Here is a 71,034-nt window from a genome sequence, read left to right on the forward strand (position 1 = left end):
CAAGTGTTCCCTTGGCCTGATTCCTTCTAAAGGAGGTAACTCATGGCTCTCTGGTAGAAATGAATAGGAGTGTGAGACTGGGGAGGAGGGGAGGTGGGACAAGAGGGTGGGTGGGCATCCTGTGAAGGGCTGGGGCCTGAGAGGAGGAGAGAAGAGAAGCTTCCTGGGATGTGGGAGGGGCTGAGGGACCCTGAGGTGGGAATACACTGCTGCCTGGTAAGATGCTCCTGGATGGTGCCCTTGCTGGCCGAGTTCCTATTCACACCTGAAGTCTCTGGTGCTCTGGGGAGTGAGGGCAGGTGGGGACATTCAGTGCAGCCCTGAGTATCCAGCCCAGGCAGGACCAGAGTAGCCCAGAAGGGCAGAACTGGAACTGAGGGCACTGGTTCCCACAACATGTGGGTGCACTTTGGGCTGGGTGAACAGGCAGGCATCCGGATGGCTGACACCTGGGTTGAGACATTTGCCAAGGGAAAGTGGTTAAATTCAACCAATGATATTGTAAAGTTAAAATGTCCAAACTCAGTGGGGGTCTTTTCCGTATTCACATTTAGAATTATTATAGAGGTAAAAATAACAGCAAACCCACTACTGCCAAAAGCTGCCTTTGTCGGGAGGGACTTTGCCCATGAAAGTTGAAAACGAGGCCGGGACAGTGGGCATTGCAGCCACGGGGTATAGGCAACACAGCAGGTGCCCGAGGAGTGAGAGAGGCCTGAACAGGGTAGGCACAGGGCCTGACCACAAAGTGGCCTCTGGCTCCTGACCTTTCCTGGGCTTCTGTCTGCTCACTTGGGTGAGGTGCCCGCTGTGCTGTGCTGACAGCTGGGTCCATGTGACATGGCCCGTTTTCCTTCCTGAGTCCCTGGGACTACTCCTGGGCTAGCTCTTTTGGGAAACCTGCTGAGGCCGTGTCCAGAGGGCCAGTGTCACACCCCAATCTAAAGCCACCTCTATGCCAGCCACTCACTTGTGAAGGGAAGGCATACAAACATCCCAGGGCAGGGCCCTGCCACACTCTCCGGGCTGGAGCTCATCTCTCTGGGTCGGGATTGAAGTAAGGGTCCTAGCTCAGAATCCCCTGATATTGGAGTCCAGGAGTGCACTCAGTCATGGAGGTGACCCTGGGTGCACGCTGAACCCCTCTTTTCCTGTCCTCGTCTGTGGTCTGTGATGGAGGTGGTCATAGGCTCTGGGGTGGAGGGTGAGACTTGGGGAGCTGATGGCAGGGACCCAGCCTGGGCTGTGCTCTCAGGCCCATGGGCCACCGGTGCTTAGGGCCTGAGGCAGCATTTGGTTCTAGTAGGTGGGGACAAAGCACTGTCACTTTATTCATAAAGTAAACATTAGGGGAATGCGTTCCTGGCTCTCTCGGGAGCCAAGCTGGGCGCTTCCCAGCTCAGAGTGGAACCCCGCGTCCTGGTGCTTCCAGCACCCTCTGCTGGTGGCTTTGGGAGACTCCACAGCCTACTGGGCAGAGAAGGGGGGCTGAGCTGCCTCTGCTGCCCTTTCCTTTGCGTGGCCAGTCCTGTGACCTTGTGGGGCTGATGATCAGCAGGAGGAAGGCTGATCACAGAGACCTGGGATTTAGCTGCGAACCCATTCACTGTAACTCAGGACTGGCATCAAATTTATTATTATCTTTTGTTAAATATTTTATATTTTCAGAGCATATGTTCTACAAGGGGGGTGGGGCTAGATTTTCTTCCCAGTACATTTTTGTGTGTGCAGTTATGTGACAGGAGAATAAGTGACACAAACAGGTGGTACACATGTGAGAGGGGTCTCAGGCCTGGGCCCCTGCACGCAAATCATGAGTTGCTCCTCTGATTGAAAACAGCCTCTGGACTTCCACCAGGTAAACCTGAGACCCAAATCTCACAGGCAGATGACATCAGAGGAGGTCCACTGGGGACAGTCATACCTGCATTCACCATATCTTAAAGGAACAATACACAACGTGGGGGGGTTCCTGCCGGGCAAGCCCCTGCTCGCTGCACGGCCGCCTGTCCTGCAAGCGTCTCATGGGGTGGGGGTGGGGTGTCAAACATTGTGGTGCTAACTGGGATGAGGGTCTTTCTCCTGCTAGGGGTGTGGGTAGCTAGGGAGTGTGAACTGGGCTGGGGGGGTGGGCCCTGGGCAGAATGGCTCCAGCCTCCAGATGGTCCTCTGCTGTTCTGTGAGAGTAGAGGCTCGACCTGCCTGACTCACTCCCCAGGGCACTGATGTCAGGTACAGATCAGGGGGCAGAAGACAGGGCCTTCCTGGGGCCACAGGGACATCCACTGATTGCCTCCTGGTACAGAGCTATGCCGGTGGGTCCTCTGGGCCAGCCCCAAAGCCTTCCTTGGTGGAACCCACAGTGTTTGCCTCTCATAAGGATGTTCACAGCTTGGACGGTGCCTTGGGTGGCAGATCTAGGTCCCAGAGGGAAGAACCAGGTGATTCTCAAATGGGGCAGCTCTAGACCGTCGGGTGATTCTTCCAGTTCTGGGGTAGGCAGGTGAAGCTGGGGACTTTCTCCAGAAAGAGGTGGCCACAGTGGGGTCTGTTATGACAGCACTTGACTGGGTGTCAGAGGCAAGGATCATCCAGATTCAGAAAAACCTTCCCTGGGATCCCTTCAGACTGAAGTTTTAAAAAGTAAATTCTTCACAGCAGCTCAAATAGTCTCTGAAGTTCTAAGGAAGAAAACAATGTTGAATAGTACTTCTCAACACGCAGGAGAAGAAGGCTTGCTGTAACTGGCTCGGCACTGCAGAGATGGCTACTCTGAGCTGTTTGGCCAGGCTCAGGAGAGGACACCCCCATTCCCCCCACAAATTTCTCATTTGTTGCTTTGAGGTGGAATGCATCTTTGAGCCATATGCATCTTCTCCTGAGCCTTGGAGTGGCAAGTGAAGAAAGCCATTCCCACGGGAAGAGAGGCTGCATGGAGGGGGCAGCATTTTGGGTGGGTGCTGGGAGACCACAGCTGAACCTTGATTACTATGTGATTCTCAGACCCTCATATTCCTCATCAGAAATCAGGGATCACACCACCCACCATACTAAGAGGAAGCACCCAAAGAGATATTTCCCATGAGAGTGCCTGACCCAGGGCTGGCCCCTGTGGATGTTGAGCTAAGTGGAATCTGAATCTGAAGGGGAGAAGGGCCCCAGGGATCAGCAGGGTGCTCCTGGGCAGGCATGGTGATGGAGTTCAAGAGAGCCCTGAAGCCTGGGTTTTGCTCTTCCCCAGACTGAATGAGATGAGTTCCTGGCCTGGGCCTCCAGCCTTCTGCTCGCTAGCCAGGCATGGTCCCCATCAACTGTTGGAGCCCAGGGTCCAGTGGACCTTGCCCGAAGCTGCTTTAGTAGCTGCTGTCTGTGAAGAAGGGCACTTGGGCAGATGGGATGCCATCGCTCTCCTCTGGTGGCCCTGCCAGCTCCCCGTACTCGCTGTTGTAGAACACCTGGCCCTGGGCCCCTGGGTCTGGCCTCTGCCGCCTCCCTGGGGGGTCAGCGTGTGCCATGGTCACATCCATATTCCTGCCTGGTCCTTTACAGCTGCTGAGACAGGGAAGGTGATGTCAGTAAGAAAAGAAGAGAAGAGTGATTGAAACCATGTTGGGTCTTATAGGAATCACCAGACACAACCGGAGCAATAAGAAAAGCCAATGGAAGCACACACAGACTTGACTTAAATACAAAAACAAACCGATGTGACTGTTGGCAAACACCAGAGCTTTCTTTGTCCCAAGCCTGGGTGTGGGACAATGGAGAAAGCCCAACTTCATCCCCCCAAACCTGCTTCTCTCCCAGTCTTGCCCATCTCTGTAAATGACACCAACGCTGATTCAATGACTCAAGCACCTGGATGTCATCCTTTCTTCCTCCCTTTCCCTCATCCCTTATATCCAGCCCACCCAGAAGTCCTGTCCTGTCTATTCCAAAATGCATCCATGCCCCTCAATCCATGCTCTTCCCCTACTTTAGAGTGAGCTGCCATCACTGCATGCTCTGGGCTGCCCTAGCACATCTCTCTTCTCTCACTCATGCCACCCTATAGGCCAGTCTTCAGAGATCCTTCAAGTTAGATGGTGTCCTCCTCTTGATACACCCTTCAGTGGCTTCCCATCACCCTCAGAATAAAATCCAAGCTTCTCCCCCTGGCCCAGGAGGCCTTGCTGCTTCCAGTCCCCACCTGCCTCACTGATGGCCCTATGATTCTCCCTCCTTAGCACTCATTTTCTTTGAGATTTTTGAAAATTTGTTTCCTTGCTTTTGCTTCTGTTTTTGCTTTGCATGGTGCTATTGAAAAACCTGATGCCAATCTCTCTCTCTCTCTCTTTTTTTTTAAGTGACTTGGCCTTTTTGCCTGAATTCCCAGAATGTTTATCTCTAAAGTCTAATAGTTCAACTAGGATATGCCTCAGAGTTTACTCTTCTTGGGCCAGTTTTCCCAGGTACCCTTCCAATATGTAGATTCAGGTCTCCTTTTATTTAAGAGTTATCTTGAATTACATATTTAAAATATTAGTTCTATTTCAGTGTTGGCATTCTTCTTCCTCAGAGACACCCATTGTACATATTTTGGATTGTACATATCTTTTCTATTCAACTTCTAAATTTTTCACATTCCTTCTGACACTTTTTTACCTCTTTACTTATTTCAGTTTTAATTTCTTGATTTCTTTTCGTGTCTATCATATGTGCCCTCCACTGTAAGTCTGATCATATCTAATTGTCCCTTGGGCACTCTGCTCTTCATTTTTGAGAGGATTTGTGTTTTATTTCAATTTCTTCCATGAATTTAGTCAGCTCCCATTTGATATCTTCACACTGTTCATCCATTTCTATTCTGAATTTTTGAATTTATGATTCATTGTGCAGCTGCTTATTTAATTATAAATTAATTCATGTTGATGTGTTGTATCACAGTTTTTCCATGCCTTTTTTTTTTGGAGTGTTTACAGCTACTGAAAACTTTTAATTCTAATTTTCTTTTTTATTCTTATATGGATAGTGCTTATTTTTTCACCCTGACACCCTGACAGACACAGGTGTCAAAGGTGGAAGTGAACGGTCTGAACACAAGGATCTGAAGAAAAGAGCACAGCTTTATATAGGTAGGTAGGTATAGACAGGTAGGTCCTGTCATTTAAACAGCTATGAGCAAGTCAACTAGTAAAGTGGATAAGTAGACGTTTAACTACTTTATATATACCCTTAAAAGTTTAAATATTCAGTTTTTTCATTTGTTTGTTTGTTTTTTTAGAGACGGGGGCTATTTTCTTGGGCAAATGGAGGTCACTGTTTTATGCAGGTCACCCCCCCCCCCCATGCAAGCACACAGGAGGATTTCTCTGTAACCATATTCTTATCAAGGTAGGACACCAGCCAGCTCTAGGTCACATGATCTGTGGCCTCCCCTGGCTGGGGGAAGGGTGTTACACGCATTGGGCATGGTGGATCTTTCCTGGTTTCACAAAGAGATATTGTCTGAGCATCTGTCGAATGGCAGGGAGGTTTGGGGACCAGCACCAGGCGTACTGGGTCAGGACAGTGATCAGGGAGAGGGGGCCTTTGGTAAGGCTGGTGGACACAGGCCTCAAGTCCCAGAGTGGCCTGCCTTGAACACACAGAAAAGCACTATGGAGCCATGAAAGGATTCAGGTAAGAGAGTGACAGGCACATGCCGGCCTGGCCTCCCTTCCCTGGCCCCTTCCAGTAGAGGAGGCTCCAGAAGCCCTACCTGAGCCCACTTTCTTGTCTGTGCCTGCTCTCCAGCCGCTCAAATTCCTCGGAGGCCAGCACCATCCCACTGTCCGTCTGGCTATCCTGTGCAGAGAAAACAAGCTAAGGCTGTGGGCCCCAAGGACCTGCCCCGCTGCCAACCTGACACTCATCCTGCGCCAAGTGTGTGGGAAACAGGCATCCGTTCCATCACCAGGGCCTGTAGGTTAGGGTCACGTGCCCCCACCACAGAGGGAGAAACTGAGGCCTGGCGGGGCCATGCCTCACTACTCAGGAGGGTGGCAAAACTGGAACACCCCACTGGGAGACATAAAAGGTGGCTATACACATGCTCAAGGCACAGGCAGAGCAGGAGCACGGGGAGAAACAAGGAAGTATCGAAAGGATCTGGCAGCTCATAGTATAGAAGAATGATCCTTAGACACATTCCAGGTTTAGGGGGCCTAGGTCACCTTTAACCTGACTTGGCGTGGTTTTCATTTTGATTTCCGTGGAGGGGAACTGCACTTTTGTCAAAGATGGGGGTCCCCCAGCATTTTCATCTGGCCCTGGGAATGGGAGCCCAGGTCTGCATGGCTCTGGTCCAGGGCACCCACTGCCGCCTCTGCACCCAGCCTCCCCTGGGCCTGCGCTCACTCACCAACCCCATCTGGAGGGAGGCTGGGAGGCTGTCTGTGCCTTCAGCCTCACGGAGCTGTAAGAGGTCTACTCTGCTTGACCGCATCTGAGAACACAGGTGGTTTTCCATGCCCCTTATCCCAGCCTCCTCCTCTAGTGACACAATCTCCTCCTCTCTGGCCATGCGGCTTGATGACCAACAAAGGGGGGTCCTGACTCAGGCCGATTCCAGGACAACCATCTAGAAGGAGTCATCTTTCCACTGGGTTCCTACTGGGGTTTCTACCTTGCTGGAAGAGAAAGGGGGTGCTAGGGAGGTGAGCCCCTCTGTGAGGGAGGTGAAAGTACAGGTGAAAGCAGCAGAGACATGGTGGCACTGCATGGGTGCCCAGACCCCACCATGCCTGAGGCACAACCTGGACTTGACATTTTCAAGCTGGTTTCTGCTGCTGGCCTCAGGACTTCCTGACATCTGACTCCCTGTGGAAAGAGCCCAGTGGGCCTGACCTGGGGTGCACAGGTGCACCCACCCCACTTACCACTGAGGCCTTGTAGGTTGTCAGGGTCATGGGAAATTCTTCGAACGTTTTCATCCTGAAGGGACCCTGGGTCTGAGTCCCCCTGGCAAGGCATCCCGGAAAGGACACACAATTATAATATCTGTGGGGAGAAAAAGTTAAGTGCTGAGAAACGCACTCCAGCACCCTTCCTGAAAGCTCTTTCCACCTCTCATTCTGCACCCCTCTCCAGTGGGGAGGGTGTGGAAGGTGAGTGGAGGGCACCCAGCTTATGTGTGACATGGAACTTGAGAGAGACTGGAGGAGGACTTCACCCCAGGATGGGCCACCCTGTACAAGGCAGTCAGTCCCGGTGCTGCAGGCTACTGCCTGATCTGCACGTGCGTGTATGTGTGTGAACATTCGAGTGCCTGTTCGGGGGCTGGTGGAAGGAGCCTGGCAAGAACCAGCTGGGTGTTCCTGTCCTCCAGGCCTGTTTTTGCTCTATGCTGGGGAAGATGGGGTGGGGAGTCTCAGAGTCCTTCTCCCAGCAATGTCAATGGGAATGTGGATACACGACTTTCTTGGACTGTAGACATACACTGGCAAGAGACTTCTGACCCCAAACTCTGGGAACTTAGGCTGCATTCTAAATCCTAAATACAGGTTAATGAGTGACCTGCCCTGTTCCCAGGGTCCCTACCAGTGGCTCTTGAGACTCGCCCCTCTCGCCACCAGCTCCACTTTCTTTCCCTACAGTGTGGAGCTGGCCAGGGCATTGTGCCTGAGATGGGCACTTCCTTGAAATTGTCAGTGGGAGGACCTCTCAGGGGCTAAGAGTGCGGGCAAGCAGAGGATGGCAGAGGGAAGAACTGAGGAGGTGTGGAGAAAAGCAAAGTCGCAAGGCTGCATGGCCTTGCGGGGGCCCCGAGACTGACCAGGTCCACCAGGGCGTCACCGACACTGGCACTGTCATTTAATGTCACTTTGTTGAGCTGGTATACAATGGCCTCTCAAGTCCTTGTAGTTCACTTTTCCTGATGACTGATGAGGATAAAACATACTATGTCCCCCTTGCCTGGGGGACCCCTGGACCTGGAGAGGGTGGCTAACCTGGCAGCCAGGCTGTGCCAGTGCAGGCTTGGTGGGCTGTCCTCCATGTCAGCATCAGTCTCCATGACATGCAGGGCCGTGGTGGACGCCTGCAAGAAGCTTCCCTCCTCTGAGCTCTGAGAGCCACAGGAAACCACGCAGTCCTCCTCTTCCTGGCAGGAATGGCACAAATGGCCAGGGTCAGAGGCCCCTGTGCCCCCTTAGCCCCACGCCTGCACTCAGGACTGCTGGAGTTCCTCACCCTTCAAGTGCTGTGCTCAAGGGCACCAAGGACTAAAGGAGCAGGCAAATTCTCTCCACAGCCCTCCCAGGTGCCCCATCAAAGGAGGAGGTAGGCACAAGAAGAGCATCCTCACTCCAGAGCCCCAGCTGCTCCACAGCCTCAAGAACCAGCACTAGTGCTTCCCACCCTCTTCCTGGGCAGAAGTGGACCCAAGTGCCAGTCTCCAGCCCCTGAGGCTGGGGCAGCAGCAGCTCCCTGCTCCCTCCTCCAGGTCCCAGGGCACTTGCTGAGGCCCTGAGCTGCCCTGAGCCAGCCCTGAGCTGCCTTTGTTCCCCACCCCTGTGGGGGGAGATACAAGTCAAAGGCAGGTGAAGGGGGCAGAGGGACAGAGAGGGAGGTAGAGGAACATATCACTATTCTGCTGGGAGACAGGGCTCCTTGTAGGCTCCCTGAGGACCAGCCTGGGGCTCTTCATGGGCAAAGTTGGGCTCTGACCATCCATGTGATGGTCCCTGGGTTGGAGCCAGAGGTTGCTGTAGCAGGACAGGGAGAGTGGGGGCTCACCTGATGACCCCTGCCCTGAAGCAGGTCCCCCAGGATCTCCACCAGATCTGAGAATGCAGGCCTCTCTTTGGGGTCTCCGGCCCAGCAGCTCAGCATGATGCGGCGTCTGCGGGTACAGCCGGATGCTGGATTGTGTTCTGAGTGCACCCCTCACCCTACCCCAGCAAACCCCAAGCCCCTTGCCTAACGATCCCTCACACCTGCTCTGCCTCCCTCCCTCCCCAGGGCCTAGGTAGGGCTGTCCCTCCTGCCTGCAGGGAGGAGAGTTGTCAATGGACCAGTGGTGGAGTGAGAGACTGTGTCTGCAGGCCTCCACCCCCACCCCTGTGACTGAACAACCTCCCACCTCCCACCCTTGCCTGCATACCGCCCTTCCCGTGCCCGTACACTACCCCTCTTCCCCTTTCCTAATGCCCACCCACCCCTCTGGCCCCCCAGTGCCTCACGGCTTCCCAAGAGACTCACATGGCAGGAGTGGCCAGCTCTGGGGCCCTCATCCGGGTGCCTTCTTTCAGCCGTTGGCAGAACTCCTCATTGATCTGCACCCCAGGGTATGGGGAGGCCCCTGAGGGCAGGAACAGGATGGGTGGGTGTGTGGGGAGCAGGCTACTACTGTTCAGCCCAGACCCCAAATCGCCTCTGTCCTGGTCCTCCATGGCAGAGGGCTTGGCCTGCTGCTCCCCTCCCCCACTGCTAGTTCTTCATCTGGTTAAGAGGACGGTGGCACCCGCTTGCTAGAGCTGCCATGAGCATCACCGCTTATTACAGGCACATTAGCGAAAACATGTCCCATCCTGGGATCATCAGGGTCAGTAGAGCTTCGACAAGCCAGTTGAGCTGTCTTGTCACAATGACCCCTCTTAGGAGAAGCTTTCTCTAATTCTTCCTTAAGTCCTGTGGCTGTACCAGCAAACAGGACCTAACCCTGCCTAGCTCCCTCCTTGCCTCTCCTGACCACGGGAAAAACAGCTCCTGCAAGCCATACAGCAGTGGAACAACCCTTTTAAGACAAGAGTCAGACTGCTCTATCCCTCCCCCAAAACCCTGCATGGCTCCCAGTAGACTTAAATTTCAGGTCCTCAGCCCAGCAGGCCTGCAGAGGCTGCATGAGCCACTTCTCCTAGCTCTCACTGCATCTCCCGATGCCACCTGCTTATACCATGTCCACCTCCAACACGCGGGGACCATGGCCATGGCTAACCCCTCACCCTGGACTGCTATCCTCCCAGGCCCACCTGCCTCTACTCCACCCACCTTCATCAGCCTGGGCCCTCCTGGCCCCTTTGGCTCACACACAGTGCTGTCCTTCCTGCACTCTTCCATGCTCTTTTATTTTTAGTAACAGCATCAGTCACGGCTGCCATTCAGTGTTTTCACTTTCCCACTTGTTTACCGCCTCACCCCTACCCTGGTGCGGGGGGGCTTCACCTTGGTCCCAGCAGGGCCCAGGTTCCCATGTGAGGTTCTTGCAGGTGTGGTCATTGAGTGAGCACCCTGTCTCCTCCCAGCTGCTCCCAGTCCTGCAAAAGCAGGAGCAGCATCCCTAATGGCAGGTGAGGAAGGGGCTCAGCCAGGGAGGGAGAGATCTGGGGGAACTCGTATGGTGTTACCCTCTGTGACCTGTGTTGACCCCAGGGGCTGCTGAGTGAACACAGGGTTCTGCCCTGGCATAGGCTGGAGGTGAAGGGGAGAGGCAGGGGGCTCTCCAACCACCTGCCTCAGAATGACCTGGGCTGCTCGCTCCAGGTTTGCACAGCCCCCTGTGCAGAGGGGCTGGTGGAGTGACCTGGAACCTGTGATCCTGCCTCCCCCCTCCCCTGCACCCTGCCCTGCACTCACCCAGGGAGAAGATCTCCCAGAGCAGCACCCCAAAGGACCACACATCGCTCTGTGTGGTGTACACCTTGTCGAAGATGCTCTCGGGGGCCATCCACTTCAGGGGCAGTCGGGCCTGTGGGAGGAACATGTGTCCCCAGTAGGGGAGGGAAGAGAGGGAAGAGGCCAAACCCTTGGGCAGCCCTCCTCCTGCCCCCAGTCTCCCCAGGACTCTGTGGAGTCACATCCCAAGAAAGTCTTTTTGGTTACATCCACCTTGTGTGTATTCAGATGGCTCTTGCAATTTGCCCCTCCCCCATCCTGCAGGTAGGATGCAGAAGCCTTCATTCCTCCCTTGAAGGCTTCTGCCCTGCTACTGTTCTCCTGGGTCCATCTGGGCCCCTCTCTTCCTCTGTGCTCTCCCAGGGAAAACTTGCAGCCCTCCTCCAGCTCTAGACCCTTCAGCCCAGCATCCTGAGGAACACCTGTATCCCTGCACACCCTCACCAGCTCCACCTTTCTCCACTCACTTGGTCCCCAAGCTGGAAGCATGACATCATTCCTGACCTGTGGCTTCTGATGTGCTTTTCCTCCTATGGCTTCTACCTGGGAGCCCTGAGGGCCATGGCCCTTCCAGAATTGCCTCTGCCTCCACCCCAGCACCCCCACTCCCCTCTCCTCACAGCCTGCAGAGGGGGGTGCTTCTGGACGGCACACCTGACTCTTACCTCCACACCCCTGCCAGTTAGAATGAAGGACAAAAGCCTTCACGGTGGGCCTCTCATAGCCTGGACCCATTTTGCCTGTTGACCTCCCTCTAAGCCTCTTTTTTCCTCCCCTGGGGCAAGACTCTAATCAGCGATGGATGCTCAGATGCCTGCCTCTGAGCACCACCAATGAGACACAAGTTGCACCTAGCACCCATGTACTTTGCTGTGACCCTGCTACACCAGGTCTGTCCACCTCCAAGACAGACACCATGTAGGGTCCACCTCTGCATGTCCAGCCCCTCGTGGGCAGGCATGGGGAGTCAGTGCCCACCTAATGGACCAAGGTACGGGGCCAAACACAAGCTCCAGTTGGAGCGCTGTGGTCCCTGTTTGTCAGCTCCTGTCTCCACTCACCTGCTCCAGGTGCCTCAGCAAGGCCACCAGAATCCCCGTAGGCGCAGGCCCTCAGACCTTCCATGTGGATGGCAGTGAGTCCACCACCCTGCTCCATGGCCCCCAACCCCCATCCTTCCTCTGTGGTCTGCACTCACACTGCCCTTGCGCACGTAGTCAGGGTCTTTGTAGATGTCCCGGGCCAGGCCGAAGTCACAGATCTTCACCACATCACTTTCTGACAGCAAGATGTTCCGAGCAGCCAGGTCTCTGTGGATGCACTAGGGGTGCAGTGAGGTGCAATGCAGTGATCAGTGCAGGCCCCTGGGGCCACACCCACACCTAGAGCTCCAGGGTGCCCCACCTGAGCCCTGCTCTTTGAGAACAGATTTCTGTGTGCCCCCAGGACTTGCCATGGAGAGAGCTTGTGGAACCGTGTGGACAGCAGAAGAGGCTATGCAGCGGGACAGACTGATTCTATATCTAGCTCTGCCTCTGACTAGCTGGAGACCTTGGGAAGTCAATTCCACCCTTTGGGCTCAGTTTATAACTCTGTGAAGTGGGAGAGATGCGCCTTGATCATAGCTGTGCTGTGGGGTGAGCTGGGACCAAGCTTGACATGCTGGTGAGTTTTGGCCTTTCTCCCCTCTGAAGAGCCTGCTGGGGCAGTCACCTTGCGAGAGGCCAGGAACTCCATCCCTCGGGCCACCTGGAAGCTGTAGCAGACAAGGTCTTCCATGGTCAGTGGGCTCAGCCACAGGTCCTCAGCTGCACAAAGAAGCGAGGTTGGCTCAGGAGGGTCCTTATCCATGACTCCCATCTTCCACCCAGCCCCAAAGGGAGCATTTGTTCACTGAACCTGGCTGCATCCCTCCTGGCCAGGCTTAACAAGCATGTTGGCCCCCTCTCCTGCCCCTCAGTTTCCATTCTCTCTGTGACACCCACTAACCACTTTCCAGAGCAATGAATACTGTTGCCACACTAGACCTCTGTTCCTGCTACTTCTGCCTGGACTGCTGCCCACCATGTTTGCAGGGCAAACTCCTGTTCATGTCTAGATGTCCAAATCAAACATCAAAAGTCTCTGTGAAAACTGTTCCTGAGGTGTCCTCCCTTCCTAAGGCAGAGTGCATTACATGCTCTCCCACATAATTCTTTCCAGGAGGGCCCCAGGCTGGCTTATCCCAGGGTCCCTGATCATGAGGTATGAGTGTGCCAGCCAACTCAGGCAAGGGGAAGCCAGACTCTTACCTTCTTGGACCGGAGGGGCTCGTCCTGCCCCACCCTTGCCCATCAGGAGCCTTGTGAGGAGGGCCCTGTCGCTGCTCCCTGGCCTCCTCCGGTCAGCCTTGGCACCCTCCACCATGGAGCAGAAGCGCCTTCGCTGCTCAAGGGACTTCTCCTGCGATGCACGAAGCAGGTCCGAGGGGGAGGAGGCTGGCCATCTACTGCAAAATCACTCCCCACACCTTCTCCCCAGCCTATCTAAGAGCCTTGCTTGCTCACCAGCAGAGCTCTGGCCCCTGGTGGGGCGCCTACCTACCGCGTAGGGGTTGAAGGCCTCCCGCTTGGCACGCAAGAAGTTGGAGAGGTTGCCGTACTTGCAAAACTCCACGATCACCATGAGGGGGCCTGGGGCAGGGCAGGAGCCAGGAGCTTGTTGACTGAGGGTACGCTGGAGGGCAAGCACCACAGCCACGGCCCTGCCCCAAAGCCCTCCTGCGCCCCTCCTCATCCCCGCCCATTCCCAGCCCAGCTGGCCCTTTGCACCTACAAAGACAGAGCACCCTGGGGGACTCACCCTCCCGCCAGGGCACCCGAGCTCTTTACCGTTGGGCTTGGTGCACGCCCCCAGGAGGTTGACCACGTTGAGGTGGTTACCGATGTGGATTAGGATTTTGAGCTCTGACATCAGGGCACGGTGCTCGCTGGCTGTGGCGCCCTCTGGAGGGAACATGGGGGCTTCGCGTGGTGCCCAGCCCACCACCCAGCCCCTGCACGACCCTCTTTCTGCACCACTAGCTTAGCTGAGGCATGGCCAGTGCTCTTGCTGGTATGGGCGCAGCACATCCCACCTGCCTCTCTGAGGCAAAGGGTTTAGGTGGAACTGGTAAGTATTACTCAGAGATGAACCCCAGGCTCAGCTCTAATTCCCATGGACTCCCTGTAGAACCTAGGGTAAGAATCTGTTCTGAACCTCAGTTTCCCCTCCTGTACCACAGACCCACCAGCCCACCCAGAGCTGCTGATTCTCACCAGCTCAGCCACCCCTTCTACCAGCTGACCCCACACCTTTCAGCATTTTCACGGCCACAGTGTCACAGCTGCTGCCCTTGTTGATGCCAAAGGCCGAGGCTTCCACCACCTTCCCAAAGGCCCCATGGCCGAGGACTCTCCCTGTGGGGGCAGGGAGCCGGTTCCAGGTGAGCTGTATGGGGGTGAGGGTGGAGAGGATTGGGCAGAAGGGACAACCCCTGTGGAGGGCCAGGAAGGAAGGCCCAGGAGGCAGAGGAAAGTTGGGCTCCCCTCTGCCAAACAGGAAGTGCATGGGGAGTGGGAGTGGGAAGAGAGGGAGAGGAGAGGCAGACAGGAAGGCCTGCATCCTCTCCCAGCAGGTGTGATGGGCCCACCCTGCTTAGAGCAGCAGGAAGTGACCTTGGGGGCCTGGGAATTGAGAGCCCCCATCATTGTTCTGGGGATGCATGCCTAGATGGACAGGTCGGGCCAGGTGGGGGCTAGGTGGGACTTTCTGGCATGAGTTCTGAGAATGGAGGGATTTCAAGGCTCTAGCCTGCCCAGCCCCATAGCAGCTGAAGCTGTCTCTGCCCAGCAGTACAGGGTGGGTGAAGTAGGCTGGGTGCGGGGTCTCACCGAGGTGCAGCCGTTCCCTGGGGAACTCCCACTGACTGGCATCATAGGACAGGTATTCACACTGCTCCTCCAAAGGCACTTCCCCAGGGTCCATGATGATGGACAAGTAGCCGGTCTTGATGTCTGCATGGGTTGGCTGGGGGTGCGGAAGGGGACAGCTCATTGACTTGGCCATACCACCCTGGCTTGGGTAAAACTTTGTCTGGGACAGATGGGAGCTCCTTAGGGACTTTCAATATAGGAGGGGACAGATGGACAGACAACCTCTGGTCCTGTAACAGCCCAGCATGGAGGGGACAGGGAGGCCTCCCAGGATACAAGGCTTCCACGTGGAACAATATTCCTTAACTTAAGGGCTAGCCAGGGTGGAGAGAGACCACATGAGGAGCTGGGGAGAGACTCAGCTGGGGGAGGAGTGCTCACCCTCCTCATGTTACAGAAGATGAGGAGGAGGAGGACCCAGAAGAAGACGGCGATGACCCCGGTGCCAATAAGGATCACGATCTCCATGTTGCCTTTATCCTCGGAGCCTGAGTGGGCAGAAAGAGGCTAGTGTGTGCGTGTTGTGAGGAGGGAGAGGGTGCACCTTGCGGGAAGTGCCCCTTCTGGTGGGCACAACTAGCAGTGAGGTGGCCACGAGAAGACGGCGCCAAGGGCAGGCGGAGGGTGGGTGGAGGGGCGTGAAGGGGAGGCCGGACCTTCCACGGCCACGCTGGCAGAGGAGTTGACGCAGCCCTTGGCGTTGCACACACTGCACAGATAGCGCCCAGCATCCTCCTCGCGTACGCGCTGGATGCTCAGCCTCTGGTTCGAGTCCGCCAGGTCGATTCCTGCAGCGAGTTGGTGCAGGTTCGAGTTCAGGTAGGTCTGGGGCCTGGCCTCACCAGCTTCCGGACCCCCTCCCTCCTTTACCCACGTCCATCCCCCTACCGGACTCTTCCTCCAGCAGCCTCTCATCTTTGTACCACACGATGCTGGGCATGTGCGCCCCGGCCACCGGGCACCTCATCTCCAAGGAATCGCTCACATTCACCAGGAGGTCAGTCAAGTTCTGCGTGAGCCGCGGGACTTCCAGGGCTGGGGGCGGGGTGGAGACGGAGCTAATTGGAGCTTCAGAAAGCGGGAGGGCCCTCCAGGAAAGGGCCCTCCAGGGCTGGGAACTCTCGAAGCTGAAGGGTCAGGATTTGAGTTCGGGGGTGGGCCGGGCTGCGCACCTCCACAGAAGGGCTGGGGAGGGTGACGCTCTTGCAGGCTTGGGCTCGGGAATGGACCCCCCAGGCGCATGCTGGGCTGGGGGTGAAGGCTCCTTGGGAAGCGCCGCCCTGCCCTGCCCTCAGGCCCTGCCTGCCTCACCCTGCACTGACAGGTACTTCTTGTGGCAGTGCTTGTCGTGGCTGCGCCGGTCCTGCACCTCGCACACGTAGTCGCCTTCATGTTCTGGTGCCACGCTGGGGATGGTCAGGCTGAGCGTGGCGTGGCGCACCCCGGGCGCCGCCTCCTCCAGACTGGCGGCCAGCGGCGTGGCGAATAGGTGCACGTTCTTGCAGTCGAGCAGCAGTGGGTTCCCGTGAGCGTCATGCAACGTGGACAGGTTGAGGCGGTACCAGCGCAAATGCTGATAAGTGTAATTGTCAGCCCGGCAGCTCAGGCGCACAGCCTGTCCCTCTAGAGGATCTTCTGATGGCTCCGATTCTATGCTGAAGCCATCGGGGATGGCTGGGGAAGGAGGAGGAACTACTATGAAGCTGTGTCACAGTGTTGGCTCACTTACCCCCCTGCCCAGGGGCTCTCTCTCCCTTTTTCATTGGCCTTTGGACTCACTCAGCTCTCAACTAAGGGTGTACATCACATGTATCTGGGGCAGGGACACCACTCTGGAGCCCTCTTTTCCCTCTCACTTACAAGAGACCAGCTCTCTGAAGTCATTTCCACCAGGGTCTCCTCCGGCCTTGCCTCCTTCTAGCTTTTTCCTAGACAAGCCCCAACTGGCTGCTGCCCCTACCTCTCCCAGGATCCCAGATCATCATTGAGTTCCTTGCTACCAGGCTCAGCAGGGGCCTAAGTCCCCATTCTCCCTCACTGCTGACCACACTCCCCACCACTGTCCTCTCCTTGAAACAATCTGGTTTCATTAGCTTTTGGCAATGCCTCCCAATTTCCTTTTGTCCCTCTGGCCATTCATTGTCAAGCTCCTACGGGCTCCTCTCCCCTCCAAAGTGTTCTCTTTGGATCCATCTTTCTTCCACATGCCCTCGTCTACACCTCTGGGCCCAGTGACTGTCCTTCCATGATCTTTTTAGCTTTTCTGAGGTCACTAACAAGTTTGAAAATCTGAGGAAACTATGGACCTTCCCCCCAGGGCAAAATGCACATAGGAACCAGCTGCTGTGCAGGATCCAGGGATTAGGAAGAGGGTGGGAGGGAAGTGGAGTTAGGCGGAGCTGTGGGGAACAAGAGGGCACCCGTAGGGGAGGCACTCCAGGTCTGGGGGCAGACGGTGCCAATCCATCCCAGTGGATTACCACCCCAGTCCATATGCCTATGACCTCCAACTCTATCCCTCCTGCCCAGACCCAGGGGCCCAGTGGACACTGGATATCTCTCCTGGGTGCCTCAAGGTCACCAGAACTCAATGGGCCCCAATCTAGGCATATCATCTTCTCCCAGGCCTGTTCTCCTCCTGTGCCCACCTGGCTCCTGACCTCCATCCAGGCCTGCCCAAGTCACTCACTGGTCACGTAGAAGTAGATGAGCCGCTCATCCTGGCCCACTTTGTTGAAGACCACGCACTTGTACATGGCAGACACATTGGCGTCCTGGATCACCAGCTTGCTCACCGTCTGGACAGGACATGTGTCAGGCATAAGGATCCCTTTCCTGCATGAGTTCCCCTACCCCAACCTCCTTTTCTGCATGGAGGTTGCTGTGCCCACCAGAGTAATGGGGAAAACTGAGGCTCTGAGCTGGAGATGACCAAAGCTCAGAGACAGTACCAGGAATGGTGAGGCAGGGAAAAGGTGGTGAGACCCTTGGGCAGCAGCAAGAGGTGGCTCCCCAGAAAACCCAACGAACAGCACTATGGACAGTTGGCCTCAACTGTGGCTGAGGTCAGAGGGCAGCGTTAGGCAGGACCAGAGAGACCTCTGGCTGTGGATGGGCTCAGGCTGTGGCCATATCGAGGAGGGGACAGGGGCCTGGTAGCACTGGGATGGTCCAAGCCAGAGTTAGGATTCATGCTCTGGTCACATCAAGGGTCAGCCTGTGGTCCAAGGGGAGAAGCTGGTCACTGTGTGAGATCCTTGTGATGTGCCCATGAACGCCCCAGGGCTTTTGTGATGTGCCCACAAGTGCCCTGGGTAGTGGCAAGGGGAGGGGCTGGGTTCCAGGGCTCCAGAAGGACTCTGGCCTGGGGGAGTAGGAAGCTTGGAAGCAGAGGAGGAGAGAGGGCCATAGGCCCTGCCTACCATCCAAAGACCCCACCCCCCAGCCCCAAGCCGGGCACTTCCTGGCCAGCCTGGAACAGGAAGAGGCTCTGGAGGTGTGTAGGAAAACAGGAAGTGACTGTAGGAAGTGGGTGCCTTTGTTCAGTCCTTCCCCTGCCTGGCCTTTTCTAGGCATTGCCCCCAGCCTGAGCCAGCAGCTCAGCAGCCTTTGGTAAGGATGGAGCCGGCCCCCAGCCCCAACCCTCCTAGCCCTGGGTGGCTTGGGCCCATGGCCTTGAATCTCAGCTTCCCTGTCTGGGAAGCAGTTGGAGGTTTGGCCCCCACAGTCTACATGCAGGCAGGGAAACTGATGCCCAGAGACACTGCAGAAAGGTTACTGACTCTCAGCTACTATCGCAAGAGTTCTGCAAGCCCAGTGGAAACCTAGAAGGCCAGGAGAGGGCCCCACCCCACCTCCTTACTTCTTCTCCCCCAGCCACTCAGTGGCCTGGTTGGCCCATACCTTATTTTTGCCCTCCACAAACTCAGTCCAGGTGTCCAAGCTCTCAATGGGGTTCACAGCATCCTGCATGGTCACCTCCCTCCAGTCCTGGCACTGTGGCATTTGGTCTCGCTGCTGCCGCCGCTGGCTGCGAAAGACAAGAAGGGGCAAGGGCAGGTCAGGGATACAGGCAGAGAGGGCCCACACTGGGGGTGGGGTCAAGCTTTTCTCCTACTCAGATTCATCTCACATCATGGTGGGTAAGGCTGGCCCTTGGGCTGAAGTGAGGTGGGGAGGCTTTGTTTCTGGGACACTGTTCAGGGCCTAGCGACCCATCCTGCATGAGCTGCCAGACACAGCCTTCCCCAGTAAGCCAGGACCTGCGCCTGCAGAGCACCACAAGCCCGTGGCTCTGCGGTTATCCTCTAGTCTGCTGTGCCTCCTGCTTCTACCTGCATGTGTCCCTTCCTGCAAAGTCCACCCAGATCTCCTAGGGCAGCAAAGTCACCAATCCTGTTACAGGAAGCCCTCTCCCTCCCTACCCCTTCTAGAGCTGCAGCCCCTCCCTGGGCTGGCTGTGCATCCCAGCACCTTTGGTCTCCTGCTGGGATGGGGGTCTGGGGGGAAGGGGTGGCCCAAGGGAGGCTCTTGTCTGTCCCTAATGGAGCAGAGTTGGCCCCAGGGTTCTGTAATCATGCAGAGCATAACGGTAGAGCTTAAGAGGGAAGCACATTTGGAGGTGCCAGGGACCTGCAACCTCGTGGTCTAGAAGAATCTCTTATGAGCCTTGAATGTTGTGGACTGGCCACCCTGACTGAACCTTCCTAACTGATCATGCCAGGGCCACAGCCCCTTTGCCGGTATAAGCCACCCTGTCTCCCTTGGGTTCCCAGCTCCCAGCCTGTGACCCTGCACCCTGCCCATTAGGATCTCTTGCTAAAAGGCAAATGTGACTAGTTACTCCCCTGCTCAACACCATTCACTGGTTCTCTAGTGCCTTCCAGACCACTGACCACCTTGGCCCCTCCATTCCAGGTCCTTGTTTGTCCAAGTTTTCTCTGTTCTCCCAGACTGTCCTGTTGGCGCCCAGTCAGGTAGGGCAGTGTGGCCCAGCAGTGGGGCAAGATCTGCTGCTTATTTTGCCATGACCTTAGGAAAGGTACATCCCTTCTCTGACCTTACTTTTCTCCTCTCTAAGGGGTCATGGTGAGCGCTGCACAGATGAGCTGATGAGCATTGGACATACTTAGTGTGCCTTGGGGCTTGGTACAAGTCTCACAAAACTAGCCTAGGTCTGCCTGTTTTGTGAGAGGTGTCCTCCCTGGTGCCCAGAGGTCCTCTCCAGATATGCAATTGTGTGTCAGGAGGGCTTTGCTTTCAAGGGAGGTGGGTGGGCTGGACCATCCCCAGTGTCCAGCCCGGCCTGACTGATATAAGTGAGCCTTGCTCAGGCGAGGTGAGGTCAGGGATTGGCTACAATCCCTGAATCGCGATAGGGTTCGGGTTTAGAGCAGGGGTCTGAGGAGGGCTGTGGACAGTAAGTGGGGGTTATGACTGAGGTTGGAGATTGGGCTGGGAAGTAAGGGGAGACAGGGTGGAGCCACACTCACAGGCTGCGCTGGGTGAAGGTCTTGCAGGGCGTCCACGGCCGCCAGTGCCACTGGATGCTGAGAGGAGGGGGCACTCCATAGGCAGTACAGGTGAGGGCCTGGCGACTATGGCGGGAGTAGATGCTGGGGGAGGAGGCTTCCTTCTCGTGGATGTGGGGAGGCACTGGGGACACAGGCAGACAGCCAATCAGTCAGCCTCCCCCACCACACCCGCCTATCCACCATCTCCTCTCCTGTCCTGCCCACACATACCATTTACCACCAGCTCCAGGCTGATGTTGCGCCTCAGGCCGGCCGCGGAGTTCCACAGGGCGAGGGTGTAGATGCCCGCACTGGCTTCCGTCACCTCCTTGAGCACCAGAACGTGTGGACTATGGCGCCCCGACACTGCCTTTCTGTCCTTGTACCTGGACCAGGAAGGGAGTTCAGGGGGCTTTGCGGACCCCACCCTGGCCCTGTCCTGGCACTCCTTCCATGAAGCACCCCAGCCCCTACAACTGAGATATACTGTCAGGAGGCAGGAGTGGCCAGGAGCAAGAGGCCCCTCCTGCACCAGACCAGGCTGCTGGGAAGAGTAGTAGGGGTGTGGGCTGCGGCAACTGACTCTGGACTGGGGAACAGATGGCCTAAAGGCTATGGGGATGGTCTCCAGGCTCAACCTACCGGGTCTCACAACACCTATAGGCTCAGGGACAACTGCAGTCCCCAGGGGGCCTTGTCTGTCTCTCATAGGCTTCACTAGTGTGTGCTGTGAAGGGGTGGAGGTGCAGTCCCCAAGGGGCACAGCTCCTTACCACATGCGGGTCCAGGAGCCCTGACCCTGGCTCTGCCCTTTTTGGAGCTCTCCAGATATGGGGACTTCTTGTTGCCCTGCCCCCTCCCCAGGGCTATGCAACTCACTGTCCTGCCTTGCTTGGATGCTAGACACCTGCAAGTCTCCCTCTCTCCTATATTCATATCACCCACTCGTCAGAGAAGCTGTGTGAACCGGGAGCTGGCCCTCGGGCCTGTGCCTGCCCATCTGCATGTTAGTGTTCACATGTATGTCTGTTAACTGTCCGTCTCCCCTACTGAGCTGTACAGGGACTGTCCCCTCACTGCCATATCCCCTACACGTAAAGCAGCGCCCAGCACAAGTAGGTGCTCGACGCACATGTGAATGAATAAATAAACTCACATCCCAAAGGAGACTCCTCCCCAGTACTGTAGGCAGTGCTCCTGCAACCCAAGCTCTGGACTCTGCCTGGAAGCTGCCCTCCCTTAGGCAGGTGCCTTACCCTGGTTTACTAAGCCAGAGAATCACTAGGAGAAGCACAGCCCTCGGGGCAGAGAGTAACAGTGAGGGGGATGCGGGGGTCTGACCCTCAGCTGCAACACCACAGCCCAGTCAGAAGAGACGTGACTTGCCAAGAGTCACACAACAGGGCAGAGCAGGACCAAGGCTGTGAGGTCTGCTGGTCTCTGGTGCAGAATCCTGGTTGCCACCTGCCCCATTTGTGATCCTAGGTGAACTGCTTCACTGACCCAAGCCCCTGTGTCCTCATCTGAAAACCAGGGAAACCAAATGAACCTTCTTGCAGGTGTCGTCAGGCCTACCCAAGATATGGCCTTTAGGGTCAGCCCGATGCCGGCCACACAGAGGCTGCTTTGGGAACCAGGACCAGCCTGTCTGTCTGTCCACTAGATATCCATCCATTCACTTACTCATAATCATCACACGATTACCTGGAAGAGTTGGCCCCTGCAGAGCTATGGTCACCGTTAGTGCCCTGGGGCAGGTGTCTCTGTGAACAGTGGGCCCAGCTGAGCACTTCTTGGAGGAAGGTATTGGCCAAGTGAGAAAAGAAAGGCCAGATGTGGTGGGAATGGTGAGAGGCAGTCAGCTGCCAGAGGATCAGGCCTGGGCCAGATCTCTGATGCAACAGAGCTGGCCACCCTCCTAGACAGGGTCAGTACTACTGGCCTTGAAGGGCAGGGTACTGGGCCCTAGGCGTCTCCAAGAGACCGCACCTGTGAGGGAGGCTCCAGACTGCATCAGCGCCCTTCTGGACCCTGTCTCAAGGGTCCCGGTCCTGTACCAGATGCCCCTGATGGACCCCAAAGCCTGTGGCCTCAGAGGTAGGGTCACAGAAGGCGCAGGCCCAGGGCATCTGGGGGCTCTCCCAGGAGAAGCCTGTTTCCAGCCTATGGCCAATGAAGTGGGATGCTGGCTGAGAATGTCTGGGCTTCTGCTTGCCCAGCTCCAGGCTTTCAGCAAATGTCATCCTGCCTGGTGGGAGGTGCTCCTGGCTGGGAAGGCAAGGCTCCTCTGGCCAACTGTGAAAGAATGGAGCAGACTCCTCCCAGGAGGCTCAGGGCTTGGGCAGGAATGCCATTCCCCTTTCCTGGCCTGTTTTCCTCATGTGTACGATAAGGGTCAGGCTAGAGTGTGACCTCCCAGGGTCAGGCCAAGTGGACTGCTCAGATGGCCGAAGGGTGCATGGTGGGGTGCTATGCCTTCCTGAGCTCTCTGGGAGCTCTCTGGGAGTGCCCGGTGAGGGTGAAGCCACCAGTGAGGGACCCCTCACTGACACTTGGCATACCCTGCAAGGGAGACCATACTCTCAGGTCACACACCAGAACTGGGGATCTGGAGCCTGAAGGCCTTCCGGAAGTTCTAGCCCACTGCCACACACATCAGCCCAGGGCCCAGCACCATAATAATTTGTGAAACCCCTGTGACATCTCCAAAATTCTGGTTAGAAGGATCCTGGGTGTGGCAACCTGTTTGGAGAGGGGCCTAGGAAACCTGAAGTCATCCCTCTATGACACCCTCCAGCGGGGGTCCTCAGAGAGGCTGAGTGGGTGCAGGAAACAGTTAGATAAAGCCCTATGTTGTGCCCACACACACCCACACATAACAGGAGACCGGTATTTACACTCTTTCACAGTTTAGCGGCAATTCAGGCCAACCTTTCCTCTAGCCAAAATATCGCATTATGTGCATATTCCTTAGAATCTTCATAAGGGTTCCCTGCCCAGGGTGCAGGCTCTGATAGTGGGGACAGTTCCCCATCCAAGTCTCAAGGAGTAGGCCGTGGTGGGGAGAATGCTGCCCTTCCCTCCCTGTGGTTCTTTTCTGCATTGGACCTGGTGGGTAGTGAGGGGCAGGAGCGAGGGAGGTACCATTGGAACTCCGGCGGGGGGTATGCTGCCAGCTTCACGGGCAGTTTCACCAGCTCGTCTCCTGCCGTGGCCTCCAGGATGGGACCCTTGAGCCACTCGACGCTGATGAAGGGCTTTTCTGCCAGACGGGAGGCATCAGGGTAAAGCTGGGTCCAGCATCGCTGACCCACCACCACCCAGGGATTCACAGCCACCCCCAGTGGCCAGATGCCCTGCTTTCTGTGGTGTGGGAACAGGGCAGTCCGTCCACTCACGGCCCTCCCTTCCCTCTGGCTGGACGCCACACTGCTCAGGTGCACCATGACCTATGACCCTGGGCCCACACTGCACAAGAACCCTTGTTCCCCAGGCTTGACAACTGACCTAGCCCAGGCCATGCTGGGCACAATGACCTGACAGGCCGTACCATGCACAATGACCTCAGTGCTCTCCTGGAATTGCTGGATGCCATTGTTGGCCAGACACACATATGGGCCCAAGTCGTGCTGGCTGACGTTGTGGATGGTGAGGATGCTGGAGAGCTCTGTGTGAGTCTGCTGGGATCGCCGCTCCGGCACCCACTTACCCCGCTCTGCCTGCCCAGGACCAGGGGAAGCATAGGGTCAGAGCAGGCTGGCTCTGAGAGAACTAACCCCCATAGGCACACACCCCAGCCCAGCCAGCAATAGCTCCAGAAGCCTTGGACCCAGACCCAGAGTTTTCCTCAGGATAGGAAAACTTCTGTATCAGACAGGGGCTCCTGGGGCAGGACTGAGCCTGCACCTCTTCTACACAGAGGTAAGTGTGTGCCTGACCAGGGTGAGTGTGGGTAGTAATGGGGATTCCTGGGGATGATTCAGTCACAGCCCCTGGCAGGGCTGCTGACCTCACCTGCTTCCCTGGATAGTCCCAGTCGAAGGTGACACCCGAATTGAACTCAGCCCACACAGTGCAGTTCAGGACCAGCTTTTCCCCAACCAGCAGCTCCAGTGATTTCTTGGGGAACAGCTGGATGTCATAGAGCTCATTTCCTGGTGACACACACACAGTGACCCCCATGTCCCTCATAGGACAACGTGCACAGAGTACAGGGCACCCACTGAGACCAGCCAAACCATGGCACCTACAGCTTCATTACTGTGAAATGGGGGGTCCCTGTCCTCTTCCTGCAGTTCTCCTCCCAAGACATGGGGAGTGGTTGCTGGGTGAGGGCCCTACAGCCCTAGGCAGCCCCTACCTGTGATATGCACGAGGAAGGGGTTGGATAGGAAGGCCTGGCCACCCCAAGTGGTCTCACACTGCAGGTACAGGGCATCGCGCAGCAGGGGAGTGGGCACACGCATGCCCCGGCGGTCGTCCCACACCACTTCCTGCCCATCAGGCCACAGTGCTGAGCTTTGCTGTAGAGACATGGTGGCTGTCAGCGCCCAGCTGCCCCCTTCCTCTTGGCCAGAGAAGCAGCAGTTTTCCCAGGGACAGGACTGGAGGGCCAGATCCAGGGTGGGTGTTGGTGTGGGGTTGTACCGAGCGCAGCGTGACGTTGAGGCCGGGGATGGACACCAGGCAGGGCACCCACATGGAGTCCTTCCTGTTGACCAGCAGTGTGTCCGGCTTGTTGATGAATGGCTGCTCCAAGTCTGAGGAGAGGGGGCATGTTGTGGGAGGGGAAGGCGGGGCTCAGGGGGTCTCTGCCCAGGTCTGAGGCTGCAGGGCAGCCCCATGGGGTTCAAAGGCTGGGGGTGGGGGTGCAGGTGCCAGCCACCCCTCCAGGACCCAGGACCCTGCCTGTGGCTCCTGAGTGGCCGCATGGGTGAGTGCTGGACCCCTCTCACCTCTCACAAATACGTAGGTGCTGGCTGCAGTGGTGCCCTCAATGCGAGCCTTGATATACTTGTAGTAGCAGCGGTAGCTGCCCGTGTCATTGGCGTGGGCCTGCTGCAGCAGCAGAACCTTGCAGTAGGGCCGGGCATCTGTGCCCTCACAGTCTCGCACGATCCCCATGTCCTCGCCGTCCTTCTCCCCTGTGACTGGTGCATCCTGAGCCCCTGGCCAGGCCCACTCCAGGGGGTGCTGCCCCCTGGCAGAGGATGCAGGACATCAAGAGGGGCCCAGGCTGCAGCCCTGGGGGACAGTCCCTGTGGAACCTCCTTAGGAGCCAAGCCTGGCCCATAGCTTATCTCACCCAGAGGTCAGGGCAGACCAGCGTTTGGGCACATATCATGAACCTGGGGCAGGGTGCTCCCTGAGACCCTTGGGGCCTCTGCCTGGCTCCTGGGCCTGCATGTGGCAGGCTGTCCTGCAGAGAAGCCTGAGCCTCAGATTATAGCTGGGGCTGCAGGGAAGATAACAGGTCTGGGGTCTGTGTGGGTGGGCCTGGGGCCAGTGAAGGGTGGCTGAGGGTGGGTGCAGGCAACCTGGGGTCCATGCAGGATGACCTGGGCATGGGCATGGGGTGGCCTGGGGTCAGTGTGGGTGACCCAAGGGTGGATGCAGGGTGACTGATCTGTGGTCCATATGAAATTAAGAGGGGTGGGTATGGGTGAAATGGGGGTGGGTGCAGGGTGCCTGTGTCTGCAGAGCAGGGGATGGTCTATGCCTCCAGGCACCTACAACTCAAGCCACTTGGAAGCAACCCTAAGCCTCGAGGCCTCTGCCCTGGGGAGAGGCTGCCTTCTGGGTGCTCCGCCACCATCTGCTTGGCCTTCTGTAGTCTCCTTGGCCTGCCAGGTAGGAGGGACCCAGTCCCCTGCCCTCCTGGCTGAGGGCTGAATACCTGCAGGAGATGGACAGGCTGTCACTGGAGTCGATGACGTGTGTCTCCTCCGTGATGTTCAGGGTTGGGGGGGTCATGGAGTAGCCACTCGCCAGGCCTGGGGTGGGAGATAGGGTTAGCAGGGGACTGGGTCATGAGTTCACATGGTGACATCCATCCGGTGCTGATGGGCCCCTCCCCGGGCAGGGGCTGCCTAGGCTCTCAGCCCTGAGCAGTACCTATAAGGCCCCAAGACAACTGGTAACCTCCACCTCAGGTTGCCCCCTGGCTGCAGACTGGGCCCAGCCCCAAGTGAGCCCTGATTGAGCCCTGGACTGAACCTCTAGCCCCGCATGAGCAGAGCTGTCAACATGAAGTCAATAGGGGAGACCACAGGCCTCATCCTACATTGGGTGAGGCCTGGAGCACATCTCCTCGGCATTGTGACCCCCACATTTCTGCCTGAAGGCTCCTCCCCGCAGATGCACAGCTACTGTTTGTGAGGGAGACCTGCACAGTGCAGACTGCCAAACATGCACAGAACTCAGGCCTCGGTTTCTCCCTGGAATTCTGCCTGTGACCTCGCCCTCTCCCATGTCCCATGGAGTCCAGCTCACATGTCCTTGGTTCCATCAGTTTCTCTTCACCCCCAAGGCGCCCTCTGGCTGCCCCAGCTCTCCTCTCCCTGCTCTCCCTGCCTCAGCCCCCCATTCCTCCAAAAGGGCTAATCCCCAAACAGGTAACTGCCTCGCCTGGTTAAACACCGTCCTGTGGCCCTCCAGGACCTTGGCCCTGCTGCCCACGCAGCTCCTTACTCCCCATCCTCCTCCCAGCAGGATAGTGTGTGTAGTGTTTGCATGTGTGTGTGCACATGCACGCGTGTGTGTTGTCTCTGTGTGTGCATAGATCTGTGTTTATAGGACTGATATGTGAGTGTTGTGTGTGACTTTGTGTGTGTGTCATTGACATGTCTGCGTGTGCACGCATGTGAATTTGTGTGTGTGTGTGTGATCCTGGGGGAGGGTGGGAGCAGGCCCCAGGGGAGGTCTGGACCTGGAACTCTAGCAGATGCATCCTGCCAGGACCATCCTGAGACAACAGGAAGAGAGGACTGTGTGGCCGGAGGCCCAGGGCTGCGTCCTGTCCCTCCCCCAAGTCCCTGTCCTCCTGGGGGGCACAGCGCACTATCCTGCCCCAGCCCCCAGTCCTACAGGTTCAGCTCCTCTGCCCTTTCCAGCCCAGCTCCCTGAGGCTTGGGGTCTTGCCCTGGCAGCTAATTGTGGGAGGCAGAGGCTGGGGGAATCCCCACCATACTTGGTTGTACACCACCCTGACGGCACACTCTGCACCCCAAGGTCTCATTTCAGCATCACCTGGACAAGTTGGCTGCCAGGGCCTGGCTGGCCTCTCCCTCTGTGCCTCCTGCTGGCCAAACTTTTCTAGGTACCCCACCACCGTAGGTCAGAGGCAGAAGGCCCTCATCCAGCATCTAATCCCACTAGTATCTAGTACAGCCAGGGAAACTGAGACCCTCCAGCTGGACTACACCACAGCCCTAAGAAGGCAGCCCTTCATCTAGCCGGATGCTGTGAACACTGAAGTCTCTCCTTAACTCGAATCCAGTGCACCCACTCCTGGCACTCAGGACAGTCGCCCCACCCTGGGGCCCCGAGATGGGAAAGTAGCCCTGGGCTCTGCCACCAGGTCCACTCCTCCCCAGGGTGGTACCAGCCCCCGCATCACATCTCCCCACCATGTACCCCCAGGGCTGCTGGGGTGTAGGAGCCCCACAGTGGGTAGGCTCTGCTCTGGTGTTGAGGGGCCAGGAAGGAATCCGAGGCGGACACCACTAAGATGGGCTTTGAAAGAGAAGTAGGATTTTCCAGGCAGTGGAAAGTGAATAAAGCCATGCCAGGCAAACTGGCCTCTGAGCTACATAAGTGGGGGGAGAGGGGAATGATGGACTTGGGTTTGGACTTGTGAGGGGATGAAAGAACTGGCTGTCCCTGTGGACCAGTCAGGAGTCAGGCCTGAGGCTGGCATGTGGGCACCAGAGGAGAGGTGCAGCGGCCAGGACCCACCTGCCCTGGGTTATGTATGCCTGCATGGTGAGGCCTGCAGCATTGCCCTGGGGCCCCTGGGGAGGCCAAGCAAGGGTCCCCTTCTCTGGGGTGCTCCTCCAGGGCACACACCTGGCACCCTGGCAACAGAGCTATGGCATTTGTCAGCCCAGCTTCCTTGTGCAACTCCTCTTTGCTTCTAAGATAAAGTGGGGGACCCCAGCCCTCTCCCTTCTGCCTACTCCCCTTCTCTCCAGCTTCAACTCCTGACACACCTGAGAGGAACAGACCTCTCACCATTGTCCCAAAGTGCCAGGTTTTTCATATCTTGAAGTCTCTGTCTGCTAATTTTTTTTGCCCTGGACATTTGTACTTCCTTCCCTCCTGTGGAGCTCCCTCTTCAGGGTCTAGTTCATGAGTCCCTTCTCTATGGGGCAGTCACTGTTACTCAGGCAGTGTTGGCCTCCTAGGCTCATGGTGTTAGAACACTTATTGGACTGAACTGTGGTTTTCTGGTCACATCCGAACAGAGGCTGTATGTTATTCATCTTTCTAACCTTAATACAAAAGAGGTGCACACCAAAGATTGAGGGTATGGATAGAAGGATGGTCGGATGGAAGATGGATGATCAGATGAATAAATGGATGGATATGTGGGAGGGTGGGTGGGTTGAGTGGATGGATGGGGGATGGAGCCTATAGGAGTTTCCTCCCTAGAGGCCACCATACCACCAAAGGAAGCATCTCCATCAGTGTGCTAAACGGGAAGATCCATAGTGTTTGCCAACCATTTCACCCATCTGAGAGAGCCTTTCCTTTGTTGCCACGTGCCCTGAATTTCCCCAGTGCTTCTCTTTCTTCAGTCACTTCCACTGGACCCTGTGTGATCAGTAGTCTTCACTGCAGACATCACTGTCCTCCTCCATCCTTCCTGCCTTAACTGAAACCTGGCTTTCTGAGGACACCACTGCCCCTGGGGTGATTATTGCTCCCATTGCACACATCAGAGAACTCCTTGCAGTCACTTCCCCTTTTCCAGCAGCACCAGCCACTCCCCACTAAAGCTGTCATCAGCTGCTGTCCTGGTCACTTCCCCTCATTCTCTGCTCCGAGCTCTTCAGGCCCCTCCACCCCAACTCAGGCCATTCCTCATAACTTCGACATCCACACGGGTGAGTCACCAGCACCCTGGCCTTTGCAGTCCTCATCTCCATTGTCCTCCCTCCTCCCTTCAGCCCCTCACTTCCTGGGCATACCCTGGACTTGGTCCCCACCAGAAGCTGTGCCATCACTGAGTGCCTATCTTCTTGCACTTCTCTCCTTGCCTCCTCTGCCTCCTGCCAGGTGCCACTGTCCCACCACTGCTAAGTTCTTCAACCTCATCAAAACTCTGAGGCCAAGGACCCCTCTGCATTGCTACCTCCTCCTGGCCTCACCTCTCTTTTGGCACTGCATGTCCCATGGCCCATCATTCTGAATGCTCCCTTGCCCCTGCTCTCCACCGCAACCCTGCAGCACCCATGTCCCTCAGTGGCTCGGCTTGCAGCACAAAGCCAGAGCCCCATGCTGCTGCCTCCCCTTTCTTTTCCTTTTGGCAGACCCTAAATGACCCCCGGGCTGCAGTTCAGGGTGTTCCCTTCTCTCTCACTCTCAGCACTAATGAAGTAGAGCCATCAGATGGAGACACCTCATCTTCCCACATCTAAATCCCACACCCTTGCCCTAGGCCCTGGAAACTCTCTGACATTCCTGCTCCCAAGGCAAAGCCCTCCATTGAGCTAGGGATCCCAACCCCCCAGATCTGACCACTGTAGATAATTTCTTTCTTTCCTGATTACCAATTTTTCTCTATGGAATCATCCCGCATCTTATAAACAAACAAAAACTCCTCAATTCCTTGATCCTATATTCCCTTCCTCTTTTCTATTCCCATTCCTAGCAAAAACTCTGCTCGCTGACTCCTTGCTCTCACATTTGCTCATCTTCCCACAGGGTGCAGCCCCCTCCCCTGCTTCATGGAGCCACTGGTCAAGGTATCCTGTGACTTCCATGCTGCTGTGGGAGGCCCTCCAGGGCAGAGAGCAGAGCTGTTCCCTCTTCTGCTAGCTTCTGTGAGCTCACTCTCCCCTCGTCCTCCGTCCCCTCTGTCCAACACCAAGTGCTGCAGCTCCTCACTTTCTCTTCTGTACCAGTCTCTCTCCTAAGCGTCCATATACTTGCGAAATCTCTACCTCTAGCCCAGACCCCTTTGCTCAACTCCAGCCTTAAGTATCCAGCTGCCACTTCACTTGGCCATCCCACAGACACCTTGAGTTCCACATTTCTGTTGCTGAACTGCAGACTCACATCCTCTCCACCCCTGCCAAAGCTATCTCCTTGATAGCTCCCATCTCCCCAGATGGGAGCTCCTGTGGATACCCACCTCTCCCACCCTGGCCCATTCACCCACCACCAAAGCATCCCAGAGCCAGCCCCCACTCTCCTGCTGGAGCCTAACCAACTGCACTCACCCCCACAGTAGCCCCTGGCCCACTCTTGCCCTCCTCCAATCCTTCACACAGTTGACAGAGATAGTTAACGCAAAGGAGACAAATCATGCTCCTGCTTAAATTTCGTCAGTGACTTTCCACTACACTTTAAAGAAAATCCAAACTTCTGACCGTGGCCTGGCCCCCGCCCCCCCCCACACCCTCTTGGTCCACTCTCACGTCCTATTCTTGTCCTCCAGCCACCATGGCCTCCAGGCTGTGGGGACCCAAACAGTCCTCTTTTCTACCCCACTCCATGCCTAGCACTGACAGAGAGTCAAGGCTCCATAGATCCTTGTTGAATGAATAAACGAATGGACAGATGGACGAATGGATGGATGGATGGATGAGTGGGTGAATGGAAGGTTGAGTGGATGGATGGATGGGTGGAAATATGGAAGGAAAGATGGTTAGCTGAATGGACAGACGGATGGATGGATGGAAGGATGGAAAGGTGGAAAAAAGAAAGAATGGCTAGATGGAAGGACAGATGGACAGATAGATGGATGGACAGGCAGATGGATAGATGGATGAATGGATGGATGGATGGAAGAATGGGTGGATGGAAGGAGGGATGAATGGCTGACTGGTTGGCCTAACAAACCTCTGAGGTCTTTCTTTGGGTTGGAGCTTTGTCAAACCTTGTTGTTCCTTTGGAAAAGATGTTTCTGGTTTTAAAGGCCAGGCTCCCTGGTGACCATCTGTACAGGCTGCTCAGCAGCTGGGGCAGATTCAGGCCTAGTTTGCCATGCCCAGAGGCTCCGTGCTGCCCAGCCCCCACCTGAAACCCCAAAGAAGGCGCATCCTTCCTGCCTGGCTGTTGTCTGTCCCCGCTGTCCTTCCCTTCCCGAAGCAGGAAGCACTGTCATCCTGGCTTCTGCCGCACTCCCCCTGCCTTCCTGTTCCTGACCCAGGAACTGGCTTCTTCCTTCCCCTGGCCAGCAGCCCTGGCCCCCTAGCCTGAGCAGAGCAATCCGGGCAGGCGCCAGGCCGAGGTCAGGGAGGCCAGAGAGCATACCTCCTCTTCTCTGTGCTGTCAGCAGCCTTGGGCAGTGGGACCCTGGGGTCAGCCACAGGCGCTGGCTGTGGAAGCAGCACACCAGGATCCTGGGTGAGGGGCAGGCAGGAGGGGTGGGAAGTCCTGTGGGTTAGGCACTGAACCACAGCCCAGCAGTCACTGCCTCATTTGATCCTCACGTAGCCTGGGAGGGAGGGAGGGATCACGAGTCCAGTCAGCAATGAGGAAACTGAGGCTCCAGGCTCCACATCAGTGATAACCAGCAGCTGTGCAGGAGCCCAAGTCTGACCAAGTCCAGGCCCATCCCTGCCTGGGACTCAGCCCTCACATCTCTCCATCTCCTTCTCTCCCACTGCCACCCCGAGTGCCAGTCTCCCTACCTCTCTGCTCCCTAGCAGTCTCCTTCCTGGCCTCCAATTTGTTGCTCAGCCCAGCGGACACCTTCACTGGCTCCTTGTGGCCCTCTGGAGCTGTGAATGCCCTTGGCCTGGCCTCCAGGGTGATGCCCTGCCCAACAGGCCCCCCCTTCTAACCAGCTTCACCTCCCAATTCTTCTGCCACACAGTCAAGACACCAGCCACACCCAGTATCCACCTGCTGAGCACACCAGGCCCTCACCCACCACATGGGGAAGGTTTGTACCTTTGTGTGGCTCCTGGGGGCCAGGATGTCATTGGCCCATGGCTCTGTCCTCAGGTTCAGCACAACCAACCCAGGGATGATGTCAGGATGGTGTGTAAGCTCAGGGGTGCCCCTACATACTCTGGCAGAGTGTAGCAGTAGTGGTTTTTGCATTTGCAATTCCTTATTTCAAGGAAATGTCATGGTCACCTGGTGGGTGACAGGTGCTGTACTGCAGTCCTGCTAGTCTGGTCCACACTCTCCTTAGCATCTGTGCCCTGGAGGACAGAGGCAGCCAGGGCCAGGCCCATGGCTGCAGATTGAAGGCAAGCTGAGGGGAAAGCACTGGGGGCAGGTGAGGCCAGGTTGGGGTCTCCATGCATCAGTCCCAGGGGTGGGCCGAGTTGGAGAGCCGGCTCTAAGGCCCTCTCCCTTCATTCTTGGGGCCAGGCTTGTGCATAGACCTTGGAAGAAGGCTCAGGGGTGTTCTGTCTTGGAGTCCCCCCACCACCACCTGGATGGCAGCCTCTGTGCCTCCAGAGGTCAAGGGTGAGGTCAATAGTCCATCAGTCCTCCTACCTCCCACCCTGCAGGGCTGAGATGGGAGGGGCTGTACTGAGAGAGAGTGCCCGAAGCCCCGTGAGCCCAGCTGCACACCCTACAATGTCATTCTGACTATGACCTCAGGCAAGTCACTTCCCCTGCTCCAAACTTATGAAATGAGAATTGTCCCCAAGATTATTGGGAACAACAGACCACCATAATACCACACTAAGAACCATTGTAAGGATAAACTGTTGCTGGCTCAGGCACACTGAGACCTTCACTGTCACTGTCTGTCCACTGTTTTGTATGTCACAGCAGTTGCATCTCACTGTGACTCTGTGCTTTGGTCAAAGTGCCAAGGTGGGGGACGGTCAGAGAAAGCCTTGCCAGTGGGAGGGAGTGCTCCTGTGAGTTGAAATAGGCTTTGTAGACTGAACAGGAGCTTGCTGGCCCAGGAGGAGGGCACAGAGGGCAGAGGGACATGTGCAAAGACCAGAGTGCAGGTGACCTTGGACTGTCAGGTAGGTGGAACAGATGGAGCATGGTGTGGAGGAATGAGGCCCCAGAGAAAGGCCCCGGGTTACAGGCCCAGCCTTAGGCTCTTGGTGGCTCATTTAACTGGAGCTGCTCAAGGTGCGCTCCTTCCTCCTGGAGGTGGCACAACCCCAGGGCTTCAAGCCTACCTCTGAGCCCCCCACCCTCCCTGGCAGCTCTCCTGAGCTCCAGCCCCAGAGGACTCTGCTTCCCAGATGTCTCCTGCCAGGCGCCCCCAGCCCTCATACCACACCACCCACTGTGCCAAAGGGCACAGAAGTATCCCCGACCCAGATGAGCAAGTGTTAAAACTATAGAGGATTCCCAGTGTTGGCAAGGATGTGGACAAACAGGCACTCACAGTAATAAAAAAAAATGCTCATATACTTTGACCCCCAAATTCTGCTTACCTCAATATACCCTGTTACAACAACAGACAACAAGAGCAAACATTTTCTGTATGCCAGCACAGCCTATGCACTTGTGCATACCACACCCCTCTATTGCCCCCCTGCGTACTATTCTTACCATTTTGCGGATGAGAAAACGAAGGCACAGAGGTTAACTTGCTAGTCAGAGGTTATCTTTGGGGGACAGGATTATGGGAAGCTGCTATTTACTCTATACTTCCTCAGAACCAGCACCAACAGCAGCGTGGCTGGAAGCACCAGGCCTGCCCCTCTCCTCTCCCTGCCACTTGGCAAAGTGCTTTGCACTCGCAGAGCTCAGACGCTTAGCAGTAGATGCCTTCCAGCCCGAGTGCCACCCCTAGACATTCTGGGGCTGCCTTTTCCAGTCCCCTTCTTTGCCACCCCACTGCCTGGCCAGCCTCAAAATCCCTCCTCTGGCTCACCACACCAGTGTCTCCCCACTGGTCCAGGCCTTTCCCGGTGGTCAAAGGAGTCTTCTAGAACACAAATCACTCTTCTGCCTAAAACAATTTCCTGCCTCTCCGCTACTTAGGGATGGAATCTGATCTTCTCAAGGGACTCACCAGTCACTCTCGTCACCTGCCTGGTGCCTGCTCTAGCCCCAGGGTCGCAATTTTAGGTCCCCTCCTGGGGGCTTCTCTGCATGTTTCCACAGCTTCATGCAGCGGCTTGACTCACTGCACTTGACAGTTCCTCAGTGCAAGGATGAGAGCCTTTCCAGGGTGGCATCCCCAGCATGGACTTGACCCTGGATTGTTCTTGACTGGCTTTGAGGATCCAGGGAACAAAGCAACAGCACACAGTGTGTGGGCAGGTGTGGAGGCGAGGGATGGAGGTGCAGATGTCCTGCCCTGAAGTAGGCACATCTGCCAGGGGTAGGCCTGGGGGAAAGCAATGTGTCTAGTGGCATGCTGCTTTTGAAAGCTGTACAGGACATCAAGGTGAAAATGTCCACGAGGTGGTCAGAAATTTAGGACCCCACATGCCCACCTCTCTAGTGCTTTCCCTGGAGAATGTGGACAACACCTGCCATGCCTGCCCCTTCTTGCCCCTCAGCCCCTATGCCATCTGGCACCAGGCACCAGACACTTGTCACTTCCCTCAAAGCTGCTCTAGCATCTAATGAGCCATTTCATTCCTCTGGCCTTAATTTTCTAATCTTTAAAATGGGCACAATAGCCTATGTCACAAGGTTAAAATCTTCACACACGCTAGTGTGAAGAAATTTGATTAACCATTTCACTGGTAGACACTCCAAGTGTGTGTGCGTGTATGTGTGCACATAAGTGCTGCTTCATACAAACGAAACTCCATTTGGTAGAATTCAGGATAGCTTTGAGGATGGTGCTTTAGGTTGGATAAGGATAAGAGCTTCCCCTGAACCTACCTGAAAGCCTAGATTCTGTGCTCCTGGGGCACACAGGGAGTGGGAATGAAGCCCCCCTCCCGCCCTAGTAGACCCCTCCCACTTGGAGCGGCATCACCTTCTGCCTGGAATTCTCAGTAGCCTTCTGCATGTATCTGGAGCAGGAGAAAGGTCATGTGCTGAGGCTGGGGTATGTGATGGGTGCAGGCTAGGTGGATGTCAGGCTACATACGGCTGCCCTTGGGACCCTAGCAGGAGGGCCTGTACTATCAGCCCAAGAGGGGCCGGCGGGGGCGGGTGGCCCGAGGAAGGCTCAGATCTTTGTTTTAGAGTGGTCCTGCTGAAGCAGCCTAGAGGCAATTTTGGGAAGCAGGGAGTGTTGGAGAGGCTGAGTGGGACCGTGGGCTGCCTGAGTACCCCCTGGGGGTGAGATGGGGAGGAAGGGCACCCTGATAGATGTGGAGCTCCCAGTGCAGCACAGCTGTGGGTGCAGCCAACTGTGCCAGGCAGTCGCCCTGGCCTTTCTGGGATCAGGGCTCTGCTCTGTGGCAGCGGGACGGGTGGTGTTATCAGACAGCCCAGCTGGCTCAGAGGTGGCCCCCCAGCGCTGCTAAATCTGGGCCATGGGCTCCTGCTGCAGGAAGAGGGAAATGCAGGCAGGATGTCCTCTCCTGTGGCTGACAAGTCCTTTCCCATGAACCCATGCTGACCTCGCTGGCCACGTGGCGGGGCTCCCCCACTTGCCACCCTGAAACCTGTGCCTGCTCACTGGGCCACCCACACCCCAGCCAGGCCTCGGGGATGGGGGTGGCCTGGGGCACCAGAGCCAGGCAGCAGCGTGCCTGCTGTCAGCCACACCCAGCCTCAGCGGCAGCCAGCGCCAAAGCCCGCATCTTCCTGCTCCCAGGCTTCTCCCTTCGGCGTGACCGGAAAACCGAGATCCCAGAGGAAGCCAGTGTCTGAAAAGGATCGAAACTCAGGAATCCCTGGCTCCAGCTGGACACGTCGGCTGTGTCTTGCTCAGAGGTCGGTGCAAGGAGTGTGAGAGGCTCTCCGGACCCCTCTCCCTACGCATCCCCCCTCTCTGAGGGGTATCTCAGGGCTGTGGGGCACAGGCTAGGCCCTAGTGGAGAGAAATCTACAATGGCGGGGCGGTGGGGGGACACCCAAGCGGCAGCAGGAGGGGTGTAAGCTAGACATAGAGAAGAACTTCCCCTAATGGCTGAGACACCACTTAATTTCCCTGGGTTCCCCGACTCCCCTCTGCCTCATCACACTCAAGTGCTCCCAACTTTCCTCCTCCCTGCCTTCGACTTGAGGCCCTGCCTCCCTAGTGGAGTGTCTCATCTTTCCCCACATTTCCTCTTCTTCTCAGGGTCCCCGTCTGGTAAACAATTTCATGACCTGTTTTGTTGCTTAAGCCAGAGACTGGCACTTGTCCCTTTCTCTCCACCATCCCCTGCTACCTCCTTCCCTGGCGTATCTCCTGGGTTCACCCACAGCCTCCTTGCTGTGGGCTTGCATCTGGTTTTACCCCTCCGGTGATGCCTTCAGGGGAATCTGACCAGGTGACTCCCTGCTCAGACCTCCCCTTTCCAGGTGTGCTGCTGGCTCCTGCCACCTCCACTTGCCTGTCTCCTCCATCTCATCTCTCCGCCCCTAGGAGTCTTAGCTTCATCTGATCACCATCTGACTCTTCTGCCTCTGGGCCTTTGAGGGGGTCTTTGCCCTACCTGGAATCCCTTTCCCTGGAGTCTGCAGACCCCTCCAGGAAGCCCCAAGCTAGAAGCAGCCCACAGCCACCAGCTGGGCCCCACTGGGTCACTGAGCACTTTCGCCCCTGGGCTACGATACCATGTTTGTGTTCCTGCTAGTCTGGCGCTCAGGAAACCCCTGCAGGATGTGCTTGGTCCAATCCTCCCTAGACTGCCTAGAGCAGACACTATACCTTTCAACTTGCACAAAACTGCAGTCCCCTTCCCCAGGTTGGGGTGCCACTGCCTGGGGGTCAGGGTGGGGATGGCACAGCAAGGAGCTGGCCAGACAGTCCCCTTGTTATACCTCATGCCCAGTCTGGTGCCTGGCCATGTGGGCACTGGGCTCTGGGGAGGCAGAGGGCCTTCAGCCACACTGACCTGGTGCCTCAGGCATGCTGGGGATGTGAGCAGCACCTACACTTGAGTCCCCAGAGCACTGAGCCACTGATCCACAGGCACCAAGTAAGATGGGCCCAGCCCCCACATTCTGCCTGCACTGACTTGCATCCACAACCCCCACCCCCACACCTGGGTCTGGCTCAGGGCTGAGGAGCAGGGACAGCGAAGAGCTGGGATGGTCATGTGTGCCTCAGCCCATGGCAGGAGCCAGCAGCCTCAGGCTGGGCCAACCAAGCTTCCCAGCAGTTGCCTCCTTCCCCACCATGTCCCTGAGCTGACTGCCCACTGTTCAGAGGCACAAATAGCCTCACTCTAGACTAAGCTCCAAGAGACAAAGTCTGTTGGAGGTGACCTCTGCCACCTACCTTCTCTACAGGGACACTACTGGGGCAAAAAGCCCAACCCCAAGCACAGCCCCTCAGTGCTTGCCAGCTTCTTGCACTCCTATGCATGGGGAAACTGACGCACAAGGAAAGGAAGAGAGGAGCCCAGGTGATATAGCAAGGAATTTAGGGGTAGAGTTAGGACAAGAGTCTCGTTCTGGGACCAACATCACACCTTTGAAGTCAGCTTCACGGCCAGGCTGCTCACCTGCCAGCACTTGGCCTCCTACTCTGGCTGCACTGACACTTGGCTGCACTGGAGTGTTTATGCTTCTGCTCCAGTATCCCCCATCAGGCTGGCAGCTCTTAGGGCCCTCCTCAGCCCAGAAATGGGTGGTGCAAATGCAAGGCTCAGGGACAGCGGCAATGGTCTGTTTTCCATGGGACATCTCCCCACGAGCCATGACCTAGTCCACCCCCCTTCCAAGGGCCACTTAGCTTCATTCTCTCTCTTCCCCTTCATTGCCCAACTTTGGTAAGAATCACCTGCACTCACTGCAAGACTGACCTCATCCCCGCTCCCTCCTCCACCTTCCACTCTGCTCCACTCAGGAGCACCAGGACACAAGCCTCTCCTGGTTTTCCTCAAACCCTGCATGCCGAATGTTTCCCGTCTCCCTGGAAGCCTCTCCCTCTCTGGTCCCCTCCTTGGGGGAGAGGTTCCCATCCTAGACCCTTTGGTCTGCTTCCTCTCCAGCTCTCCAGCCCAGCCTCTCTCCTGAGCCTTGGACACTACACCCAGTGCTTGCTGGATGTCACCTCAAGGTGGGATCTCCCACTCCTCTGCCCCAAAGCCCAGCCATGGCGCCATTCAACTCTTTCCCCACACTCATTCAGTCACTTAACACATGCTGAGCACCTGTGAGAGCCTGGTCCTGGGCAGGGTGCAGGGAAGCAAGGAAGGGCCAAGTGGCAGCCCCTCTGCTCAGACCTGCCCTGACTTGGAGGCCAGATAGATGTCTTCCTCCCTCCTCCTCCCCCTAGGTTCACCCACGCCTTCCTCACCTCCACTATCCTCAGCTCTTCAGCCCATATAGGCACAGAGAACAGAGCTCTGTTATCCAAAGACCTGGGTTGACAATTTCCCTTACTACTGGCTTCCCGGGGACTTTGGGGGAAGTTATAAGTGTCCTTCGTCTAAGTGTTCCCATCTGTAAAACGGGTCTAACACTCCCTTGTGAGGATTAAAAGAAATGAAGCATGTAAAGCCACTATTCAATGCCCATGGTGTTTAAAAATAGCGAGGTCCCCATCTTTCCCTTCAGACCTCCCAGAACTCCTCCCTCAACCACTGGGGACCCATTACCCCTCCTCCACCCTCTGATTTCCACGGTCACCAGATCTTGCATGGGCTTCCAGCTCATCCTCCCCTTATTCCTGCTGCTTTATCCTGACATCTCCGAACAACCATACCCCTCTGCTCCCTCCGTCATCCCCCACACTCTCTTCCCTCCAATCCCTCAGCAGCAACCTCCAGTCGTGTTCCCATCACAAACCAGACCTTGCCTCTCCTGTGTTTAAGACCCGTCCTTGTCGGCCCCTGCCTTATGATCCAAGATCCTTAGATTGGCCTTCCGGGGTCCTACCCCTCAAACACGGCGAGGGCCGGCCTTCTGCCTCTTCTGCCATGCTGATCACTTACGAGTTGCCGACTCAAGATTCTCCTCAAGTTCCAACAGGCACCTGCGCCCAATCCGCCACACAGCGCCTATCTCCCACGATCCCGAGCCCCTGCCCCCGCAGTCCTTGGCCTGGGGAAGGTAGACACCAACCAGAGTTCCCTCTGGAGGACCAATCTCGAGCGCAGACTAGAGGTGTCGGGAAGTGCGCACCCAGGTCTACGACTCGGCGGGGATTGCAGCCTCTGCGCGGGGGTACAATCCCCAGTGCTCTCGGGTTCGAGGACAGAACAGTACGGTGCCTGGACTTCGCGGGAAAGCGTGTAAGCAAGCGAAGGATCCAGGCTGAGGGTGCAGCGCGAAGGGGCCCAGGTCCAAGGGAGCTGAGCCACAGACTGTGGAGCGCAGTCGGGGACTGAGCACCACCTCTAAGCTGCGGTGCAGCCCCGCGCCCCGTCCCCGCCCTTTCCTCATCCCGGCAAGCCCGGCCCGACTCGCCGTGCTCCTTCCGGTGTCTGAATCCCTGGCTCCCGACCCTGTCTCGTGCCGGAGGGTCCCGCGGGCCCTGTCCCCCGCCCGTCTCCCATCGGTGAGGTCCCACCATTTGCCCAGGGAAAATGTCCCCCCTCGTGGCCAGCTGTACACTGGGGCAGGCGGAGGGCTCACCACGCTCGCTGTCGAGCAGTCCGAGGCAGAGCCACAGGCGCAGGCACAGCGCGGCACCCCGCTGCATCTCCGGCCGCTGTGGCTCGGGTCAGATGGGCGACCGCGGCTCGGGCTCTGAGTGTGGGCGCGGGGCAAGGCGCGGGCGGGGCCGGGGCGGGGCTGCGGCCGGGCCTGGGCGGGGCCTGGGCGGGGCTCCCGGGAAAGGGCCTGGCATCTAAAGCAGCCCTCGCACCTCTCAGTCCCGCCCTGCAGCCTAGGGAGAATCCCGCCTAGACAGGAGAGTTGCTGGCTTTGCACTGTGGAGGGAAGGCTGGTCCGTGCCCCACTTCCAAATCAACCGCAGCCCTTCATGCCGGCCCTGGGGCTGCTCCGACCAGTCCTAAATTGTGCGCTAAAAAGGGAATGAATCCCGCTGTCAAGGTTGGACAAGATGTGGCACTACGTATTTTTCTGTGATTTTCTTCCATCAATAAATGCTATGTTTACCACTAGCTATCTATTTTACGTTTGGTAGTGTATATATGTCCATGCCACTCGCAGCCGCATAGCACAGGGAGATCAGCGCCGTGCTTTGTGACCACCTGGAGGGGTGGGATGGGGAGGGTGGGACGGAGGGAGACGCAAGAGGGAAGAGATATGGGGACATATGTATATGTATAGCTGATTCACTTTGTTATAAAGCAGAAACTAACACACCACTGTAGGGCAATTATACTCCAATAAAGATGTTAAAAAATAAATACTATGTTTAAAGTAAGAAAAATGAGCAATAAACATTTTAAAATAGCAATATATCAAATATTTGAGAACATTCAGCAAACTTTATGTTACCGTCTACGTGGTGTAGATGGAGGCTGTACCCTTGAGCCAGGCACCCAGTATAACCAACCTCCATCCTTCAGGCATGTCCTCTTTAGATTTCCTCCAAATAGTTTTGCTCTGAGCTCATTCATAAGTCCTTTTATCAGGTGACACTTTGCTCTCTGACTTGGCAAACCTCTCACAGACTTCCTCTCTCTTTTCGGTTCTGTCTCTAGAATTTTCCTATTTAAAAACAAATCCCATGAGGATGACTATCTCCCACTCCTGCTTTTTTATTTACACTTTTACTATCCCTCCCCTTTACCCACCCCTCGCAAAAGTCCATTCATCCTTGCCAAAAACTATTGTTGATAACAACAGTTACCAAATCTCAAGTGCAAGTAAGAATGGAATATATTAAGTTGTAATCACATATAGATGGTTTAATAAGTAATGTTGGGGAAAGTAGGCAACCAAATAAACGAAGTTAGATTTTTTTTCTCAACCATATATTGATTTTCTTTCAATTTTTGTCTAGTTTTAATATACCGAAAGTATATATCAATGTATTATAAATGTAAATTTTAAAGCAAACACCTATGTTTCAACCCTCCAGATCAAGGTATATAGAATGGCACTAGCTTTCCAGAAGCCCTCCCTAACCCCCAAATCCTGGCTTTATCTTTTCCTTGCTTTTCTTTATCATTTTATTGCCCAAATATGTTTTACTTGTTTTTTAACCTTACTTAAATGGATTCATCACACATATATTCTTTTGCTCAGCATCTTTTGTGAGATTAATGTGTACTGCTATGAAAACCTATACTTCACTCATTTTCATTGCTGCATAGTCTTCTGTGTGATACAGCATAGTTCACTTGTCCATCTACTGTTGATGGAAGTTTGAGTTGTTACCAGTTTCCAACTTCTGCTGCTACAAACATGCTTTTACATGTTTTTTGGTGTACATGTGCCCTCTTCTCTAAGTTATGTGTCTAGGAGTGACACTATTAGGTCGTAGTATATGTATCTTCAACTTTGTAGATGGTACCAACTATCTTTTTCATTATTTGTATCATTTTGCACTCCACAGCAGTATAACTAGCTCCCTGTGCTCCACATCTTTGCTGACACTTACTGTCAGTTTTAATTTTTAAATTTAGCCATTCTAGTTGGTTTGTAGTGGCATCTCTTTATGATTTTCGCTAGCTTTTCCTTAATTAATGTTGAGTTTGAGCACATTTTTATAATGGTCCATTTGGATTTCAAGTCTTTTGCTTCTTAGTACTACCTTTTTCTTATTTATTTGTAGTTCTTTATATATTCTGGATATGAGTCTTTTGCCACTTCTCATTATTATTGTTCTGGTTATCATTGCTGTGCATCTCTTTGTTTTCTGACTTTAGGGTTTATGGTATACATCTTTAACTCATAGTGGTCTACCTTAAACTGATAGATATACCACTTCATGTATAATATAAAAACCTTACAACAGTTTACCTCCATTCTTCCCTCTCAACCCTTATGCTATTGTTGTCATTCATTTTATTTGTACGTATCATAAACCCCACAATATAGTGTCATTACTTTTGTATAAGCTAGTCACTTATCTTTTAAAGACATTTAAATAAAAAGAAAAGTATTATATATTTATTATTTATGATCTCATATTTTCATCAGGTATCATCAGGTATCAATTTCCTTCTGCCTGGAGGACTTCTTTTAACATTTCTTTTACTCTGGGTTTGCTAGTGATGAATTCTTTCAGCTTTGGTATGTCTGAAAAGTATTTCTTCTTCTATATTCTGGGACTTTGATGATATGAATATTATGAATGTTAATAACTTAATATTATCCCATAGTTTCCTGAGAGTCTCTTCATTATTTTCTAACCATTTTATTTTTTTTAATTGTGGTAAAATACACTAAACAGAAAATTTAGAATTTTTTTCAATTTTTATTTAAAAATTTTTTTATTGAAATACAGTTGATTTACCATGTTGTGTTAGTTTCAGGTGTACAGCAAAGTGATCTATATTTTTTTTTTCTTTTTTAGATTCTTTTCCATTATAGGTTACTACAAGATATTGAGTATAGTTCCCTGTGTTGTACAGTAGGTCCTTGTTGGTTATTTATTTTATATATAGTAGTGTGTATATTTTAATCCTAAACTCCTAATTTATCCCTCCCCCCTTTCCCCTTGGTAACCTTAATATTGTTTTCTATGTCTGTGAGTCTATTTCTGTTTTGTAAATAAGTTCATTTGCGTCATTTTTTTAGATTCCCTTTATAAGCGATATCATATGATATTTGTCTTTCTCGGCCTGACTTACTTCACTTAGTATGATAATCTCTAGGTTCATCCATGTTGCTGAAAATGGAATTACTTTGTTCTTTTTTATGGCTGAGTAATATTTCACTGTATATATATACCACATCTTCTTTACCTGTTGCTACCATTCACCTGCTGATGCATACTTAGGTTGCTTCCATGTCTTGGCTGTTGTAAATAGTGCTGTTATGAACATTGGGGTGCATGTATCTTTTTGGATTATAGTTTTGTCCAGATATATGCCCAGGAGTGGGATCACTGGAACATATATATCAAAGATATATATTTTATATATATATATATATATCTATATATATATATATATATATATCTATCTTTGAGTCCCTGTTTTAAATTCCTAAAGGAATTGCTAGATCCTATGATAATTCTATTTTTAATTTTTAAAGGAACCCTCATACTGTTTCCATAGCAGCTGCACCATTTTACACACCTACCAACAGTGTACAAGGCTTCCAATTTCTCTGCATCCTCGTCTATACTTATTATTTCCTTTTTTTTCCCCTGATAGTATCCATCCTTAACGGGTGTGAGATAGTTATCTTCTTGTCATTGTGATTTGCAGTTCCCTCATGGTTAGTGATGCTGAGCATCTTTTCTTGTACTTACTGGCCATTTGTACATCTTTGGAGAAATGTCTATTCAAGTCTTTTGCCCACCTTAAAAATTGGGGTTGTGTGTTTTTCCTTTAGCCTTTTTTTTCTAGAGTGTTTCAGTTGGATAGTTTCTATTGTTGTTTTTCAAGATCCCTGTTTTTTCCTTCTGCTAATTTTCTATTTAACCCTTCCAACGAATTTTTCATTTCTGATATTATAATTATTAGCTCCAGAATTCCAATTGATATTTTTATATATCTTCGAGTTCCATGCTCATTGTGTTTGTTTGTTTTTCTTTTAAAATTCTTCAACATATTTATAACTTTTTTTAAATTAATTTATTTTGTATATTTATTTTTTCACACACACACACTGTGTTTTATTTTTACAAGAGATAAATAAACTGACACCAAGCATTGTAAATGGATGACCACAACAAAAGCAACAATGATTGCAATTACCAATCATGAAACACGCTCACACTATGTCATAATATTGACATTCAGTCCAGTAATCCTCCACTGTAACAGCTCCTTTACTTTGCAGTGAAAATTGATTTGTATATTTTTTGCCTCATGAGTCCTTGTGGGATTTTTTTTTTTTTTTTCAAACAGAAAGTCACAGGGCTTCCCTGGTGGCGCAGTGGTTGAGTGTCTGCCTGCTGATGCAGGGGACACAGGTTCGTGCCCCGGTCCAGGAAGATCCCATATGCCGCAGAGCGGCTAGGCCTGTGAGCCATGGTTGCTGAGCCTGCGCGTCCAGAGCCTGTGCTCCGCAACGGGAGAGGCCACAAAAGTGAGAGGCCCACGTACCGCAAAAACAAAAACAAAAACAAAAAAACCCAGAAAGTCACAGAAATTGTAATCATCCTCATCAGTTCACTCAGTCCCATGTAATTAATTTCTTTTTCATCTTGATCTTTTGTTAGCACTTTTATGAATTCATCAGTTTTCCATTAGAGTTCTGAAAATGCTTATTCATGCAGTTCAGCAGTATAGTCAGTTAACAGACACCTGTACTTGTCAAGAGTCTTTTCCATGAATTCCTTGTCCCTTTTATAGGAACATTTTTGCAAAAGCATCAGAATACACCCAGAACTGTCTGTAAATGCCAAAAGACTTAAAAATGACCATGGTTAAAGAATTCATGAAAGTTATTAATAATGTAATGGTCAATATATCTTTCCTTGTCAAGGAAATTTAGTTATTTCTGAGATATGCATTTTAACATAATAACTAGAATTAAGACTTATAACATTATATCAGAACAAGTAAGATTTTTAGAAATTTCATGTAATGTCTGAAACATGTATATTAACATATTTCCATACAAATAACCCAAAGATACTTTAGTATTAGTTGTTTGTTTGTTTGTTTGTTTTTTCATACTGCAGGTTCTTATTAGTCATCAATTTTATACACATCAGGGTATACATGTCAATCCCAATGGCCCAATTCAGCACACCACCATCTCCACCCCACCACAGTTTTCCCCCCTTGGTGTCCATACGTTTGTTCTCTACATCTGTGTCTCAACTTCTGCCCTGCAAACTGGTTCATCTGTACCATTTTTCTGGGTTCCACATACATGCATTAATATACGATATTTGTTTTTCTTTTTCTGACTTACTTCACTATGTATGACAGATTCTAGGTCCAACCACGTCTCAACAAATGACTCAATTTCGTTCCTTTTTATGGCTGAGAAATATTCCATTGTATATATGTACCACACCTTCTTTATCCATTTGTCTGTCGATGGGCATTTAGGTTGCTTCCATAACCTGGCTATTGTAAATTGTGCTACAATGAACATTGGGGTGTATGTGTCTTTTTGAATTATGGTTTTCTCTGGGTATATGCCCAGTAGTGGGATTGCTGGATCATATGGTAATTCTATTTTTAGTTTTTTAAGGAACCTCCATATTGTTCTCCATAGTGGCTGTATCAATTTATATTCCCACCAACAGTGCAAGAGGGTTCCCTTTTCTCCACACCCTCTCCAGCATTTGTTGTTTGTAGATTTTCTGATGATGCCCATTCTAACTGGTGTGAGGTGATACCTCATTGTAGTTTTGATTTGCATTTCTCTAATGATTAGTGATGTTGAGCAGCTTTTCATTTGCTTCTTGGCCATCTGTATGTCTTCCTTAGAGAAATGTCTATTTAGGTCTTCTGCCCATTTTTGGATTTGTTTGTTTGTTTCTTTAATATTGAGCTGCATGAGCTGTTTATATATTTTGGAGATTAATCCTTTGTCTGTTGATTCATTTAAAAATATTTTCTCGGGCTTCCCTGGTGGCGCAGTGGTTGAGAGTCCGCCTGCCAGTGCAGGGGACACAGGTTCGTGCCCCCATCCGGGAGGATCCCACATGCTGCAGAGCGGCTGGGCCCGTGGGCCATGGACGCTGGGCCTGCACGTCCGGAGCCTGTGCTCCGGCCACAACAGTGAGAGGCCCAGGTACCGCAAAAAATATATATATATATAGATAGATAGATTTTCTCCCATTCTGAGGGTTGTCTTTTCATCTTGTTTATGGTTTCCTTTGCTGTGGAAAAGCTTTGAAGTTTCATTAGGTCCCGTTTGTTTATTTTTATTTCCATTACTCTAGAGGTGGGTCTAAAAGATCTTGCTGTGATTTATGACAAAGAGTGTTCTTCCTATGTTTTCCTCTAACAGTTTTATAGTCTTACATTAGGTCTAGAATCCATTTTGAATTTATTTTTGTGTATGGTGTTAGGGAGTGTTCTAATTTCATTCTTTTACATGTAGCTGTCCAGTTTTCCCAGCACCACATATTGAAGAGACTGTCTTTTCTCCATTGTATATCTTTGCCTCCTTTGTCATAGATTAGTCGACCATAGGTGCATGAGTTAATCTCTGAGCTTTCTATCTTGTTCCATTGATCTATGTTTCTGTTTTTGCACCAGTACCATATTTTCTTGATTACTGTAGCTTTATAGTATAGTCTGAAGTCAGGGAGTCTGATTCCTCCAGCTCCGTTTTTTCCCCTCAAGACTACATTGGCTATTCGGGGTCTTTTGTGTCTCCATACAAATTTTGAGATGATTTGTTCTAGTTCCTTTAGCATTTGTTGTAGAGCTGGTTTGGTGGTGCTGAATTCTCTTAGCTTTTGCTTGTCTGTAAAACTTTTGATTTCCCCATCAAATCTGAATGAGATCCTTGCTGGGTAGAGTAATCTTGGTTGTAAGTTCTTCCTTTTCATCACTTTAAGTATATCATGCCACTCCCTTCTGGCTTGTAGAGTTTCTGCTGAGAAATCAGCTGTTAACCTTATGGGAGTTCCCTTGTATGTTATTTTTCGTTTTTCCCTTGTTGCTTTCAATAATTTTTCTTTGTCATTAATTTTTGCCAGTTGGATTACTATGTGTCTCGGCGTGTTTCTCCTTGGTTTATTCTGTATGTGACTCGCTGCGCTTCCTGGAGTCGGGTGGCTATTTCCTTTCCCATGTTAGGGAAGTTTTCGACCATAATCTCTTCAAATATTTTCTCTGGTCCTTTCTCTCTCTCTTCTCTTCTGGGACCCCTATAATGCAAATGTTATTGAGTTTAATATTGTCCCAGAGGTCTCTTAGGCTGTCTTCATTTCTTTTCATTCTTTTTTCTTTATTCTTCTCCGCAGCAGTGAATTCCACCATTCTGTCTTCTAGGTCACTTATCCGTCCTTCTGCCTCAGTTATTATGCTATTGATTCCTTCTAGTATAGTTTTCATTTCAGTTATTGTATTGTTCATCTCTGTTTGTTTGTTCTTTAATTCTTCTAGGTCTTTGTTAATCATTTCTAACATCTTCTCGCTCTTTGTCTCCATTCTTTTTCCGAGGTCCTGGATCATCTTCACTATCATTTTTCTGAATTCTTTTTCTGGAAGGTTGTCTATCTCCACTTCATTTAGTAGTTTTTCTGGGGTTTTATCTTGTTCCTTCATCTGGTACATAGCCCTCTGCCTTTTCATCTTGTCTGTCTTTCTGTGAATGTGGTTTTTGTTCCCCAGGCTGCAGGATTGTAGTTCTTCTTGCTTCTGCTGTGTATGTGCCCTCTGGTGGATGAGGCTATCTAAGAGGCTTGTGTAAGTTTCCTGATGGGAGGGACTGGTGGTGGGTAGAGCTGACTGTTGCTCTGGTGGACAGAGCTCAGTAAAACTTTAATCCACTTGACTGTTGATGGGTGGGGCTGGGTTCCCTCCCTGTTGGTTGTTTTGCCTGAGGCAAGCCAACACTGGAGGCTGCCTGGGCTCTTTGGTGGGGCTAATGACAGACTCTGGGAGGGCTCACGCCAAGGAGTACTTCCCAGAACTTCTGCTGCCAGTGTCCTTGTCCCCACGGTGAGCCACAGCCCCCCCGCCCCCCGCCTCTGCAGGAGACCCTCCAACACTAGCAGGTAGGTCTGGTTCAGTCTCCCCTGGGGTCACTGCTTCTTCCCCTGGGTCCCGATGTGCACACTACTTTGTGTGTGCCCTCCAAGCGTGGAGTCTCTGTTTCCCCCAGTCCTGTCAAAGTCCTGGGGGAAATCAATTCCCACTAGGCTTCAAAGTCTGATTCTCTAGGAATTCCTCCTCCCATTGCCAGTCCCCCAGGTTGGGAAGCCTGACGTGGGGCTCAGAACCTTCACTTTAGTGGGTGGACTTCTGCGGTATAATTGTTCTCCAGTTTTTGAGTCACCCACCCAGCAGTTATGGGATTTGATTTTACTGTGATTGCACCCCTCCTACCATCTCATTGTGGCTTCTCCTTTGTCTTTGGATGTCGGGTATCGGTTTTTTTTGTTGTTGTTTGTGGTATGCGGGCCTCTCACTGTTGTGGCCTCTCCTGTTGCAGAGCACAGGCTCCAGACGCGCAGGCTCAGCATCCATGGCCCACGGGCCCAGCCGCTCCACGGCACGTGGGATCTTCCCGGACCGGGGCACGAACCTGTGTCCCCTGCACCAGCAGGCAGACTCTCAACCACTGCACCACCAGGGAAGCCCTGGGGTATCTTTTTTGGTGAGTTCCAGTGTCTTCCTGTCGATGATTGTCCAGCAGCTAGTTGTGATTCAGGTGTTCTCGCAAGAGGGAGTGAGAGCACATCTTTCTACTCTGCCATCTTGGTTCCTCTCTATTTATAACTTTTAAAGCCACTGTCTGCTAATTCCATCATTGCTCTCATTTAAGAGTTTGTATTCTGCTGACTGTTTTTCTCTTGGTTTTGTGTCACATTTTTCTGCTTCTTTGCATGTCTAGTAATTTTTATTGGATGTTTTACATTTTATATATTATACTTATGAATGTCTGGGCTTGTTATGTTCCTTCTGAGGGTATTAATATTTGTTCTGGTAGACAGTCAAGTTATTTGTAGATCATCTTGTTTCTTTTGACACTTATTTTTAAGCTTTGTTATGGAGATGTAGTATTCTCTTACTAAGGCTTTATTATTTTCTGGTTTCTACTGAATGTCTCAAGTGTTCAAAAGGTCTCTTCTGGCTGTTGCTTCCAGCCCTTTGTGTGTTCTTGGAAATGCTTGGCCCATAGCCCTCTTCCCAGCCTCTTGGATTTTTGCCTATGCAAAGGCAAAGGCAGCTTAACACTCAGCAAAAAACTTGAGGTGACTCATTTACAGATTTAAGGAGTACTTCTTATGCATAACTTAATCTTGTCCTGAACCCTGTACCACAAATTCAAGCTGCCTTGGCCTCCCTAATTCTAAGGTATGTTGTCTTAACTCAGCAGGTCTACTGTGCTTTATTTGGGTTTCTTCTCCTTGTGCCATGATCTAGAAAGTTGAAAATTTTGCATGACTCATCCAGTCAGACAGTTGGACTATTTGTAGAACTCACCTGGTTTGTTGTCCAATATTTGAAAAGCATTGTTTGATACATTTTGTATGGTTTTCTAATTGTTTGTAGTCAGAGGGATAATTTGTCATGGTGGAATTGGAAGTCTTCTCATTTTAGCTGAATTTGCATTTATGTGTATATTGGTTATTTGGATACTCTCTGTTTTGAAGTTTCTGTTCAGTTCTTTGGAATATTTTCTTATGTAGTTGTCTTTTTGTTTTTAATCTGTAGAACTTCTTTATGTATTCTGGATACAAATGCTTTGTTAAGCATTTACATTGCAAATATCATCTACTCAGTGATTTGCCTTTGCATTACTTTAACATTACCTTTGGTAAATGGAAGTTATTATTAAATTAATTTTTATTGGCATATGGAAGTTATTTTTAATGTAGTACATTTTAAAATTTTTTCTGTTGTGCACTTTTGTGTGTTCTATTCTAAAAATTTTCTGCTTACTCCAAACTCATAAAGGTATTTTCTTCAACTTTTTTCCTCAATGTGTTAGTTTTCTTTTTTTACATTTATATTGACAACTCATCTAGAATTGATTTGTGTATGGTGTAAGATTGGTATCAAGAGTTTTTTGTATTGCTATTTAGTTGATTTAGATTATTTTTTGGAAATAACCAGCCTTTTCTCACTGCATTGCAGATGCACATTTATTATAAACCATGTCACCTTATATGGATTAATCTGTTTCTGGACTGTTATGTTTCATTTGTCTGCTTACCTGTCTTGCCCAGTACCACACAGTTGTAATTACTGTGGTTTTATAATAACTTTTAATATGTAGTAGTGTTGGTCCTTGAAGTACATGCTTTTTTTCCCAGAGTGTCTTACTTTTTATTGGCTTTTTGCATTTCTGTATTAACTATAGAATCACCTTGTCAATTTTAAAAAATGAAAAATATGCTAGAACTTTGATTGGAATTACATTGAGGAATTTTGAGGAATTGTCATCTTAACAGTTTTCACTTATGAATATGGTATGCCCATGCATTTATCTAGTTTTTCTTTTATTTATATCTATAATGTCTTGTAGTTTTCCTTTATTTTATTGTAAATCAGATCATACAATTTTCTAATTTCCAGTGTTATTTCTTCATTGAACTATGGGTTATGTAGAAGTATGTTGTTTAATTTACAAATACTTGGGGACTTTTTATTTCTAGTTTAATTTTATGTGATCAGAGAATGTATTCTCACTGAGTTCAATACTATGAAATTTGTTGAAACTTGCCTTTAGGCTCAGTATGTGGTGTATCTTGGTAAACTTACCAACCTTGAAAAGGTTGTTTGTGTAGCATGACACTATACACGTTCCTAGATCAAGTTGTTTAATCATGCTGTCCAAATCTTCTATCTCCTTAACTTTCTATTTGTTTTCTTGTTCTTTTCAATTACTGAAAGAGGTATGCTAAAGTTCTAAGTATAATTAGGATTTGTCAATTTTCCTTTTAGTTTTGTTAATTTTTGCTTTACATAATTTCAATTTATATTATTACATGTTTATGTATTTGTTTTCTATGAGTTAATGAAGTTTTTTTGCTTTTTAATGGATTAATCAAGTATTTTTTATTATTTTTTTTCTCTTCTATTAATGTGATAGATGGCAAGGGTGGTCACCATCCTCTACTTCTCTATCCATGCCCTTTACAATGTGACTTGGTAGCACCTATCGTCAATTTTACGTATTTTGCAAGAATATTATTAGAGACATACAAATTTAAGATTGTTTATATCTTCTTATTGAATTTACCCTTTTAGCTGTGTATAATATTTGTAACTTTTAACTCTTGAAATACATCTTAACTAAGTATAATTTGTCTGACATTGTTATAGCCACACCTGCTTTCTGTTGGTTTTAATTTGTGTGGTTTATCTTTTACTTCCAACCCACAATCAACTCTGTTTTAATTCAACATATGGGTTCTTAAAATTCATCATTCCATACAAAAATTCCACAATTGAAACCATAGAGTGTATGGGGGAAATGGGACAGGGGCATAACACTCAAAAACTTCATCAGGGATACATACAAAAGATAGGAACCTAGTAAAAATGGTAGCACAGATTCCACTGTTATGGCAGTATGAGGAGCTCTATGGACACTATTGAAAATTATTTTAAAACAAATATTTAAATTCTTTAGAAATGGCCTGAAGCATACAGAAAAGGAAGAAATATTTATTCAAGAAAACCTGCTAAAATTTGGTAAAAACAGTGAGAGTCTATGGCAACTGAAGCACAACCTGCTCCCTCCCTCCCTTCCCCCAGCTCCCTTCCCCCAGTGGAAACTCCACTCCAGACAGTGCAGCCAAGAACACATGGCATCCTCTTCCTCATCCCCCAGTTGGAGGCCCGGGAGGGGCAGGGCATCAACATTTCTCTTCTTGCCCTTGGCTGTCCATTGTAGAAGCTAAGTTCCTGGTGAATGTGGTCAAGAGGTGGGGGCTCCCATATTCTGTTTAGTCTCTACTTGTACAAGAGGGGCTCTACCTTGAGTGTGGTCCACTGAGATTACAATGGCCCTAATGGCCCTCACCCCAGCTAGCATGTGAAGTGCAGATTCCATACCAGGAGAGGCAAACCAAGACCAGAGGCTGCAGCTTGCCCTCCTCTTCCACGGAGTACCCTCTTCTTAAAGCAGATGTTTTTCTCAGAGAAAAGCATGCCACTGTCCCCACTCCCAGCTCTAGAGCTGAGGCTCAAAGATTTTTCTCAGAGGGAGAGGTAGGTGTCAAACAGAATACTTTGAAGCTTGTCCAAAAGGAACTGAGCTTATTTGCAACAGAAAGTAGGATTATTCAAGCCTAAAGACTGTTTAGCATTATGCTAAAAAATAATAGAGCTTGTGGTGAAAAACAATAAAAGGGGACACTGCTAGACTTATTAGAACTATAAGCTAAGCCATAGGGTGCCTAGTTTAACAGAGACAACCAGGAAATGAGACCACTAAGAATAGCTCTCCTTAGGTTCTTTGTTGTCAGAACAAATCTCAAACACCGACTTCAAAATCTATCCCTGTTCAGGAACCCAAATTTAATTTGATCAGACTGTGCAGCAATTTAAACCCCAGGGCATTATTAAAAACAACAGAGCAATCAGTCAGCAATTAGTGTAGCTCAACATCTGGGTATGGGCAGGGAGAGAGACAAAGAGGCTAAAATCATTATCTTCCCAGGGTGAGTCTGCACATGCCTAAGGCTGCACCCTCCAAGTCTTCACACTGAAGGGGAGAAATTTTCACTAAAATAATTGTGAGTCACTAAACAAATAAACAGCAAGTAATGACAACAAGTCCTGGGGACACCGAGGACAGAGATCAGTACCCAGAATTGCTATAATATATTACCTAAAATGTCTGGTTTCCAACAAAAAATATTTCATGAAATGGAAAAAAAAAAACAGGAAAATCTGACCATTACATGGAGAAAAATGCAGGCAACAGAAACTGCTTGGAGAAAGGACAGATGTCTGATTTAACAGACATATACTTCATAGTAGCCATTATAAATATCTTCAGAGAACTAAAGAAAACCATGCTTAAAGTAAAGGAGGTATGTTGACAATATCTCATCAAATAGAAAATATCAATAAGAGGTAGAAATGATTAAAAAGAATCAATGGAAATTCTAGAGCAAAGTATAATAACTGAAATGAAAAATTCACCATAGTAGGCTCAACAGCAGATCTGAACTATCAGAAGAAAAATTAGTGAGCTTGAAGATAGATCAACAGAAATTATATCAGCTGAAGAATAGAGATAAAAAAGAATAAAAATGAATAGAGCCCATAGAAATGTGGGACCACATTAAGTTCATCAACATATGTGTAATGAGAGTGCTGGAAGGATAGGAGATAGTGAAAGCAGAAAAAATATTTGAAGAAAAAATGGCTGAAAATTTCCCAGATTTGAGGAAAAACTTTACACATTTGAGAAGCTCAATGAATTGTTAGTAGGATAAACACAAAGAGATTCACAAGCAGACACATCATAGGAAAAATGCTGAAAGACAAAGAGAAAATCTTTAAATCAAGAAGAGAAAAATAAATCATCACTTACAAGGTAACCTCAGTAAGATTTCTTTACTTCTCAGCAGAAACAGTGGATGCCAGAAGACATTTGGATAACATAGTCAAAGTGTTCAATTAAAAAAAAAATTGTCAACCAAGAATCATATACCCAAGAATGTTATGTTTCAAAAATGAAGACATAACAAAGACATTCTCATATAAACAAAATTGAGAGAATTTGTTTCCTGAAAACCCATCTTACAAGAAATACCAAAGGAATTTCCTCATGCTGGAAGCAAGTAATCTCAGACAGTAATTTAATTCCACATGAAAAAACAAAGAACACCGGTAAAGGTAATTATATTGAAGATAGTATAAATGCATATTTCCTTTTCTTTCTACTCCTAGCAGAACTAAAAAACTTGTATAAAATAATGTGTATATATTTGTGTTTTGGTCCTTTAGCATATAGAAACAATAGCTCACAGGAGGAGTATGGGAACAAATCTGTGTTGGGCTAAGGAAATGACTGCAGATGTTAACTTGAAGCCACAGGAACAAATAAGAGAACCAGAAGTGGTAAATTAGAAGGCTAATATGACAAAAGCTATTAACTATATCTTTTTATTATTATTATTTTTAGAAGATGTTGGGGTAGGAGTTTATTAATTAATTTTATTATTTATTTTTGCTGTGTTGGGTCTTCGTTTCTGTGCGAGGGCTTTCTCTAGTTGTGGCAAGCGGGGGCCACTCTTCATAGCGGTGCACGGGTCTCTCGCTATCGCGGCCTCCCTTGTTGCGCAGCATGGGCTCCAGACGCGCAGGCTCAGTAGTTGTGGCTCATGGGCCTAGTTGCTCTGCGGCATGTGGGATCCTCCCAGACCAGGGCTCGAACCTGTGTCCCCTGCATTAGCAGGCAGATTCTCAACCACTGTGCCACCAGGGAAGCCCTATTAACTATATCTTTGATCTCCTTTCTTTTCTCAGCTTGTTTAAAAGACATAAAATTATATAAGGTAATAATTATACAATATATTGTTATATTTTTAATATTTATAGATGAAATTGTGTATAAAAATAATACCATAAAAAAGGGGAAAAGGAATAGAGCTATATAATAGTAACATTTCTATATCTCATTGGAATTAAGTTGCTATATATCTGAATAGATTCTGATTGACTAAGATGTATATGTAAGCCCAAGGGCAATCACTAAGGAAATAAAAATATAGTGTAAAAAATCATTAAAGAACTTAAAATGTTACATAATTATGTAACATATATAAGCATGTAACTTAAATATTACATAACGTAACATAGTCACGTAATGTAAGAGAAAGTAGAGGACGAATAGAAGAACAAAAAAGACATGAGACATATAGAAAAAAATAGATGGCAGACATGATCCAATTGTATAAATAATAATGTTAATTGTGAATGGATTAAATGATCCAGCCAAAAGCAGAGATTGTCAGGCTATATAAAAAGATAAGATTCACTTGTATGCTATCTATAGGAGACATGCTTTAAATTCAAAGATACAAATAGATTAAAAGTAAAGGATAGAAAAAGATATATCATGTAAATAGCAGCCATAAGAAAGCTGAACTGGCTATGCTAATAGACAAAACAGACTTTAAAATATCAATAAATAATGTCTCCAGAGATAAAGAGGAACATTTTAAAATGATTAAAGAATCAATCCAGGCACTTCCCTGGTGGTGTAGTGGTTCAGAGTCCTCCTGCCAATGCAGAGGACACAGGTTCGAGCCCTGGTCTGGGAGGATCCCACATGCTGCTGAGCAACTAAGCCTGGGCACCACAACTACTGAGCCCGCGTACCTAAAGCCCATGCTCTGCAACAAGAGAAGCCGCTGCAATGTGAAGCCTGCACACCGCAATGAAGAGTAACCCCCACTCGCCACAACTAGAGAAAGCCATAGCAATGAAGACCCAACACAGCCTAATTAATTAATTAATTAATTTTTTAAAAAAAGAATCAATCCATCAGGAAGATATAGCAATCACAGACATAGATGCCCTTAACATCAGAACATCAAAATATATAAATAAAAAACTGGCAGCAATAAAGGGACTATTAATGGCAAAGTTAACGATTTTAATAACTTACTTTCAATAATGAGTAGAACCAGTAAGCACAAGATCGACAAGGAAATAAAAGACCTGAACAACACTATAAACCTACTAGACCCATAAAACATATAGAACACTCTACCCAACAACAGCAGAATCATGCATTCTTCTCAACATCAGATGTAAGAGTCTTTAGAAGAGATGATATGCTAATAAAATTTTTAATGATTTAAATTATACAAAGTATGTTCTCTAACCACAATAAAATGAAATTAAAAATCAATCACAGAGAGAAATTTGGGAAGCTCACAAACGTGGAAATTAAACAACACATTCCTAAATACCCAATGGGTCAGAGAAGAAATCAAAAGGGAAATTAGAAACTAATTTGAAATGATTGAAAGTGAAGACACAACACACCAAAACTTATGGGGTGCAGCTAAGGGAATGCTTAGAAAGAAATTCATAGCTGTTAATGCCCATATTAGAAAAGAAGAAAGATCTCACCTGTAACCTAACCTTCTACCCTAAGACACTAGAATAAGAATATACTAAGCCTAAAGCAAGAAGATGAAAAGAAATAATAAAGATTATGGTGGAAATTAATAAAATTAAGACTAGAAAAACAACAGAAAATTAATGAAACCAAAGTTGATTCTTTGAAAAGATCAGCAATATTGACAAACTTTTAGCTAGACTAAGAAAAAAGGAGATAATGCAAATTAGTAGAATCAGAAATGAAAGATGGGCCATAACCACTGAACTTACAAGAAAAAAAGGATTATGAAGGAATATTATGAATAATTGTATGCCATTAGATAATCGAGATGAAATGGAAAATTTCCCAGAAAGACACAAACTATCAATACTGACTTCAGAACCTATAATAAGTAAAGAGATTGAATGAGGAATAAAAAACTACCCACAAAGAAAAAACTCAAGCCCAGATGGCTTCACTAGTAAGTTCAATTAAACATTTAAAGAAGAATTAATACCAATAGTTCAGAAACTCTTCTGAATATAGAAGAGGAAGGAACACTTACCAACTCATTTTATTGGGCCATTATTATCCTGGTACCCAAACAACAAAAACATCACAAAGAAAGAAAACTATGCCCCAATGTCTTTTACAAATATAGATGCAAAAATACTCAACAAAATACTAGCAAATCATCTCCATCAATGTATTAAAATAACTATATACCATGACAAGAGATATTAATTCTAGCAATGCAAAGTGTAACATCTGAAAATCAATTGTTGTAGTATACATATAAAGAGACTAAAAATCAAAATCCACAATATCACCTTAATAGATGCAGAATGCACATTTGACAAAATACAACACCTTTTCATAATAAAAACACTAAAAAAATAGGAATAGATGTGAACTTCCACAACCTAATAAACAGCATCTATGAAAATCCCTCAACTAACATTGTTCTTAATGGTGAAATGCTGGATAATTTCTCCCTTAAATCAGAAATAAGAGAAAGATGTCTGCTCTTGCCACTTTTATTCAACATTGTACTGGAGGTTCTAGCCAGGGAAATTAGGCAAAAATGAAATAACAGGCATCCAGATTGTAAAGGAAGATGTAAATTTTCTTTATTCACAGATGATATGACCTTGTACATAGAAAAGCCTAAGTACTCTTCTAAAAAAAAAAAGTATTAGAACCAAAAGCAAGTTCAGCAAGGTTATAAGGTACAAGGGATTATAAGTTCACTCTACAAAAATCAACTACCAATAACCAATTGAAAATGAAATTAAGAAAACAATTATATTTACAATAGCATTAAAATAAACAAAATACTTAGGGATAAATTTAACAAAAGAAGTGGAAAACTTATACTCTGAAAACTACAAGACATTGTTGAAACTTTAAAGAAGATCTAGATAAGTGGAAAGAAAGATATTTCATGTTCTGGGATTGGAAGGCTTAAATTGTTAAAATGACAGTACTCCGCAAACTGTAATGTAATCCTTGTCAAAATTCAAATGGCCCTTTTGAATATATGGACAGGCTGACATTAAAGTTTACATGAAAACCCAGGGTACCCAAAATTGCCAAACAATTTTGAAAGAGAACGAAGTTGGACTACTCACAACTTTGTTTTCAAAACTTACTACAAAGCAACAGTAATCCAGACAGTGTGGCACTGGCATAAGGTAGATATAAGGATCAATGGTATAGAATTGAGAGTCAGAAATAAACATTTATCCATGGTCAGTGGATTTTTGATAAGGTAGTCAAGACATTCAATGCAGGGAGGAGTAATCCCTTCAGCAAATGGTGCTCAGATAACTGGATAGCCACATGCAAAAGAATGAACCTTTACCTCACATCATATACAAAAATTAACTCAAAATGTACCAAGACTAAAATATAACAACCAAAACTATAAAACTCTTAGAAGAAAACATAGGGATAAATCTTAGATTTGGCAATGGATTCTTAGTTATAACACCAAAAGCATAAGCAATAGAAGAAAAACATGGACAAATTGGGCTTCATTAAAATTAAGAAATTTTGTGCATCAAAAGACACTACCAAGAAAGTGAAAAGACAAACCACTGAATGGGAGGAAATATTTGCAAATCATATATCTATCTGATAAGGGACTTGTATCTAGAATCTATAAAGACCTCATAACTCAATAATAAAAAGACATATAATTTAATTAAACATGGCAAAGGATCTGAATAGACACTATTCCAAAAAAGAGCTACAAAAGGCCATTAAGAACATGAAAAGGTGCTGAACATAACTAGCCATCAAGGTAATGCAAATCAAAGTCATGCCTATTAAGATGGCCATAATCAAAACAATGGAAAATAAGTTTTGGTGAGAAAGTGGACAAGTTGGAATCCTTATACCCTGCTAGTGGGAACATTAAATGGTGCAGCCACTTTGGAAACAGTTGGGCAGTGCCTCAAAAAGTTAAACATAGAGTTACCATATGACCCAACAATTTTACTCTTAGATGTATATCCAAAAGAAACGAAAATATATGTCCACACAAAACTGTGTAAACAAATGTTCAGAGCAGTATTATTCAGAAAAGCCCAAAGATGGAAACAACTCAAATATTCAACTGATGAATGGATAAGTGAAATGTGGTATATCCATACAATGGAATGTTATTCTGCTCTAAAATGGAATGAAGTACTGATACATGCTGCAACATGGATGAACCTTGAAACATTATTCTATGAAAAAAGCTAATCACAAAAGACCACATATTATATAACTCTTTGTATACAAAATGTCCAGAGTAGACAAATATATAACAGCAGAAAGTACAGTAGAGGTTGCTTACGGCTGGGGGTTGGGAGCATAGGAGAGTGATAGCTAAAGACTACATGGTTTCTTTTCAAAGTGATGAAAATATTCTAAAATTGGCTGTAGTGATGGTTGTATAATTGTCTGAATATACAAATGCCATTGAATTATATACTTTAAATGGATGAACTGTATGATATGTGAATTAATAGCACAGTTTTACACACATTGAATGGTTAAGAAATAAATGGTTAAGTAACAGTATAATAAATATGGCATTTTACCATGAACAAAATTTTAAGGTTGCTTCTGGAAGTGGTTGAAGGAAGGTTATCTGAAATAAGATGGGATGGAGAGTTGTTATACCAAATGTGGATGGCTGTAGTTCATAACACATACACATAACACAGCTGGTGGGCAATGGAGGTATGTGCATTTGTGCTTTTTGTGCACTTCTACATGACTGAATCAGCTGAAACTGGGTATACTTTTCTGCATTCACTTTTGTTTCTTGCAGATGAAATCATACATGGGCAAATGCAAAATTCATGTTATACTCAAATTTTTCCCTAATATATCAATTGTGTTGGATCAAAGTCAAATATTTACAGCAAGCATTATAACACAATTGACTGTAGCTATTCCCTTATATTTAAAATGTCTTTGGTAAATAAACTCAAAATGGATTAAAGACCTAAATGTAAGACCAGACACTATAAAACTCTTAGAGGAAAACATAGGTAGAACACTCTATGACATAAATCACAGCAAGATTCTTTTTGACCCACCTCCTAGAGTAAGGGAAATAAAAACAAAATAAACAAATGGAGCCTAATGAAACTTAAAAGCTTTTGCACAGCAAGGGAAACCATAAACAAGATGAAAAGATAACCCTCAGAATGGGAGAAAATATTTGCAAATGAAGCAACTGACAAAGGATTAATCTCCAAAATATACAAGCAGCTCATGCAGCTCAATATCACAAACAACACAGTCCAAAAATGGGCAGAAGACCTAAATAGACATTTCTCCAAAGAAGACATACAGATGGCCAACAAATGCAGGAAAAGATGCTCATCATCACTAATCATTAGAGAAATGCAAATCAAAACCACAATGAGGTATCACCTGCACCAGTCAGAATGGCCGTCATCAAAAAATCTACAAACAATAAATGTTGGAGAGAGTGTGGAGAAAAGGGAACTTTCCTGCACTGTTGGTGGAAATGTAAATTGATATAGCCACTATATGGAGGTTCCTTAAAAAACTAAAAATTGAACTATCATATGACCCAGCAATTCCACTACTCGGCATATACCCTGAGAAAACCATAATTCAAAAAGAGGCATGTATCACAATGTTCATTGCAGCACTATTTACAATAGCCAGGACATGGACACAACCTAAATATCCATCAACAGATGATTGGATAAAGAAGATATGGCACATATATACAATGGAATATTAGCCATAAAAAGGAACGAAATTGAGTTATTTGTAGTGAGGTGGATGGACCTAGAATCTGTCATACAGAGTGAAGTTAAGTCAGAAAGAGAAAACCAAATACCGTATGTTAACACGTATATATGGAATTTTAAAAAGCAGTACTGATGAACCTAGTGGCAGGGCAGGAATAAAGATGCAGACGTAGAGAACAGACTTGAGGGCTTGGGGGGAAGGGGAAGCTGGGATGAAGTGAGAGAGTAGTATTGACGTATATACACTACCAAATGTAAAATGGATGGCTAGTGGGAAGCTGCTGCATAGCACAGGGAAATCAGCTTGATGCTTTGTGACAACCTAGAGGGGTGGGATAGGGAGGGTGGGAGGGAGGCTCAAGAGGGAGAGGATATGGAGATATATATATACATATAGCTGATTCATTTTGTTGTACAGCAGAAACTTACACAATATTGTAAAGCATTTATACTCCAATAAAGATGTGAAAAAAGTAAAAGATAAAATGTCTTTGGTAATCATATAGTTAGCTTAAAAAAAACTAGACTGGTGGCACTGTGGTTGAGAGTCCGCCTGCCGATGCAGGGGACACGGATTCGTTCCCCGGTCCGGGAAGATCCCACATGCCGCGGAGTGGCTGGGCCCATGAGCCATGGCCGCTGAGCTTGCGCGTCCGGAGCCTGTTCTCCGCAATGGTAGAGGCCACAACAGTGAGGGCCCGCGTACCAAAAAAAACAAAAACAAAAACAAAAAACAAAAAACAAAAAACTAGACTGACAATCTTTGACTTTAGTTCATTTACATTTAATATAATAACTAATATATTTAGGTTTATGTCCACCATCTTGCTATTTGTTTTCTATTTGTTTAATCTTTTTACTGTTGATTTATTTCTTCTTTCTTTTTATGGATTAATTTTTTAAAAAATCGACTTTTGAAGAGGAATTTTAGGATCACAGCAAAATTGAGTGGAAGGTACAGAGATTTCCCTTATACCTCCAGCTCCCGCACTGCATAGCCTTCCCTATAATCAGTATTACCCACCAGAGTGGTACATTTCTTACAATGGATGAACATACATTGACACATTATTATCACACAAAGTCCATAGCTTACTTTAGGGTTCACTTGTGGTGGTGTACATTCTATGGGCTTAGACAAATGTATAATGACGTGTATCCACCATTACAGGGTAGTTTCACTGTCCTGGGAAGGTCTGTGTGTCATAGGTAGACAGGAGGAAGAGGAGGGACTGGAGTAGGAGTCTCCTGAGTCCTGGGTCCTCAGAGGGACTTGATGTCCCCAATACTTGGGCCATACCCCAGGAAGGGGTCACGAGATGATTATTGGGGGGATATCTCAGGGCACAGAGGCAGTGCCTTGTTTGCTTGGGGCTGGCCCAGGAATAATGTGGACACCACAGAGATGCCCATGTCCAGCACAGTGCTGGACACCCCAGCCTGTGCAGAGTAGACAAGCGAGGCCCAAGGGAGATGCCTGCAATAACAGGCCCAAGGTAGCCTCCCAGAGATAGCTTTGTACGGTGCATGCCAGGAGGGCAAAACAGAGGTCCCGGAACTGGTTACCATAGCACATACCCAGCAGGTATGGCCTGGAGGAGCTGTGGTCACAGTTGGAAGCCACAGCGGAGAACTGGACTGGCCAGCCACATACCAGTGGTCCAAGACAGGAGATTTTAAGCCTGCTGCTGAAGCATGAACTTCAGGGAGCCTCTATGACATTCAAACTTAGATCACCTTCAGGGAGGAGGGGAGACGATGGAGAGTGAGGGAAACCTTGACAGACCAAGCATTTACTAAAAGGAGATTGAGTTAGCTTGGGGGAGGATCTGAGAGTCAGTCTAGAAATGGTTTAACAAACACGTAGGCACAGGTTTGTTTACAACGTCTGTGGAAATGAGGATTGGTGCTTGAGAATAATTTCATCCAATTATGGGTAAAAAAACATATTTCTGTGCCTCTGAGTTACAATCTGTGTATGGCAAAACCTCCACATTTTCAAGATAGGAGCCCCAAGAAGAGATTTTTGTTAAATAAATTAATATAGCTGCATGGCATGGAATACCAGGCAGCCATTAAATGGAGGAGATTGCTTTATATGCGCTGAGAAGCCCATGAGATATTGTTTGGTGATAAAAAGCAAATGGCAGAGAAAAATGTATAGTGTGATCCCCTTTAAGTAAGAAAAAGGAAGGAAGGGAGGGAGGGAGACAGGTGGGGAGGATGAATGATAAGGACCTACCACTGCCACATAGTCAGGGTGCTGCTGCTCCAGGCCTTGGGCCCATCTGAGTGGAGGAAGAGGAAGACCCCCGTAGTAGAGCCCCCGCACATACCAGCAACCCTGACCCCACCCTCACAGGCCACCCTGCCTGTTGGTCCCCATGCCCTCCCACTGCAGAGGGCATGCCTGTGACTTCATTTCCCCCAAGATTGGCCCACAGTACCCCATCTTCAGATAGCTAATGGTCTGTTGTGGGAAACTAGATTTGATTCTTTCTACCTGGCTTTGGGTGATCAATTGGAATACAATCAGGTTTTCAAGTGGTTCCATTTTGTTTGAAGTAATGTGCTTTTGAAGACCCTGCATAACAAAAATATACATTTTTCAAGACTAATTTTTCCCTTAGACTTGGGTATGTGTGTGCTCTTGGTGCTCACTTATCTGAGGCTATTGTCATGCATTTCTACTTTAGTACTGTCTTTCCTCTTCTCCACATTGTCTCTTATACCTTACAGACTCTCTTTCTTGGATTATAGCATGGCTTACTGTGGTAGAAGTTTTGTCTGCTTCATAACATTTTACCACATGTAATTTCAAGCGCTGATTGTGTTTCTCACCTCTGGCACGAGCGCTGCCACTAATGGATACCAAGCTTACACTGTGATAAGAATTTTAAAACTGCATAGTCACAGAAACCACTTACAGATCGTGAGATGCAGGGATACAACCAACAGTCTGGCTTACAAGATTCTAAACAACTATGGCAACAATTTGGTTACTGCCTAAATGGTGCCACCGTGTGGCCATATTGTGCTCTGGGACAATGTGCTGAATACTGGTTATCTTTGAAGATCATAACCCCAATTAATTTTTTTAATTTAGAGGGATTCACATTACCCTCAAAAATTGTTCACAAGGTGAGGATTTATGAATGATTTTTAGTATGAAATTTCAAATTTACATACTTTATACCTTTAGAAAAGAAGAGTGCACGAGGAGACTTAAACTTTGAGAAGAGCTGTGTAGACAGTGTGTCAAGAGGATCTGTTTTTCCTCTTTCCACCTGTGCTGGGGTGTCCAAAGAAGAAAACCCTTCATTAGAGCATGTGACAGATCCAGTAATGGTCATTACATTTATCAGGTACTGACTGTGGCCAGCCTCAATGCTAAGCACTCCATGCATTTATTTAATAATTTACTTATTCATTCAACTGTTATTTCTTGCATTCCTACCAGGTGACAGGCACTCATGATACAGGGAAGAATCAACAGGAGTTCCTCGTGTATATAATATACACTATATAATCTACTGGCTTCACCACAACCCTGTGAGGTAGGTACTATGTTAATCTTTGCTTTTTGTATTGGGAAACTGTGTCATGGAGCAGTGACTTGAATCAGTGGTTGGGAGATGCCTCTGCCATCCATGGTCTCCAGCAGAGGCCATCTCCTGGGGGATGGAAGGGCCACACATGGGAGGAGCACTGCCTGGCACGCCAGGAGATCTCCATGTCTCCATCTTCTGTGGATTTTCCACTCACTCACTCACTCATTAGCTTCTGTATAAGGAGCTCTTGAAGACACACATGAACAATCAATTAGGGCTACTTAGTGGGAACCTTAAGTTGGAAGGGCCTTGAGAGGTGATTCAGTTCTCCCTCCAACCTAGCACAGCATCCACTGCAGGGGGGCTTCTGCTTTGGCTTGTGTATGTTCAGTTTTAGAGGACTCAGCCCTTGTAAAGCAGTGGATGAAACAAGCCAAGCTTCCCTTTATATTTGAAGAAAAACATAGAAGTCCTATAAAGAAGTGAATCTTCAATTTCAATTAGTATTTTATCCACTCGTGAAATTAAGACTTAGATATTTCTTTGCCTAAAATGCCAAATACTTAAAACATATAGATTGAGTAGTCCCTTCAGACCCTCAGAACTGTCAAGATCTATCATCTACTATATATTGGGGAACTGATGGTTTGTTGCATATGAGCTAGGTCTATTTCCGGGCCCTCTGTTCTATTCCACTGGTCTATTCATCTATCCCTGTGCCAGTAACAAACTATCCTAATTATTATGGCTTCAGAATATATCCTGATACCTGACAGAGCAAATCGCACCTCTTTATTTTTCTCTTTGCGAAGTCTCTTGGCGATTTCAAATAAATTTTGTGTGTCTGTGTTAATATAGGTTTTATTATTATTTACCTATGATGAGATGACTGCTATTGAAAAGATCCCAGGAAGAGGGAACACACTGCCACACCATGGGGGCTACAGAGGGAAGCACGGGCATCAGGGATGAGGCAGAAAGAGGGGGAGAAACTGTGGACACGAGCCTTTATTGTAGTTTTTGCAGAAAGAAATCGGTAAAGCAGGATAAGCAGATTTAGGATTGGCTAGTTTGAATAATTTCAGTGAGCTCTGGAGCATAGGGGTTCCCCTAGTTGTACAGTACCAGCTCTGGGTGATTAGGGCAAGTGGACCAGAGTGTGAGAGCCTATTAAGGAGGTGGATTGGGTCATTTGAATATGAAAGAAATGCTCTCAGGTGTGGTGTTTATTATCTCTAGGAATTGGCTAACCCTGGGAGGGAAAGTCCCTCCAGGGTTAACAAGACCTCAGATATCAAAGCATCAGAATCCAGAAAATAAAAGACATGAGTAATACCATATCCATTTTAAATTATTTTAAAATTTACCTGTAATAAATTCTGTGATATATAGTTTTATAAGTTTTTCAAATGCATACATGGGTGTATCAATTACCAGAATCATGACACACAACAATTCCATCAGTTCCCCAAATCTTTCATTCTGTTCCCTAGCCCCAACCCCTGGCAACCACCAATCTAATTTGCCTTTTTCAGAATATCGTATAAATGCAATCACACAGTAGGTAGGTAATATTTGGAGTGGCTTCTTTTACTTAGAATAATGCTCTTGAGTTTCATCTAACTTATTGTGTATATCAGTAATTAGTTCCTTTTTTAATGAGGTAGAATTCACTCAACAAAATTGACTGTTCTAACCATTTTAAAGTGTACTATTCAGTGGGATTTAGTACCATATAATGTTGTGCAGTCATCACCACTATCTAGTTCCATAACATTTTCATCTCCCCAAAAGGAGATGCTCTACTTATGAAGCAGTCATCTCCTTCCGCCCTCTCCTCATCCCTTGGCAATTACAAATCTGCTTTTAATCTCTGTAATTTGCTTACTTTAGATATTCATACAGATAAAAACCATGCAATTTGTGACCTTTTGGTCTGGCTTCTTTCACTTAACATATTGTTTTGAGGTTCATCCATGTTGTAGCATGTATCAGTACTTTATTCCTTTTTGTGACTAAGTAATATTTTATTGTATAGATAGAGCACATATTGTTTACTTATTCATCCATTGATGGATTTGTGTTCGCCTTTGGCTATTGAGAATAGTGCTGCTCTGAACAAGTGTGCACTTGTATGTATTTCATTACTTGTTTTCAATTCCCCTGTGTACATACTTAAGAGTGGAATTGCTGGGTCACCTAGTAATTCTAGCTTAATTTGTTTAGGTACATCAAACTATTTTCCACAGCAGCTGCACTGTTTTACATTCCCACCAGCAATGCATGAGGGCTCTAATTTCTCCAGGTCTTGGCCAACGTATGTTATTTTTTGTTTTGTTGATTATAGTCATCCTAGTGCATAGTGTCTCGTGATTTTGATCCGCATTTCCCAAATGATTAATGACATTGAACATCTTTTCATGTGCTTGTTGGTCATTTGTATATCTTCTTTGGAAAAATGCCTATTCAAATCCCTTGCCCATTTATTAATTGAGTAGTTTGTCTTTTTGTTATTGACTTGTAGGAGTTCTTTATATATTTTGGATACAAGAACCTTATCAGATATATGATTTGCAAATATTTTTTCTCATTCTGAGGATTGTCTTTTCACTCTCTTGATAATGTACTTTGAAGCACAAAATTTTTAATTTTGATGAAGTTCAGTTTATATTTTCTTTGTTGCTTATGCTTTAGATGTCATTTCTAAGAAACCATAGTTAAATCCAAAGTCACAAAGAATGACCCCTTTTATTCTATGAATTTTAGAGTCTTAGCTCTCACATTTAGATCTTTGATCCACCTTGAGTTAATTTTTATTTATCATGTGAGACAGGAATCCAATTTAATTCTTTCACATGTTGAATATCTAGTTGTCTTGGTACCATTAATTTAAGAGACTATTTTTCCCCATTGAATTCTTTTGGGCACCCAGGTTGAAAATCAATTGACTACAAACATATGAGTTTATTTCTGGACTCTCAATTCTATTTCACATATCTCTGTATCTATTATTATGCCAGTACCACACTGTGTTGATTACTGTTGTTTTGTAGTAAGTTTTTTGTTTGTTTGTTTGTTTTTAACACCTTTATTGGAGTATAATTGCTCTACAATGGTGTGTTAGTTGCTGCTGTATAACAAAGTGAATCAGCTATACTATACATATATCCCCATATCCCCTCCCTCTTGCGTCTCCCTCCTACCCTCCCTATCCCACCCCTCCAGATGGTCACAAAGCACCGAGCTGATCTCCCTATGCTATGCAGCTGCTTCCCACTAGCTATCTATTTTACGTTTGGTAGTGTATATATGTCCATGCCACTCTCTCACTTTGTCACAGCTTACCCTTCCCCCTCCCCATATCCTCAAGTCCATTTTCTAGTAGGTCTGTGTCTTTATTCCCGTCTTGCCCCTAGGTTCTTCATGACCTTTTTTTTTTCCTCTTCCTTAGATTCCATATATATATTATGTGTTAGCATACGGTATCTGTTTTTCTCTTTCTGACTTACTTCACTCCGTATGACAGACTCTAGGTCCATCCACCTCACTACAAATAACTCAATTTCGTTTCTTTTTATGGCTGAGTAATATTCCATTGTATATATGTGCCACATCTTCTTTATCCATTCACCTGTTGATGGACACTTAGGTTGCTTCCATGTCCTGGCTATTGTAAATAGAGCTGCAATGAACATCGTGGTACGTAACTCTTTGAATTATGGTTTTCTCAGGGTATATGACCGGTAATGCAATTGCTGGGTCGTATGGTAGTTCTATAAAATGGCATCTTTCTGAAGTCCATGATGGTCACTTTATCTACAGACAGACACTAAGTAAAAGCTGTGGCGAGGCGGTTGGTGGGCCCGCCGCAGCGGGCGCAGGTGAGGCGCTGGGACTCGGCGGGCTCCGCAGCAGCCGCCACCGCCGCCAAAACAACACGGCGGCGGCGGCCGCCGCCGCCGCCGGCGGGAGGGGCGGGGCCCAGACGCTGGTTTGGGAAGCCCGAGCGCCGCGGCCTCCAAGCCGGTGGGGGCCGGGCATGCGCGGACGGCGGCGGGCGCGAGGGCCACCGCGAGGACGCTGCAGTCCTTGTAGTAAGTTTTGAAATCAGGAGGTACAAGTCTTCCAACTTTGTTTTTCTTTTTCAAGATTATTTGGCTATTTAAGTGCCCTTGCAGTTCAGTATGAATTTAGGATTGGCTCTTCCATTAATTTTTTTTTTTTTTTGCGGTACGCGGGGCTCTCACTGTTGTGGCCTCTCCCGCTGCGGAGCACAGGCTCCGGACGCGCAGGCTCAGCGGCCATGGCTCACGGGCCCAGCCGCTCCGGGGCATGTGGGACCTTCCCGGACCGGGGCACGAACCCGCGTCCCCTGCATCGGCAGGCGGACTCTCAACCACTGCGCCACCAAGGAAGCCCTCTTCCATTACTTTTTTAAAAAGATGCCATGGGATTTTGGTAGTGATTTCATAGACTATGAGGATTGCTTTGAAGAGTACTGGCATCTTAACAATATTAAGTCTTCCATATCATGAACAGCAGGCATCTTTTTATTTACTTAGGTCTTTAGTTTCTTTAGCATTTTTTTTTCAGTTTTAATTGTACAAAACTTACACCTCCTTAGCTAAAATTTTTCCTATGTATTCTTTTTGATGCTATTGTAAATTGAATTGTTTTCTAAATTTCATTTTTGGGTTGTTCATTATTAGTGTATAGAAATACAGCTGATTTTTGTGTCTTGATCTTGTACCCTGCAGCTGTGCTAAATTCACTTATTCGCATTAATATCTTCGTGTGTTTGTGTTGATTCTCTAAGATTTTGTATAAATAGGACCCTGTCACCTTTGAATAGAAATAATTTCAGTTCTTCCTTGTTAACTTGAATGCATTTTATTTGCCTTTTTGACCGAACTGCTCTGGCTAGAACTTCCAGTACTATGTTGGATAGCAGTGGTGAGAGTGGCAGTCTTATCATGTTCTTGACACTAGGGGGAAACTTTCAGTCTTTCATCATCATTTTTAATTGAAATATAGTTGATTTACAACATTAGTTTCAGGCATACAACATAGTAATTCAGAATTTTTACAGATTTATACTTCATTAAAAGTTATTACAAGATAATGGCTATAATTCCCTGTGATATACAATATATCCTTGTTACTTATCTATTTTACACATTGTAATTTCTCTTAATCTCATACCCCTAACTTCCTCTCCTCCTCCACTTCCCTCTCCTTTTTGGAAACCGTTAGTTTGTTTTCTATACTTGTGAGTCTGTTTCTGTTTTGCGTATACATTTGTTTGTTTTATTTTTAGATTCCACATATAAGTGATATCATACAGTATTTGCCTTTCTCTGACTTATTTCACTAAGCATAATATTCTCTAGCTCCATCCGTGTTGCTGCAAATGACAGAATTTCATTAATTTTTATGGCTGAGGAATATTCCATTCCATACCACATCTTCTTTATCCATTTGTCTGCTAATGGGCACTAGGGTTGCTTCCATATCAAAATATCAGAGTGTTTTGCCTATGTTCTCTTCTAGAAGTCTTATAGTTTCAGGTCTTATATTTAGGTCTTTAATCCATTTGGAGATTATTTTTGTGTATGGTGTGAGGAAATGTTCTAATTTCATTGTTTTACATGGAGCTGTCCAGTTTTCCCAGCACCCCTTGTCAAAAAGACTGTCTTTTCTCCATTGTATATTCTTGTCTCCTTTGTCATAGATTAATTGACCATAGGTGTGTGGGTTTATTTATAGGCTCTCTATTCTGTTCCATTGATCTATGTGTCTGTTTTTGTGCCAGTACCATGCTGTTTTGATTTACAGTAATCTAGTCTAGTAGTCTAGTCTGAAGTCTGGGAGGGTGATACCTCCAATTTTTTTCATTTTTCTCAAGATTGATTTGGCAATTTGGAGTCTTTTGTGGTTCCATATGAATTTTAGGGTTATTTGTTCTAGTTCTGTGAAACATGTCATGGGTATTTTGATAGGGATTGCATTAAATCTGTAAATTGCTTGGATTTATCAAAATTGTATTTTGATAGGGATTGCATTAAATCTGTAAATTGCTTGGAGTAGTATGGTCATTTTAACAATATTAATTCTTCCAATCCAGGAGCATGAGCTATCTTTCCATTTCTTTGTATCATCTTCAGTTTTCTTCATCAGTGTTTTATAGTTTTCAGAGTATAAGACTTTTGTCTCCTGGTTTAAGTTTAGTCCTATGTATTTTATTCTTTTTGATGCAATTGTAAATGGGATTTTTTCTTGCTTTCTCTTTCTGATAGTTCATTTAGTGTATAGAAAAGCAACAAATTTCTGTATATTAATCTCCTATCCTGCAACTTTTCTGTTTTTTTTTTTTTTTTTTTTTTTTTTTTTTTGTGGTACACAGGCCTCTCACTGCTGCGGCCTCTCCCGTTGCGGAGCACAGGCTCTGGACACGCAGGCCCAGCGGCCATGGCCCACGGGCCCAGCCGCTCCGTGGCATGTGGGATCCTCCCAGAGCGGGGCACGAACCCACGTCCCCTGCATCGGCAGGCGGACTCCCAACCACTGTGCCACCAGGGAAGCCCTCTGAATTTATTATTTAATTCTGATAGTTTTTTTGGTGGCAGCTTTAGGGTTTTCTATATATACTATTGTGTCATCTGCAAATAGTGACAGTTTTACTTCTTCCCTTCCAATTTGGATGCCTTTTATTTCCTTTTCTTCTCTTATTGCTGCAGCTAGGACTTCCAATATTATGTTGAAAAGAAGTGGCTAGAGTGGGCACCCTTGTCTTGTTCCTGGATTTAGAGGAAAAGCTTTCCTTTGAGTTTTAAATTAGTTGTACTTTTGTCATAAATTATCTTTATTATTTTGAGATATGTTCCCTCTATACCCACTTTGATGAGTTTTCTTTTTTATCATAAATTGGTGTTGAATTCTGTCAAATGCTTTTTCTGCATCTATTGAGATGATGTGATTTTTATCTTTCCTTTTGTTGATATGTTTTATCACATTTTGATTTGCCAATGTTGAACCATCTTTGTGACCCAGAGATAAATCCAAATTGATCAAGATATTTGATGATTTTTATATGTTGTTGATTTCTGCTGGCTAATATTTTGTTGAG

General features: G+C 48.5%; 1 protein-coding gene across 2 annotated transcripts; it reads right to left on the reverse strand.

Annotated features, from left to right (window-relative positions):
• Positions 1–3,115: 3,115 nt before the first annotated feature.
• On the reverse strand, positions 3,116–39,983 carry FLT4 (fms related receptor tyrosine kinase 4). 2 transcript variants are annotated; one of them, XM_060006757.1, is made up of 30 exons: positions 39,902–39,983; positions 25,995–26,091; positions 25,054–25,298; positions 24,746–24,858; positions 24,459–24,621; positions 24,113–24,252; positions 23,649–23,817; positions 23,243–23,360; positions 20,330–20,484; positions 20,078–20,240; positions 18,489–18,615; positions 17,275–17,383; positions 15,897–16,259; positions 15,474–15,620; positions 15,242–15,373; positions 14,967–15,073; positions 14,544–14,679; positions 13,965–14,069; positions 13,503–13,616; positions 13,216–13,304; positions 12,924–13,074; positions 12,346–12,440; positions 11,831–11,953; positions 10,594–10,705; positions 9,220–9,319; positions 8,755–8,860; positions 7,968–8,119; positions 6,897–7,017; positions 5,738–5,823; positions 3,116–3,549 (listed from the first exon to the last, which is right to left on the reverse strand). In XM_060006757.1, the coding sequence occupies exons 1-30, from the start codon at positions 39,966–39,968 to the stop codon at positions 3,354–3,356; spliced, it is 4,101 nt and encodes a 1,366-aa protein (XP_059862740.1). In that variant the 5' UTR covers positions 39,969–39,983; the 3' UTR covers positions 3,116–3,353. The 2 variants fall into 2 exon arrangements, with proteins under 2 accessions (XP_059862740.1, XP_059862739.1); XM_060006756.1 differs by lacking the exons at positions 23,243–23,360; positions 23,649–23,817; positions 24,113–24,252; ... (3 more) ...; positions 25,995–26,091; positions 39,902–39,983 and having other exon boundaries at positions 3,116–3,552; positions 20,330–20,807.
• Between the last annotated feature and the right edge of the window lie 31,051 nt (positions 39,984–71,034).

This window comes from Delphinus delphis, chromosome 3 (assembly GCF_949987515.2).
Source record: "Delphinus delphis chromosome 3, mDelDel1.2, whole genome shotgun sequence".
Taxonomy (NCBI): domain Eukaryota; kingdom Metazoa; phylum Chordata; class Mammalia; order Artiodactyla; family Delphinidae; genus Delphinus; species Delphinus delphis.

What these genes read in the sequence shown, in the direction of transcription:
- FLT4 (XM_060006757.1), bottom strand. Translation starts at nt 39,968, where the DNA reads ATGCAGCGGGGTGCCGCGCTGTGCCTGCGCCTGTGGCTCTGCCTCGGA. An exon ending in GCTGCTGGAGGAAGAGTCCG is followed by an intron (nt 15,374 to 15,473) that starts GTAGGGGGATGG and finishes AACTCGCTGCAG; the next exon opens with GAATCGACCTGGCGGACTCG. An exon ending in TGCCAGCGTGGCCGTGGAAG is followed by an intron (nt 15,074 to 15,241) that starts GTCCGGCCTCCC and finishes CTGCCCACTCAG; the next exon opens with GCTCCGAGGATAAAGGCAAC.